Genomic DNA, 62,385 nt, shown 5'->3' on the forward strand with positions numbered 1-62,385 from the left:
ACATCATGATCAAGTAGGATTCATCCCTGGGATGCAAGGCTGGTTTAATATACGGAAATCAATAAATGTTATTCACCACATCAATAGACTTAAAAATAAGAACCATATGATCATCTCAATAGATGCAGAAAAAGCATTCGACAAAGTACAGCATCCCTTTATGTTCAAAACGCTAGAAAAATTAGGGATAACAGGATCATACCTCAACATTGTAAAAGCAATCTATGATAAGCCACAGGCCAGCATCATTCTGAATGGAGAAAAATTGAAGGCATTCCCTCTAAGATCTGGTACAAGACAGGGATGCCCTCTCTCACCACTTCTGTTCAACATAGTCCTCGAAACACTGGCCAGAGCAATTAGACAGTCAAAAGAAATTAAAGGCATAAAAATAGGAAAAGAAGAACTTAAATTATCACTATTTGCAGATGATATGATTCTATACCTAGCAGACCCAAAAGGGTCTACAAAGAAGCTATTAGAGCTAATAAATGAATTCAGCAAAGTGGCAGGATATAAGATCAACACGCATAAATCAAAGGCGTTCCTGTATATGAGCGACAAATCCTCTGAAACGGAAATGAGGACAACTACTCCATTCACAATATCCCCCCAAAAAATAAAATACTTGGGAACCAACCTAACAAAAGAGGTGAAAGATTTATACAATGAAAATTACAGAACCCTAAAGAAAGACATAGAAGAAGACCTTAGAAGATGGAAAAACATATCCTGCTCATGGATAGGCAGAACTAACATCATCAAAATGGCGATATTACCAAAAGTTCTCTATAAGTTCAATGCAATGCCAATCAAAATCCCAACAGCATATCTTGTAGAAATAGATAAAAGAATCATGAAATTCATATGGAATAATAAAAGACCCAGAATAGCAAAAACAATACTAAGCAGGAAGTGTGAATCAGGCGGTATAGCGATACCAGACTTCAAACTATACTACAGAGCAATAGTAACAAAAACAGCATGGTACTGGTACCAAAACAGGCGGGTGGACCAATGGTACAGAATAGAGGACACAGTAACCAATCCACAAAACTACAACTATCTTATTTTTGATAAAGGGGCTAAAAGCATGCAATGGAGGAAGGATAGCATCTTTAACAAATGGTGCTGGGAAAACTGGAAATCCATTTGCACCAAAATGAATCTGAATCCCTATCTCTCGCCGTGCACAAAAGTTAACTCAAAATGGATCAAGGAGCTTGATATTAAATCTGAGACACGGCATCTGATAGAAGAAAAAGTTGGTTATGATCTACACGCTGTGGGATCGGGCTCCAAATTCCTCAATAGGACACCCATAGCGCTAGAGTTAACAAATAGAATCAACAAATGGGACTTACTCAAACTAAAAAGTTTTTTCTCAGCAAAAGATACAATAAGAGAGATAAACAGGGAGCCTACATCCTGGGAACAAATCTTTACTCCACACACTTCAGATAGAGCCCTAATAACCAGAATATACAAAGAACTCAAAAAATTAGACAATAAGATAACAAATAACCCAATCAATAAATGGGCCAAGGACCTGAACAGACACTTCTCAGAGGAGGACATACAATCAATCAACAAGTACATGAAAAAATGCTCACCATCGCTAGCAGTCAGAGAAATGCAAATCAAAACTACCCTAAGATACCATCTCACTCCAGTAAGACTGGCAGCCATTAGGAAGTCAAACAACAATAAGTGCTGGAGAGGATGCGGGGAAAAGGGCACTCTTGTTCATTGCTGGTGGGACTGCAAACTGGTGCAGCCAATTTGGAAAGCAGTATGGAGATTTCTCGGAAAGCTGGGAATGGAACCACCATTTGACCCAGCTATTCCCCTTCTCGGTCTATTCCCTAAAGCCCTAACAAGAGCATGCTACAGGGACACTGCTACATCGATGTTCATAGCAGCTCAATTCACTATAGCAAGACTGTGGAACCAGCCTAGATGCCCTTCAATAGATGAATGGATAAAAAAAATGTGGCATTTATACACTATGGAGTATTACTCTGCATTAAAAAATGACAAAATTATAGAATTTGGAGGGAAATGGATGGCATTAGAGCAGATTATGCTAAGTGAAGCTAGTCAATCTTTAAAAAACAAATACCAAATGACTCCTTTGATATAAGGGGTGTAAACAAGGACAGGGTAGGGACGAAGAGCTTGAGAAGAATATTTACAGTAAACAGGGATGAGGGGTGGGAGGGAAAGGGAGTGAGAAGGGAAATTGCATGGAAATGGAAGGCGATCCTCAGGGTTATACAAAATGTCATATAAGAGGTAAGGAGGGGTAAGTCAAGAGAATACAAATGGAAGACATGATTTACAGTAGAAGGGGTAGAGAGAGAAAAGGGGAGGGGAGGGGAGGGGAGGGGAGGGGGGATAGTAGACAATAGGACAGACAGCAGAATACATCAGACACTAGAAAGGCAATATGTCAATCAATGGAAGGGTAACTGATGTGATACAGCAAGTTGTATACGGGGTAAAAGCGGGAGTTCATAATCCACTTGAATCAAACCGTGTAATATGATGTATTAAGAACTATGTAATGTTATGAACGACCAATAAAAAAAAAAATAAAAAAAAATAAAATCAGTGAAGAGTAAAAAAAAAAAAAAAAAAATTCCCATGATTTTTTAAAAAATAGCATATAGAAATTTACCTACTTAGTTAATTATACTTTAAGCAAGATCATAAAGAGAAATATTTTGAACTAGGAAATAAAGAGGTATTGTGTTAATATGCATTCCGAGTAAGAATGATCTTAGAATAACTAAAATGATTTTGTCTACATTTGAGTTGAACTATGTCTTAATGGTACTTTAATTTTTACTTTTAAAGTGAGACTTTTTTTAATAGTGATATGATAATTTAATATTGGTAAAGGTAATTGAAATTAAATGTTTGGCAAATTTAACTATAGAGTTCAATAAATACATTATTTTAAGAATTAATATCTCACATAATTGAAGTAGATTTTTTAAATATAACACCGTAGCTAAGTAGCAATAAACATACCAAAAATCAAAGAAAACTAAAGATAAGAAAAAAGCTAAATGAGGACACTATTTTTTAAAATGAGACTGTTGGTTAAGAATTTTCCCTGGAGATACATACTGAATAAAATAGTCTGCTCTAGGTCCTTTGATCTCTGCAAGTATAGAAGTGTATGTTGATAACAAACTTTATTAAAACACCATTTTATCCAATATTGAAAATTTTTTGTTTCACTCTCTCTTTCTTGGGTTAAAGTATACTTAAATAATATTTGTCTTGGGGCTGAGGCTGTGGCTCAGTGGTAGAGTGCTTGCCTGGCATGTGTGAGGCACTGGGTTCAATTCTCAACACTGCATATAAATAAATAAAGTAAGAGTCTATCAACAGCTAAAAAATATTTTAAAAAATATTGTGAATGCATGTGAAAACATTCAGTAGTTTCTATAAAGTGTGATGACAAATAACTGAGCCAACTGTTATATTCCATTGCACAGTATCATAAGAGAATTGTATTAATTTCTAAAATAAAATGAAAATCTTTGTATTAATCCACTTATTAGTCATTGGTATAATGCCTTAACAAAAACAAAGATTTAAGAATATAGAATACTTTATTGAGAGAAATTCACTGTTATGTTGACCCTTTTATGTGCTTACTTTAATGAAGGAACAGTGGGTAAGATTTTCTCATTTTTATCTAAAACCCAGAAAACCTTGGGAATTATATATGATGGTGTAGCATATTGCTTAACATGACTTGGCTTCAAAACAAGTAAAATCTAACATGCTCAATTTTATGACTATTTTTATAATACTATATGAAACAGTACATGTAGTATAATACTTTAATTTAAAAATTGGAGAAAATGTGGTTCACACAGTTTATTAAAATAACACTTTGTTAGTATTTTTTAGTAAAAATTACACATATAATAACCTTTATAATCTTCATGAGTTTATTACAAGGAATCTACTTATGGATGCATTGCCTTTTAGATTTTTCAAGAATCCCATTAACTGGAAATATGGAATTAAATTTTAAGGATTTATTTTAAAATATTAGAATTCCAAAGTTTTAGTAGCATTATTAAGACTAAATTATTTTTATGAAATGCTACAAAGTCTTAAATCAAATAAAATTTTTAACATACTTCAGTTATAAGGTTCTCAAATAATTCTTCATTGCAGCATATAAACAACCTTTGAGTTTTTATTTGTTCATTTTACCTTTTGTTGCTCAGCTATAAATACATCAGCTTAATCTCTATAATTTCTATACTTTTTTAGAATTTCCAGACTGATTCAACAATAATTATATATTCATTCAATTTTAAAATAAAACATGTTGGCACTACATTTCTCTACTGTGCTGGACACAAGGAGACTACAGCCCTTAAGTTCTGAGCTTTAAAGGTTGAGCTAATGCAGCTATTTATATTTCAGTGAATAGTTACAACTTTAGTTTCTGTATCAACATGTATGTATTTTGCTGCTCTGTGGATTTGAACTGATATTTTAAACAGATGAAAAGCACTGTTCTCAATGAGCTAGGAATTAGTACATGGAGACATTGATAATAAATATCCACTTAATGTATTGGTCATGTCCATAAATTGGACATGGCTTTGTGTAATTACTGAAAATAAGATCTGGACCCACTGCAAGGCTAGTGTTATAAAATTGAAGAGAAATGCCTGAACTCAAAATACTAACAAAATAGGAAAGATAAAATGAAGTAAAGTAATGTAAATTTCAGAAACAAGTAAGACTCTTACATTAAACATAGGAAATGAGAATGAGTCTTATGTTTATGAGGATTTATTGTTGTGGATATCTGAAAATAATAAGAGAATTAAGATGACTAACTCCTCTGGAGACCTCAGTCTTAAATAACCTTGAAATAATTTTTCTGTATTTAAAGCTTAATACTTATTCTGCATTTAAAGATGAAAGATAAATATACAAAAAATTAATGTCTTTGAACATAGAACATTTAATTGTGAGGTTTTTATTATTGATTATTGCTTTATCTTACTCTTTAAAAATATATGTGATGGGGCCACCTTTAAAAGTAGAAAATCACAAAATTAAATTTTAATATATTGTATGTGGTCCAGTCTATTGGTTATTTTATATTTAGATGAACACTGTCTATGAGCTTTACATTAAATAGGATTTGAAATGTTCCTGCAAATTGTTACTTGCTATCCCCTATCATATTATATTTTTATTTTATCCTAAGTTTATATTTCTTAACTGTATGAAATTTTGTTTTTATCAGTGTTTCAGAACTTTGAAATTACTGGCTTTATTTAATATTTGTCTTTAGAAATTATTTAAATTACTCTTTGATAGGTTGGCTATGTTATATTTCAGAAATGTGCCTTTAATAGCACATGGAAGTAGAAATTGCTGCCAAAACTTGGTATTTTTAAACAGAAAAACTAATACCAGATTACCCATGATTAGCTGTTGATATTTAGATTTGTACATTTAGAATGTCAAAAAGTACTGAGAACTATCAATCTTGTTTCAAAATTATAATATTATTCCTCTTTTCAAACTCAACCTTTTATGGCCTTCCCCATTTCTCCTAAAAACAAGGATATGGTTTTTCTGAAACAACTGAAATAATCATACATTTTTTGATAAACCTAATATAACTTAAATAGTTACCTGAAAAAATTTATGGATCTGCTGATACAACTAATGGATTACTGATCACTCTGCCTGAATGTGTTTGCAGGCAGGCTGATTGGGCTTATTCTAGTCCACCTGGGTATAGATAGGTTCATTCTTATTACAACACCTTAGTATAGGCATTATTTCTAAATTATGGAACTAAATAGTTGTATTATAAAATTGGATTGATATTTTTTCCCTTTAATCGTTACCTAATTCCTGGAATATTGTTATTTATTGCTCTGTCATAAAATTATTATTTCAATTCTCCACTGTAGCATAAATCACAAATGTTTAAAGTATTTTTATCATAGTACATTATTTACTTAGCCTGTCAGAATCTGACTTATAATTAGATTTTATTGAATTGAAGATATTTTCAGTTTTTTAATTTTTAAATTTTTCGTAGTTGAAGATGGACAGCATGCCTTTATTTATTTTATGTGGTGCTAAGGATTGAACCCAGTGCCTCACATATGATAGGCAATAACTCTGATACTGAACTACAGCCCCAGCCCCTATTTTTAGAGTTTTGATACTTTAAATCCTTATTATAATACCCTATCCCATTCTCTAAAAGCACTGCCAGCTTAGTTAGAAGGTCTCTTGATGTGATACTGGAATCCAGGGGACCTAAATGGTACCTATAAAACTAAGGGAAACAAACCCCCATTTTCCCCTTAATACTTTTTTCAGTGTTGTATTTATTGTCCTAGTCTGAGATTACCCTACTTTTACAGTTGCTCTCAGCTTCTGATGGAAAACATGAATGTGTTTGAGTCCAGTGCAAATGTAGAAAATATTTGATATGAATTTGCTCTTTTTATATTTGTTAGTTCATAAATTGTAATGATTATTTTTCCTTTTATTATGTTAAATTCTTTTTTTTTCTTTTTTTTATTGGTTGTTCAAAACATTGCAAAGCTCATGACATATCCTCTTTCATATATTTGATTCAAGTGGGTTATGAACTCCCATTTTTACCCCAAATACAAATTGCAGGATCATATCAGTTACACATTCACATTTTTACATAATGCCATATTAGTGACTGTTGTATTCTGCTACCTTTCCTATCCCCTACTATCCCCCCTCACCTCCCCTCCCATCTTCCCTCTCTACCTCATCTGTTGTTGTTCAATTCTCTCCCTTGTTTCCCCCCCCTTTCCCCTCACAACCTCTTATATGTAATTTTGTGTAACATTGAGGGTCTTCTTCCATTTCCATACAATTTCCCTTCTCTCTCCCTTTCCCTCCCACCACTCGTCTCTGTTTAATGATAATATTTTCCTCATGCTAGTTACATATTTCACATTCATTCCAAACAGTCTTTCAATTACTTTATTATTGCTTGGATCTCAAGTTTCTTTACTCAGCGTTTTTTTCTCATGTGATACTTGCCCCTGAAGTCTCATGCACACATTGATCAATAGGTAACTGGCAGGCAAAACTCCCATTTACAATCACTGTAAAAGTATTTTGTGTACTAATAATAAGCTCCTTGGCAAGAGAAGCTTAATTATTTATTTATTTTGGTACTGGTGATTGAATCTAGGGTGGCCTCACCTCTGAGCTACAACACTATTTATTTATTTATTTTTATTTTGAAACAGAGTCTCATTAAGCTTTTGAAGGCCTTGCTAAATTCCTGAACCTGGCCTCAAACTTGTGAATCCTCTTGCCTCAGCTTCCCAGGTTGCTGGAATTAAACGTGTGTGTCATGACTCTGGGCATGGAAGTTATTCTTAAGTGGGATTTCTTACCTTCCAATTTAAGTCTAAAGCAACACAAATCCACTTACCTAATATCCAGATGAAAAACAATGGCTGACTCCTCCCTTGTGGAGAGTGGTGATTTGAATCATGGTCTTTCTGACTCTCATGGCTGTGTTTGCACAGGGAATTACCTGTGCAAAAAAATGCAGATCAAGCTGGCCCACGTGCTATGGTGATGCTGGCCTGTGGAAATTCTGTGTAAAGGGTCAGAGTTATTAGTTGGTTCCTTGAGTTCAGGCACCAACTCCCAGGGATAGAGGATTCTGAGCATAACAAGATGACCCTAATGTCTTACCAGTCCTGCATCCTTCAGATTGTCCGCTTTGCTAAAACTTTCCCACAAATAACCTTTTGATAACAAAATCTATAAAATAAACATTCTGAGGTACCTTGTGGTCAGTCAAACTCCATCAGTTTGGCTACCCACCTGGCCAAACTCTATGTATGTCTGTTTGTCTTTCACCCTCATCACCCTTCATCCAGTATCTCCTTAATTAACTGCCATGGCTGATAAATGAACAGGCCAGTGGCACTGCCTAGTCATAGGCGAGAGAGAGCAGAGGGAATGGCAGGCCAAGGAGTATTTGCTACACCAAATGAGGCTAGCACAGAACCAGGTGCATGTGCCTTTACTACAGGAGAGCACTGATTTTCAACACCTGCAGTCCTGCCTTTTACACTCTTCTAATGTTCTCCATCCTTGAGTGGAAAAATCTAGAACATAGTTGAAACAGGGTTGAGAATTTGAGAAAAAAATTCAGAACAAAGAGGTATCTTCCCATCTCAAGTACACACAGAAGTAATATCTGCTCCATGTCATCTTGTTCTTTGCAACATTCTGATTTAAAGACTGAAATCCTGTTTAAATGCTAAACAGTACCATACATAGGAAAAGGGAACATATTTGAAGTAAATTTTGTGTTTTGAGTCATGGAATGTTTTAAAAAATGTAAACAATATTTTAAAATAGATAACATATTGTTAGACTCCACTAGTACTTTATGTCTGCATATATGGACATGGACATACACACACACACACACACACACACACACACACACACAATCCCAAACACTGTGTAAACTTAAATTCTTTTCTCAGTGGAATGCAGTGCTTCACATAATCCTAAGTATCTCATTTTATTGCTACCATGAAAAGAACTATAAAGAATGTGCACAATTTTGCTTTTTATAATGTAATTGGGGTCATATTACGTTAAAGTTTGGCAAATATAACATGCTTGATGCTATAAATATTAGGCAATAACCAGTTCTGATTTAAGTACAAAATAAATGGATGGCATGGTCTATGGGTTTATGGAAGGTGTATCTCTGAAAAACATGAACATGTTTTATAGTCATTAGCCCCTCCCAATAAATGGACATTTAAAAATGTATCTCCTGACAATGGAGGATTTGACATACTAGGAAAAATAAAAGACAAAATCTTTTGAATTGTACATTTAAATTTAATTCTAGAACTTTTTTTTAATTCACCCAAGTTAGCTAAGTACAATAAGTGACTGTACTTACTTTACTAATGGAATTTATATGGATGTTAAGTTACTTGGTAAAGCTAATTGGACAAATTAGTGATGACAAAATAAAAAAAGAAAGGTATTTTTAAGAAAGTTAGATCTGTGCACTTTCTAAATAGGGCAAAGAATTTCAAACAACTTCTAGGATTTTAAAATGCAATGATACTAAATTTAAGTACTATTATTCTTATTATGTATTTAAAATATTAAAAACATAGAACTTACATTCCATTTAAATAATGGTAATCTGTTTAAAAGAAATAAAAACTTATTTCAAAAATATTTATAAAGAATTTCATTTCTTGGATTATGTATTCATTGGACATTTTTTTAAAATCAGAAATTAATAGTTATGGCTTTAAGTATTATTTACCCTTTAAATCTCATTTTTATATTTATATATTCTTTTGTGGTTATAGGCCATATATTACATGTCTTTTCTTCTCTGCTTATTGTTTGCTTGTTAAAATTTGTCCCATAATATTAAATCTAGTAGGTATTTTATATGCTGTCTTGATTAATGAGCAATAATAAAAGCATACATACTTAATGAGAAGCCACACAATTTGAATTAGTCCCTGGCTCCACTCTATATGACCATTTTTGATTTTCCTTTTGATTTTCTTTTGATTTTGATTTCCTTTTGATTTTCCCCCAATTTGGATATAACTTAACAACCAACAGGTCTTATGTTATGGTTTCCATGTGAGGTGTCCCCCAAAAGCTCCTGTGTGAGAAAATGCAAGAAGGTTCAGAGGGAAAATTGTTAGCTTGTGAGCACCTTAAACTAATTAGTGAATTGATCCCAGATGGATAGTTAGAATATAAAAATTTTACAAGAAATGTAGGTAATGCAACATGTTTTCCTTTTATATTATATTTTTGGAATTTACTCTGTTTAAAGTTACTACCTATAAATATAGCAAACAGTACACACCAGCTGTTTGATATAACTAGGCTTTGGTATATAGCTTTGAGTGGAATTCATTTATGAAGACCTGCCACAAAACCATAGCTAAAATTCTTTTAATGGTATATATGTCAAACTTTTTCTTTTTTTAAGATACGAGGAGGAAAGCTAATGATTACTTACACCCGTAAAAGTGATGCTGGCAAATATGTTTGTGTTGGGGCCAATATGGTCGGGGAACGTGAGAGTGAAGTAGCAGAGCTCACTGTTTTAGGTAAGTGCCATTGTATCAACATTATTTTTATCATTATTATATTTTTGTACAAGGGAGAATAAAATAATATTTAATCAAAATACAAATGATCTTTATATAACAAAGAAATATTCTTATATCATTGTTTTGGGGGTAGAAAGAGAAGTGAAGTGACCTGATATAAAATAGCCAAAGATGTGGAAAAAGAAGTAGAAGGAAATATTAAAGATGGGGAGAAGTCTCTACAAGTTGGAAACTATGCAAAGTAATTTTCTAAACAATATTTTGAATTATAAATCTTTTCTCACTGAACATCTGAAGTGTTTTATCTTGAGATGGCTCTTTCTAATTTTAGATAGACCATCCTTTGTGAAGAGACCTAGTAACTTGGCAGTGACCGTGGATGACAGTGCAGAATTTAAGTCTGAGGCCCGAGGAGACCCTGTGCCTACAGTCCCATGGAGGAAAGATGATGGAGAGTTGCCCAAATCCAGGTACAGATCAGAATTTAATGATGTGATTCATCGACTTAGAATTTCTGTTTCTCATCAGACTCTAGGTGCCGATAGATGGTTAACTCTATAGATGGTCTTTGACTGCTAAGGTTTGATTTAAAATGTTCTACTTTAAGACAGTATGAAAGCTATATTCACTCTGTAGACACCATACTTCAAATCTGGATCTTTCCCAGGCTGGTGATATGTGGTGTGATACTCTATGCTAGCTGCAGTGGTGAGCCGTAGCTTTCAGTTGGCTTTGTAACCAGGAGGAGAAAGAACCAATACTCTACAGTGTACTGTGTTGCCATGTGGGGTCTTCAGTGGGCTAGGTGAACAAAATGCAGTTTTGTACTCTTGGTATTTCAATTTATGATAGGTTTACAAAGACACATCCCTGTCAAAGGTTGAGGAGCATCTGTAGACTCCTTGATCAGGAGCCAGAATAGAATACTAGAGATACTTTGAACCAGGAGGTTTCCAGATTTCCTCTGGGGTTGGATTATATTTTTGTGACCCTGGTTTTCCCTAGTAAAACATGGTATTCTATAGACAGTTTCTTTCCTGCTCAGCCAAATCACATTTAATACTAACTTCTTGTATATGGCCAGGTAGGAAAAGGAAGAAACATATAGCAATAATGATAGAATTATGAACCAATTAAAAATCAGACTTTGCTTTCCTCAGCTATGTGTCACTAATGAATGGTAGAAGAGTTCGAAGTTTCTTAGTGTCTGATAAGGACTTAAATTGGCTAGGAGCAGTGATTCAGGAAATACCAAGCTTTGGGGAATGAGACGGTGGAATAAAGCATTTGAGTTTGCCAGTTAGCTGTCAGCATGCATGCATTGAATGCCTGCTAGGTGTTGGGGTTACAACATTGGCATAGAGAGGGCATCTGCTCTCGAGGAGCTTGCAAAAAGACACATATATGGGTAGATATGGAATAACCTCATTATTCCCTTTCTTGACTTAAAGGCAGACCTATGCAACTGTAGGGAGAAAGAATAAGAAGAATACCCATGGAATAGGACAGATAAGCACAGTCTTCAAAAATAGGTACCAATATGATAAGCAAGAAAAAAAAAAAGAGTCCTGTGTTCCAGACAGAAGATCCTTACAACATAGACACGAATGTGAGAAAGAACACCACATATTTTGAATGGTAGAAAGTTGAGCATCACTAGCACATAATATATGTGGTGAGAAGTAATGGATATCATATTGGAAATACTGGGGACATATCATCAGGGGCTTTGTGTAATAATAAATCTCACATCATATTCTATGACATTGATGAGTTGAGAAATATTATTATGAGCAGGATTAGTTTTTAGAATAACATAATTTTGTTAGCATGATGTATGTTCCATTACTATGAGGAGAAGCCGGTTATAGGGACACCATTATTTGATTGAACAAATCAGAGTTGTATATTGTTTAGCCTGGAGAGATGGAGATAATGTACAGAGTGGAGAGAAATTTCTGAGACTACAGTGGCAAACTGGATGACTAGTTAGAAATAGAGAGTTGATGAAGGAAGATAGGCAGATTGGGGTAGAAGGAGGAGGAGGATTATGTTAAGAGAAGAAAAGAATTATTGAACATATTAAATATTAGGGTCCCTTGAAATGTGATGTCTAATTGTTAGTAAGTTGGGAATATGAATAGGGGATTTACTTGGAGTGTGGGAAGTATCTGGTCTATCAATATATAAACCGTATCAGACAATATAACTCAGGAAAATTTTATATGAGAAAATTTTACATTAAGAAACCCTATAAGGGCAGGGAAGTCTAGACAAATCAAGTGAACTCAGGAAGACTATCTGGGTTCAAAATTTTAGCTCTGCCCTGAAATTCCCTGAGGACCAAGGCCAAGTAACCTTACTTTCCTGTTTCTCAGTTTCCTCACCTACAAAATGAAGATAAGGTTAATACTTATCTTATAAAATTGTTATAAGAATTTAAGAAGGTAAAATCTATAGATCATTTAAAGTCCAGCACATGATAAAAATTTAATTAATTTTCAATGTCATTTAATTTTAGTGTGAGTACCACAGCTTGAGGAAATAGATGTATAAATGTTAACTTTACTCAAAAATGTTATTTTTAAGAAAATATTTTAATGTTAGTTCATATACATGTGGAAACAAGCTCATTTCTTCTGCCTGCTAACTTAGAGGAACATCACATCCTCAATTTTGTTTTGAATTCCTGAAGGGATTATTGCATGTGATTTGATGTCTGGATACATCATAGTGTAAAAATGGGATCATTCAAGAACAAAATCCTTAACCATGCTGTTTTTGCTGCAATATTAGATATGAAATCCGAGATGATCATACCTTGAAAATTCGGAAGGTGATGGCTGGTGACATGGGATCATATACTTGTGTTGCAGAAAATATGGTTGGAAAAGCTGAAGCATCAGCCACTCTGACTGTTCAAGGTAGGCACCGGGGAGCTCGTCATTGTGGTTGTTTTATCATGTGAAATAGGATGTTGATTTTGAAGAGAATTTTATGTCAAACATATTTAAGAAAGCATTGCTTTACCTATGGGCACTATTATATATTATGTAAGTGTTTATTAAAGAAGAATGAATTACATTTTTGAAATTATGAAGAGTTCTATCTTGGGTCAGAGAAGATGGTGTTTTATTCTCTGGGTCCTTAAACATAGTATATTTCTAATCGTTAATTACATGACAGCTATTGCTGTGAAAACATTGTCTTTGGAGGAAAACACATCTTCATTACTTCAGATGATGTGCTTTCAAGGGTCTATGCAATTTATAGCATAAACATGGATGGATCTATTGCCCTTTAGAATGTAAGATCCATCTGTACAATAGGGACTTCGGCATCTTTATTCTGAGCACATAGTTCCTGTGATCTAACAGACATTCAATATTTGTTGGATGAATGATTTGCATTTGTACTTTGCTAATTTTTATAAAGATTTATTATTTTTGCTGTTTTTTGTACATACGTATTTATTGTGCATTATAATTATACATAACAGTGGAATTCATTGTTACATATTTCTATACTCCTATGTGCACACAACATAACAATATAATTTGGTCAATTTCATTCCTTATTATTTGGTGGATAGGGCTTTAAAGGCTTCAAGGTTTTTTTTGTTGTTGTTGTTTGTTTGTTTGTTTTTTAATGGTTATTTTGGTTACTTGGTTTATTTAGATGTTTTGGTACCAGAGATTGATCCCAGGAGCGCTTCACCACTGAGCTACATCCCCAGATTTTTTTAAAAAGAATTTTGAGGGGCTGGGGATGTGGCTCAAGCGGTAGTGCACTCGCCTGGCATGTGTGCAGCCCGGGGTTTGATCCTCAGCACCACATACAAACAAAGATGTTGTGTCCACCGAAAACTAAAAAATAAATATTAAATAAATATTAAAAAAAAATTTGAGACAGGTTTTCCCTAAGTTGCGTAGGGCCTTGCTAAATTGCTGAGGGTGGCTTTGAATTTGCAACCCTCTCACTTCAGCCTCCTGAGCCACTGAGATGTTTTACAGACATGTGCCACTGCACCCAGCAGACTTCAAGTTTTAAAATCAGAGACGTTTCTGTCACCTCTGTGGTATCCACAATACAGGCATTTCCTCATCATTACTTTCCTCCTTTGTCTCTGACGTCAAAATTATTATTTCCCACATTTTTTTCCCCTTTCTGGTGATGACTTGTTTATTGTGCAATTTGAGAGGCAATGACCTTTAAAACATTTTATTGGTGGAAAAAATTCCCTATTTTGACAAGCGACTGTAGTAAACAAGGGTTTTGGCCATAAACCACTTAGCTTGTTTCTGGGCCTAACATTAGCAATGCCTGGTGCTGTCATCTTTCTCAACACTGTCTCTTCAGAGGCTATTAAGAAGAAAAAGGTGGCTTTTGAGGGAGTGCTTCTACTGCGGGCTTTCTACAAAAGAGCCTTGTGGGCTTTTTACACTAGAAGAAAGAATAAAGAATATTTCCTTCCTGTCTCTAAAGCCATTATGTCCCACTTTGGGGTTTTTAGCTCAACCTCATAAAAACAAAAGAAAAAAAAAAGATCAAGAACAAACATTGAATTTCTAAGGCCTAGACTACTTCTCTTTAATCTAAGTTAGACTTGAACTCTACGTGAGGCTAAGACTGTAAGAAAAGAAAACCCCTTTCCATTTAGAGAAAGCATAAATTTAAGAGATGTCAAATCCAAGTTCAAAAGCCCTTCAGAGGGAGTAAAAGTAGCCAGGATGAATATAGGACATTAAAAGGTGTGTCTGTCTCTAGGCAATTGTGACAGGGAGCTTGATTGTCTATCACATCAGTCAGTGAAATATGTTTCACTTTATGTTTTAAAGTTTTCATACCTTGGTATCCTGATGTTTTATAAATAATAGCCATTCTGCTATGCATGCAGCAGACATTGAAATCAAAATAGAGTTTCCTCCTGCAATTTTAAACTCAGCTCCAAAGCTAATTCAGCCTTAAGATATCCATATGGAATGCTTGCTCCCTAAGCCTGGATTTCAGTTGAAATTGGGTACAAATGATCAAATCCAGAAACTACTTGATGAATGCAGATGCTCTCATTTCAACTGAATTTAGCTATAAACATATGAAGGATCTGTATATAGTTTAGAATATATTATTTGATTCAATATTAAAATAGAATATGCACATCAGCATCACTGCTAAAATGTCTTTAACATGTTAGAATAATGTACACAGTATGTTAGAGAAAGTAACATGACTCCCAACTGCAAAAGATAACTAAGAAAAAGCATTCAAAGGAAACCTGAGAAGTTAGGTCTTGTTTCTTCCTTTGAGAAGAATGTAGAAAATATTAGTGACTACAAAGGAAACTACATCACAAGTGAAACCCTCTGGTAGCAGGAAACAATTACAATAAGAAATTCAGTAGAGAATTTGGTTTTTATTTCTTTGTTTTATATGTGGTTCATTTTTAAAGAGACACTATTGGAGTAAGTATATGTTTAAAAATAAATTTCTACCCCCTTACCCCTTATCCAGTGAGTACTTAATTCAGAGAATTGAGTTAAGGCAATAAAACTATATGCTGAAGATAGAACTTATGGGGAAAATTATCTTAAATAAGGGTGGTTATTTGATTTTCACCCCCCCTATTACAGAAGTAATTAATTTCAACATCTTTAAAAGATCCTTGATTTGAGAATCATTTCTCTTTCTTATTGGTTCTTTTTAGTTATACATGACAGTAGAATCCATTTTGACATAATTGCACAAGCATGGACTATATCTTGTTCTAATTTCTCTTCTGTAGATGCTTGTCTGTAAAGATACACTTAAGTATTCTTTTCTTAGGCCTAGCTTTTCCTTGGTCTTTAAACGTGGGTACTCTTCACAGTGCTTGGATTTGTACTACACATCTAGTAGGCACTTTGTCTAAAAAATACTGCTTGAGTGGTGGAAACAGCACAGGGAATCGGGAAACTCTAGCAGCTGCTGAAAGCTCTGATCCTGGGTGCCTGCAATAAGTACCTGTGGCTCAAAATTGAGGCGCTCACCATTTATGATCAATGCTGCCTGGAAATCTGTGTTCAAAAGAACAAAGAAGGGGACCCAATTTATTATCTATATGTATCTCAGCATATCATGTTTTATATTTTAAATATATGAAATAAAATTTATTAAGAAAATAAAGGGAACAAGGTTCATGACACCTGTAATCCCAATGACTTTGGAGGCTGATGCAGACGGATTTAAGTTTGAGCACAGCCTGGGCAACTTAGGGAGATCCTGTCTCAAAATAAAAAATAAAAAGGAATAGGGATGTACCTCAGTGGAAGAGTACCCCTAGGTTCAATCCCTAATACCAAAGGGGCAGAGATGGGGGGAGGAGAAAGAGAGCACAGTAAAATCTAGGACCAGACAGAATTTCCTAAATTATCTGAAGTTTCTTGTTAAGTATGCGGATTATCAGACATGGCCTCTGGAGAATCTCTTTCCAAAGATCTGGGTTAGGACACAGAAATTTGTTTTGATTTTTGTTTTTAAGCAAGCAAGTTCACAAATCCCATGCATGAGGAGTTATAAGATAAACTGACAGAAAGAATGAAGGACTTTAAAACATTTCTTTGTAGTTTGGGACTTTCCAGATGTAGTAGAATTGCTATAAAGAATGGTTGCTAAGAGCATTGACATTAGCATCAGACTGGATTTAGTTGGATCCTTCTTGTACTGTTTACTACTATGTGACTCAGAAGTATGTGACTGAGGACTTGGTTTCCCCCTATGTAAAATGGGTATAGTAATACAATATCACAGCATTTTTATAGGAGTTAAATTATTTATATATTAATATTTAACATATTGTCTATTATGAGTAAATGATTTATAAATAAGGAGCACAGTACTCATATGAGTGTTTTTATTTTTGATAGTTCTATTGCTTGATTTTAATAATTATTGAGTAACAAAAATACTAATTCTGAGTTAATTCTAGATAGTTCTAGTAGCTCATTCTAATAGTTCTTCCGCTATTGCAAATGAGAAATCTGAAATACTAACATATACATGACAATTTATTGTGCAAACAATTATTAAAAACTCTTCTCAAATAAAAATCATTGCATTTCCATGTTAAAAGTCAATATTGACTTTTGTAGTAAATATGCTGGATTTTGCTAGTTTTGTTAAAATAGTGGTAGACTCATTAAAGTTTTACAAAATAACTCAATAATGAAAATTATGGCTATTTGGGAATAGAGATCATTTAAAAATTGCATTTTATATGCAGTGGTATATTATTGTTGTGGGAAAACATTCAGCAGAAATCATTTGACCTCAATTTTATTTCATTATTTCTTGTTTTCCAATTTCTAAGGTTCTCAAACCCTCAATCTATCTTCCTATAAAACAGGTGCATTTTCTTATGATTCAGAGACTAGTAAGAAGATTATCCATGAGTAACTATCTTCAAAAACTGATTACTCATCTTCATAGCCATTTGGAAACTTCAATTAACCACTCCAAAACATGGGAGCAATATGAGATCATACTCTCTTAGTAGCACATCAATGTCTGGGTTACTTCTTCGCACAGAGCAAAGTACCAAACTCAAATATCTGAAACAAATCAAAATATTGACTATTTAATATAAAAGATTTTTATTTTACTTTGAAAATAGGCAAATTGTAATAAAATTTGGTGATACTAGGTAGTTTCAGAGTAAAGATATATTTCCACTGGCCTCTGAAAATATTTAGCCAATAAAAATATCCCAGTGCCTTTAACCTGCATATCAATTTTGGTATGTCTCTGAATCTCATTATTAGAATGAAACTCAAAGGTCTAGAGTAATTTGACCTATTGAAGAAGAATAACCTTCATTACACAACAAATAAGCACAGTGGAATAGTTGGGCACAGTGTTGCATGCCTGTAATCCCAGCTACTGGGGAGCTGAGGCAATGAGGATCCAAAGTTTGAGACCAACATGGGCAACCACTTAGCAAGAGACTGTTTCCAAATTTCAAAAATAAAGGGCTGGATATGTAGGTCAGTGGTACAGCACCCTTGGGTTCAGTACCAAACAAAACAAAAAGAGAAAAGAAAATAAAAGAAAAATAAAATGCCATTTTGGACTAATTACACCAGAAATGTTTATGCTTACTCATTTGTTAGACTTATCAAATATTGACTGCCTATAAATGTAAGCCATCATTTAACCATCAGTTATTTTATTTATACTTAATGTTTGTCTGCAACTGTTTTCCTTTCAGATGTATAACATCTTGCACACCCTCAAGCATTCTTTTTATGAACCTAAAATTTACAAACAAAATGAGGTAACTTTTTACAGACATATCACACCACAATTTTGATTTGTTCTATTGTTATATTTGAATTCTGGTGTCACAAATGGACAAGTATTAGGATTACTGGCTTGGTAGGAATGACTTATTTTTTGAACTAGTGTTTCGTATTGCCTAATAACTCCCATGTTTTAAGGAAAAAGATATTTATTGTAGTATTTATAACAATTTTATAGGTTGTGACATACCTATAAAACATAAAAATCTAACCAGAACAAAATAGATGCATAGAGGCACCCTGCCAAGGTTTTAAACATTGTGTAATTGAACCTGCTAAAATTTATGCTTCCCATTGGTGTTTGAGTCCGGTTGCAGGTTTGTTTTATATTATTTTACTGTCTTAATCTAAACCCATTAGTTCTTTATTAGATGCTTGTCATGTGGGCCTCAAGTTTCTTCTTGGAATCAGGATAGTCAAATTAGTTTGCTATTTCAGGATCCATTCATGGTTAATTTAAAAAGTGAGTGCTTTTTTTCTTTTCTTAAAGATAGATTTGAGGAAAAGGATAGAGAATACAATCTCAAAATACTTCAAAAAATAAAGGAAGAAACATTATTCTGTTTATTATTACTAATAACAAACCCCATAAAATTTACAAATTATTTACTCATAATAGCAATCCTATGGATGGCTTTTTAAATCACTTCTTTTCTGGGGAGTGCTATCCCCAAAGAAATATAGCAGAGAAAGCCACACAGTTTCAACTTTGAGTTTCTTCCATTTCCAATTTTATCCTCAGCTTCAAACATTCCTTATGAGTCTTTGCTTCAGCAACTCATTTCTTAAAAAGGGCAAACTAGATGGCGTTATTAATCTTTCCACTCTCTTTGCAGCTTCACAGATAAAGCAGCTCTTATTACTGTCACAATTTTATTCCCAAAGTGAATTTGTGACTCTATCACCAGAATGATCATGTTCTCATCGCCATGTCCCATCCGTCACAGGAAACTGAACTGAACCCGACTTCCACCCACCAGCCATTTCCTAGGCAATCACCTTTTATCTCCCTGAGTTGGACCATTAGGAAAATCTAATCTCATTTTTGTTCATCTCTCTTACAAAAGGAACTAAAAGACATTTAGTCCTCCTGTTTCCCTGGAGGCCTGAATACTGGGCCACTAGACAAAGGAAGCCATACATTTAGATCTCCGTTCACCCCCCACTACACTCCTCACTAGACTTCTCACAGGGACCAGTTATTCTTTGAAGGTCAAGGAATGGTTGTTTTTCTGCCCTTTCTGCAAGCTGTGTTTAAAAAAAAAAAGAAAGAAAAGTCAAGTGCCAAACATTGCCAAGCCGGTTCATGCTCTGTGATCAGATGGATGGGATTTCTGTGAAATCTCAGCCCTTCTCTAAATAGTGCTTGCCAATTTTTATTCCCTTGATGTGAAATTACTCCATTCTCTCAGTTTCATCACCTGTTTTTAAACTATTAAATATGGTTTGAATTATATTGTTAACTCTTTAAATTTATTGTTGACCTATGGTAAGAATGTTAAAATGAGTCATCAAAAGGACGTGCATTCTGTTCTACTCTGTAGAATTGCTATTTTGTCTTATGCTTCCCATAAGTATTTATGCCAAGCATATAATGAATGAGCAAAGCACTTGCTCATTAGGATTGATTAGCCAGTGACAGCTGCTGGAAGGCTGAGCCTTAAAGTATGAGATTGACATGAAATGAGGGAGACACAAAGGCAGAAAAAAGACCTGGGCTGTCTTTTGGCTGACTTAATTGCTACTAATGGAATGTTTCCTCGAGCTTCTTTCCTTGCTAGTAGTGAACTACATGCTTCAAACAGGGAGCTTTGCTGAAATATTTGGGGTGCCACAGTTTATGATTGACCCCTGTTAAGTATCCCAATGAACTAGGAATTGAAGAGTAATTATAGCTTTCAGTAAAACAAGAAGCAACTGTCAAAGGTGTGTATGCTAAGTCCCTTCTAAACCAGGCTGTAAGTATAATTCACAGAGTATAGTAGTGATGCAGTGAAGATAAGATCAGACTAGACATTCAAAGCTAAATTTTGCAAAACCTCCATTTTGGTTGTCAGTAGTGCAGCCTGCAGAGACATATCCAGCAGACAGTGTGAGGAGGGGAGTCATCCTTTACTCTCCTGCTTTTCCCATGTCCTACTCCTAATTGCCACAGAGTCCCACTTCTTTTGGCTTTTCACTATTGTGAGCTCTTACTAGCTCTCTCCCCTTCTTACCATTCCACCTATTCACATCTTTGTCATCTGTCTGTAAAGTGCTAACCTCTAACCAATTAGCTTTTATCTTGCTGTATCTATTGTCCATAACAGACACATCTGTCTAAAACACAATCTAGTTATAGTAGTTCCTTCCATAAAACTTGGTCATGGTTCCCTCTCTATACATAAGATCCACAATATGTACTGGTGCTAGCCTCCTCTCTCACTTCTCCCTTCAATCTAATACACTATATTTTCAATTTTGTTTCACGCATGTACTACCCTGTAACTTAGTTCTTTTTGTTATGTTGCCTCTAAAATGCCCCAAACCCTGCCTGAACCACTTGTACTTGCTAATTACACTTTCCTTGGACTCAGAGAAGATTAGCATTCTCCAGAAAACTTTTCAGACATTGTCCATCCCAGCACACATGAGGTGTCCCTCATTCATAGACCCTCTGGATGCTATAACTGCCCTTATTGCATTTCTGTTTACCTTGCTTGAATATGAGCTTCTTAGGGGTGCACTTTGGTTTCCTTTGTCTTCTTAGTCCCTTTGCGTTCTACTGTCTCAGAGGCATCTCTTTTAGAGAAATAGAACCAGTAGGATATATAAAAGGGTTAATTAAGAGAATGGGCTCACATGATCAGCAGTGCTGAAAAGTCCCACAGCAAGCTGGAGAACCAGGAAAGCAGGAGGTGCAATTCAGTCCAAGTCCACAGATCTGAGAACCTAGAGTTCTGATGATTGAGAGCAGGGGAGGATGGATGTCCCACCTCTAGGTCAGAGAGAAAATTTGTCCTTCCTCCACTTTTTCTTTTCCCATTCAGACTTTCATTGGATTAGATGATGCCTTCCCACGTTGGTGAGGGAAGAACTTCTTTGTCTAATGTACTGTTTCAAACAATAATCTCTTCTGGAAACAGGCTACCTGTAAAATGGTGTTTCAGGAGGCTGAGACAGGAGGATTGTGAGTTCAAAGCTAGCCTCAGCAACTCTGCATTGAGATCCTAAGCAGCTCAGGGAGACCCTGTCTCTAAAAAAAAAAAAAAAGGCTGGGGATATGACTCAGTGGTTGAGTGCCCCAGTGTTCCATCCCCAGTAACAAAAAGAAAAGAAAACAAGTGGGAGTGAAAATGTTTCTCATAGATAGCAGACATTGAAGAACTGACAAACATCCAATGCTTAGTACATCATCTGAGGCACTTAAATTGTCATTTCAGTGATGTGTGTTGTGTGTGTCAGAATCTTACTATATCTGCCTTTGTCCTTGCTTCCTACAACTAGCTGTGTAAAAGAATTAAGGTTTGAGTTTTTTATACATCCACCTAAGTTTTTACAGAAACACAATAAATATTTTTCAACGAATTATAGCAGAATATCTGTGACTGTGGTTCAAAAATGTCAGTTGTCTTTTCTAGTTCACTTTAGCAAAACTGGACAAGTGATATATAAAATTAGAAATCTGCATTTAGTTAAAATTTCTTTTTTGTATTAATTCTATGAATCTAATATATATTTGAGAACCAAATCATATATTTACTTTTTTAAATTAAACAGATCCACAATTTACATGATTCTTTCAGACAGTTAACATAATTATTATCCCTCTGGATATGTTTGATGATGCTGAATTTCCTGACAAAACGAATAATATTGAAATGTTTCACACCTCACTCCATAAAAATAATACAAATATTAGAACAATTGAGTGCACTGAAGTTAAAAATACAGTCATCCTTCCATATAAGCAAGTTCAAAAAGAGAAATTCAACTGTACTAAATGCATACCAACTATTTTTCTTATCTTTATTCTCAACAATATAGTATGACAATTATTCCCATAGCATTTACAAAATATTAGGTATTATAAATAATCTAGAACTGATTTAAAGTACAGGGGAAGACATTCATTTATCACATGCAAGTAGTACACCATTTGTATAAAAGAATTAAGAATATGTGGATTTTGGTATCCACAAGGTTCCTAGAACCAATTCCCTACATTTACAGAGGAACAACTGAATTTGGGTAGATGGTGCCCAGCTATAACTACTTTATAATTTGGTCTTGAAATGAATCAACAGGCGTAATTCCTTAAAATAAATTTGCATCTATGAATTTGATCATTTTCTAACATATAAAATAATAACTTTGAAAATGATCAATATACATATTAATGTTACATAATAGAAAATATTATATGCACATGTGACTTTTTATGGACCTATTAGATAATTATTTTAGAATGTAAAATTTAAAATTTTAAGTAAAAATTTAAGTAAAATAAAAGTAAAAATTTTAAGTATTTAAATAAATGTAAAACATTATAGCTTTCATGTAGACTTTACTCTCAGTAGTACAGAATGAACTTTTTAAAAACTTTCATTAAAAAATAAACTCTGGGGGCTGGGATATAGCTCCGTTGGTAGAGTGCTTACCTCACATACACAAGGCCCTGGGTTCAATCCCCAGCATCACACACACCTAGAACAAACAAACAAACAAACTCAGGAAAAGAAGGTTTATTTTGTGAATTTGTGCTTTCCATAAATAGAGTTCACCATGTTTCACTTTCTATCAGCACATGAGATCTTTATACAAAAGTCACATGACATTTTGGAGTTCATATGATATCTAGGTATAAAAAGGAATAAAATGATGGATACTTCATTTAAATCATTTGCTGGAACCATTTCCTTAACTTGCTCATTTGAGAAAAGTGTAATGGTGCATAGTTTCTGACCATTAACCTGGTTATTTGAGTCAAAGCCAAAACTAATAGTGTCAAGGGGCCTTTTGCAGGTTCAATGAGATTTACTCTAATCCATGATTCTGGTTACAAAACCATGAGTTCATCACCATTTTGAAGAAATACATATTAGGAGACCTCCAAAACTTCACTTCATGTTTTTAAGAACCTTGATTATGTGTGTGATACTTTTGTCAGACTCTGACAAGATAAGCAAACTGAATCTTTTAGGAGATGGTTCTTCGTGACAGATGACAATAATCAGGAAAGGCAAGGTGCTTCATGGGGTGGAGAATATAAGATAGTTACATGAATACATACATTATGCATGTAATTACATATCTATACTTACTTCCTCCTGTATATATTGCTCCTCTTAATGCTGAATTCTAGAGTCAAATTCAAAATGCCACCCTCCTAGAATTTTTATGCTTTTATTGTGTGCTTCATTTTCTTCTCATGGTTGTTTCATAGTTCAGTTGATGACTGGAAAAATTCAACTGAAATTTAGAGGGGGGAATGAGGAAAAAAGGTTTGTGATTGTTAAAAGAAACACCCCCCCCAAAAAATTTTAAAAACTCAATATGTGATGGAAACTTTTCAAGTTTCAAGTTTCAGTATTGCCAGCTGAGTTCTTTGTGAGCAGACTGAAAGAAAGTAAAATGCCATCAGCTAAGAGGTTTAATGAAGTCCTACCACAGAATTTAACAAGAGAATGATTTGTGAGAACAGCTCCCTCCCTAACTGTTCTGATCCAGTAGTGTAAATAGGATGCAGAGCTTCACTCCTGCTGGGTTTTTTTTTTAATATTTGGTTTGATTGAGTCCCAGTATCATTTTGACATGTGATAACTTGACATATTTTTTTTTCCAGTAGTAAAGAAATTCTTGTGCTCTTGTAACTTAAAATTTCCACCAAAATGATCACTAAAGATGTGATATCCTTTTAGATTTCTTTCACTCATATACAGGTTTTGGATTACTTTCAGTTATTTCAAATGCACTGATATAAATTGTAAAAATTAATCAAAAGAAAAAGCCTTCACCAGGTGATCTTACTACAGAAAATTCGAAACATTCTCTTAATGTATGTGCCGGGCAAATATTTGAAGAAATAAGAAGAGCAGTCAGGTAGAAGAAATAATTGATTCATGAGATAATTTGGTGACAAGTAATTACACAGCACCACACTAGTAAATAGTACATCATGGGCCTTCCATTATGGTCTCAGCTTCACTGTGATTTATTCTTCTGTGTAACAGTGGATTGGGATTTCTTGTGAGGCAGTTATATGCATGTATAACTGAGCAACTATCTTTAGCAGCCAACATTATCAAATAAAGGTGTCAACATGGAAATATGTAATTGAGTTGTGTGGATCTATAAAATCTGAATCACTCGGCCTGAGAATGATATTCAGAGAAATAAATTACATTTTTGCCCTAGTCATTTACAGATAACTGTTTTAAAATGTTAGATTCTCTGCTAACAAGCTCACATAATTTTAAAACATGGAATTATTATGTGAAATTGTTTATCACTGAATGTAAAAGAAATAAACCTAAATTAATTTCATCTTGCTGTATTTTATCTGAAATTGTTCAGACATCAAGTAATAGAAATTATTTATTATTTAAATGACAATAATCATAAAGAGAATAATATAGAGTATATTAAGGATGCCTTTTTGTTATGGAAAACTCTGGATAATTCTATACATAAAATGATTGAAAATTGGATTTTTATTCATCCATATGTATTAACTATTTTATTATTTATTTGACATGATTTTATTTTCCAACAGATTTATGCAGTATTAAAAATAATTTTTAACTGCATTCATTTTTTGTAGATTTAGTAAATCTTTTCAGCATATTCCAAACATCAGGTAATCATTAAAATAAATAAACTTTAGAATTATGTTAGCATCTGGTGTCCTTTGAGCTTTATTTCAATAATTTAAAGTATGAAGTAATTATTTTTATTTTAAGAGGATTCTGCATAGATTGAAAAATGAACATTTTGAAATATCATACCCAAAGTTTGCAAAAACTGATTAAAATACCATGAGCACTTTAATTTGCTTTTAAACTATAATTCTCATGACTTGATAAATAATGTGCCAAAATAAACACACCTGCAGAAAATACTAAAATAGGTATAAGATAAAATATAGCTGAATAATTGCTTTATAACAGATTTATGAGGATAGGAAAATCCATAAATGGTTGTTAATGTTAGCTTTAGGACATTTATTTTGTGTGGTCGATGTTCTTAGGAGAGAATTTAGAGCACTGCACAATTAAAGCTGATAGATGGGCCATTTTACAAAGCTGCTTTTAAAAAGTTAACTTAGTGTATGGTAGTCATTTCCAACTGTACTTTTTAGTTTATTAGTTAAAGAGAGGAGGCGCATTTTTAGGCTTTTTACTCTAAAACATGTACACAATCGCTAGATAGAAATGAAAATTTTGGCTTTATTTACATATCTTGGGAATAAATGTGAAATTATGAATCCTATGCTGGATTTTTGAAACTTTCATGAATGGTAGTCTACAAATCATTTACTTTGGAATTATCTTACAAATGAGAAAAATGAGTTCCTATGTGTCTTTATATTAAATAGTCAACTTAAATCATGCATACTTAATTTCTTGACTGCATATTTTAAATGTGCAGTGAAAAACAAGGATTCTAAAAGCTGGAGACACTTGAATTCTAATTCTTAATTTCTTGACTATATATTCTGAAAGTTTATAGTGATTGTCCTAAATGATTATATCACATCACATGTTGGAGATGGAATTGGCTTTTTTGACATTGTTGCTTAGAGAAAATAAAATATAACATGAGTTGTTTCTTCTCCCAATTTTTTGTACATATGAAATATGTCTATGTAAGTGGAATCATTATGTATGTGTTTATTTAATGTATTACTATGCACATCATACATTCATATTACTTATTACTGATTTGGAGAAAAAAAAATAGAACAAAAATTACATTAAAGTAAGGTTTAAATCTTGAAAAAAAATGCAGTGTAATAAGAAAAGCGAGATTTTTAAAAGCTGGACATACTTGAATTTCCAATTCTTTTCTTACCTGATGAGCAGCTTTAAGAAAGCCCCTGAATCTTCACTTTCCAACCTTTGCACATTTGGGATATTGAATTATTTCTTTGCTAAGAGAATTTCTAATATTTTGGTCTGACATACAGCTAACATTGATAGCTTCTTCTTGTTAAACTGAGAGTTAGAACATGTATGAAATTTATGAAGGATAGAAGACCTGATTATTTCTTGAAAAAAGCATTGGATTTTGAGCTAAGATCTGAAGGGTGAGTAAGAATTAAATAGGGGAAGGGAGAGATTTTGAGGGATGGCGTGCATAGAACTGGAGGTAAGATGGAGCATGGTGTACTTAAGATCCAAAAGAATGTTTATGAGGCCAGGTTGAGGAAATGAGGGAGGGGTGGGGGATGGTTTGAGAAGACAGAGAGCATAATGCACAAGACCATGTAAAGGATTTAGCTCTCTGTTTTAAGAGCACTGGATGATATTGAAGGATTTTAATCACATAAGTTCTATGATCAGTTTAGTTTTGTTTTGCCTTGTTTTGTTTTAATCCCTCTGGTTGCAATGTGAGATTAGATTAGAAAAATACAAGTCATTAGTTAAGATGAGTGTCATTTGATAGCTTTGCCAGGGTTGTGGTATCCAGAAACAGATGGTTAAAATCACAAGTAGTTACAAAATAAATGCAATGACCATTGGTAATTAAGTACATCTTTCAGGGAGGATGGAAAAGAAAGCATTCTGATGTGATGCTTTCTAAAGGCTGACTTAGGGAATGTTATCATTAAAATGATGACCCTGAGATCCATGTCAGGTAATATGCACATTGTCATAGATGGCTGGATAGTTTTTTGGTTTTTTTTTTTTTTTGATGTTTGGATTCTTTAATGGACAAATAAATAAGTAGAACCATTTAACAACTGTGCTTTGTGGGAGAGTATGGGTATTTTTAGAAGAGGAAGGAAAGGAAGAAGAGTGTTATTCATCTTTTCTGAGTTCCTGTGACATATCAGGCATTGTACAGGGTACTTTTACATAAATTGGAAGTGTTTGTTAGTACATATTCTGGACAATTCTTTTTTAAACTCTTTCAATAACCTCCAGCAAGGTTTCTCAGCTATGACACTGGAATTTTGAGCTAGGGTATTATTTGTGGTGGTGGTGGTGGGTTATTTTGTGTATTGTGGGATATTTATTAGAATCCCTGACTTCTGTCCTATGAGGTAGAGCTACTGGCCAGCCTCTCCCACTTCCTCTCCACTTCAGTTGTGACAGCCAAAATTGTCTCTAGAACTATGAGCTACAGAATAGCATTAGATATTTGAGTGGAGGCAAAAAGTTCATAGCATTTTATGTATCTATTAAATATATTCTAAAAATGCCCTTTTATTCTCTCTATTTTTATGTCTGAAAAATTGAAAGACATAATGACAGGCTTTTATGTTAAACTCAATCTTTTCACTCCCAAAGAAATCATACCTTGTATTAAAGTATCCTAAGAGTTTTAACTGTTAGAGATGTTATCATTCATGAGTTCCTGTGCATATCATTTTTCCATTATCCCAGTGACTGGGTTTTCTCAGTACAAATGTAGATCGTTTCACCACTTGAAAATTTGAGTGTTCCTCTGTTTAACTAAGTGTTTCTTCCAAAAAAGTCTTGTAACTCACTACCTTATATCCATTCATATTCTCGTGGAATGTGGTATTTACAGTACTAGTCTGTCAGATTTGTTAATTGAGCCCTGCTATTGAAAAAAAAACACTATAGATTAAATGGGAAAAAAATCACATTATGTTTAAGACTTGTTAGAAATTAGCTACTGATAATGAAAAACTAGTATCTATTAACTAGCAGAAGAATTTCTGAGTCAAGTTTATTTCATTAATAGCCAATTCAACAAAAATGCTTTTCTCTGTTGATTAGTAGGATTGCTCTTATCACAGATAAATTTGGTTAACTGAATCTTCCATTGAATCATCCTAGGAATGTAGCGTACTTTTATTATTTTAGAGCCAAGATCTCTGATACACTTCTCACTTATTGCTAACAGTGAAGAATTTCTATATTTAATTCATAAGGATAGATACAAATACGTTTGCCAATATGCCTCAATATTAAAATCTCATTGTGAAAATACCAAAATCTTAATCATAATAGTGTCATCATTTATGCAAATATTTCATTTACTTGGAATTTTCTGATGTGTCCTGAAATTATCATAGGATCCACATGTGTAAAGTACTTCTTCCTTTAAGATGATATGATCTGAAAAGAATGTTCTTGAGGACTTTTTCCTTGTAGAATATGCAGTTTAATATTTGTAATGGGAAAGGAAGCTACCAGGGCAGAAGGAGGTATCAGTTGTCCTGCTTTCCCTCTGAATGACCACATTCTTAAGACACTAGCACTGAAAGCACTTTAAGATTCAACTTGCCTTTGCCAGACAGGGTTATATTTAAACTGAGGTGGCCAAATGGAAACAAATCCCATTTTAAAGACCTCTAGAGACATCACAGTTGGCAACCACTTCGTGGTTCACTGACCTTTACTGTTAACTGCTTCTTTTCTACACTTTGCCTAGGATGTTCTTGCTATTATTTAGGCCCATTATCTTTTCTTCTGGCCTAAGTGTTTGTCAAAATTGGCTGCTTTCTCTGTTTATTAAACCCAATCTGGAGACTTCTGAAGGATCTATGGAGCTAACTTCTTTTCTTCAGAACAGAAAAGTCTTTCCTCCAACTCCTATATAATTTATTTTCAAACATTTATCATCTTTCGGACTCATGCCTCCTGAATATGACAAGAAGATGGAAGAAATATGAGGCATATTCTCTGCCTCCCTAACCTCCTTGCTTCTCTTTCCCACTCCCCACCCTTCCTTGTATTTTTTTCCTAGCTGGTCTATCCAAAGATTATTGTCTGAAAGTATATACTCTTAGATTATAGAATATCTCAAAATAAGGAGGCTTTTGATGCTACATTCAAAAAAAGGAAGAGAATCTTAGAGCATCTTTTTATTCTCTCTGTGTGTGTGTGTGTGTGTGTGTGTGTGTGAGAGAGAGAGAGAGAGAGAGAGAGAGAGAGAGAGAGAAAGAGAGAGAGAGAGAGAGACCGACCAGTGGGAGAAGGATGCTAAATTCTCCCCAATTTTTTAAACAGTTTTAAAAAAACTATTATTTAATTATATAATAATATTTATATATCTTCCAATACTTTACACAGTTATTGTTTTTCCTTTTTAGACTCAAAAGGTACCATAGAATTTTACAATGTCATACCTTATATGCATGATGTGAATTTATGCATAACACATATTTCAGGCTTTGCTTTACTCCCTCTTCCTTCCTCACCAAAAAAGAGGAATGTAGGTGAAAACAGTATATTTTTATTTAAATTCAGCCTCATGGCAAATTTTCTAATCCTTCACCCCTTCTAAATTCTCTTCTAAACTAAGAAAATTTAGAGCTATCACTGTAGATACTGCACAATGTTGCTAGATTAAGAAAAAAAAACAGTAAATTTTACTCTTTTTAAGAATGTATATTCATGGCTGGGGTTGTAGCTCCGTGGTAGAGTGCTTGCCTGACACATGTGAGGCACTGGGTTTATGGTTTGATCCTCAGCACCACATAAAAATAAATCAATAAAATAAAGGTTTCTGTTCATCTACAACTAAAAAAAATTTAAAAATATATATTCGCTTTTTAAAGGTATTTTATCTGCCTATTTATGTATTCACTTTACAAAGTATTTTTGCCAAAACATAATTTTTTTCTCATATTCTAAAAGTGATAACTATTTTATTCAATTTATAATGATTACAAGTGAAGGAAGGGTGAAAATTGGTTTACCCTTAAAAGATTACATTACTTTTCATTGCAAAAGGGCAAACTTTTCAAGCAGCTTTAAGTCTGCTTTATCACTTCTTAGCTTCCCACGCTTTTAAAGACTTCAGCTAACTATTCTCAAAGGTGTTTTTATATCATAAGGAATTATTTAAAAACATATTTCATATGTGTATGTAGTAAATATTAGGTTAAACAGCTCTTAAAAGTTTAAGTGTAAAATCAAATCTATTCGGTGTCCTATTGCATGTGTCTCTACTAACTGATAAGTCAGTAGGAGAATTTGTACAGAGACATGATTTAGTCCAGAGACCTGGAAGCCATTCTTGGCTTAACCATCTGTGAACTTGAGAAAGTTATTTAACAATTTAGGTTCTCTGTCTTCTCATGCAGAAAGAATGAGGGTTAGACTCTTTAAGTTCTAAGGTCTCTTCCAGTGCCAGCATTTTATAGTTTTATTGTTTTATTAGAGGTAGAGACAGACAAGCTTTTCCTCTTTGCTAGAGTGAAGGGGACAGGTTAGATGTGCTCTGAACCTTAAAAGTGGAAAGGAAAGTGGAGGGGAGCTAGCCTAAGGGTGGGAGTTGAGGTCCCCCATGAACCCAGAACTTCAGAGTTAGGATTACAGATAAGCAGATTCCTAGCCACTCTCCCTTTTCCTGTGTCTTTCTGATGTAATCAACTGGACAATAATGGGCACTGACCGTTTTATAGAAGTGTTCCTGTTCTCTGTATGAAAAGAGAATCCTTTTACCTGACCCTAGGAGAAATGTAGATAAAGGGGAAATAGGTGTAAAAAAAAAAATTTAAGTAAGTTTATATAATGTGGCCTTTAGAACAGAAGTGAGGGATGAAAATTTCCTTCCGGTGAGTAAAGGGATTTTATGTGGAGGATTTATTGGCTTTTATTTGTTTACAGAAACTGGCACAGATGCAAAGGGATGTTAATCTGTGAGCAGACAGGTTTTCATTGGGACAGGAAACATCATTTCCTGATAATCTTGGTTGTTAAAAGCTTAAATGATCATTCAAAATAGAGTTTTCTCAACAATCTCTGATGTTTAAGAAGCTTCTGTGTTAGAGGATGTGCTTACCTAACTTTTAAGATCCTTAACAGACTGAAAGTTGTCATTGATATGATATGCAAATGTAATAGTCTGAATTTCTTATATTGGATTTTAATTAATAAAATTATTCTAATGCTGTGACCCAATTGTAGTTAAAAACTCTACACAAGGAAAGGGATATTTTAAGTTTTAAAGTTGCTGCTTTCCAGTTATTATCTTGTTTTTTCCTATATCATATATTTTTTAAATATTTAATGAATTTTAAATTACAAAAATAGGTAAAAAAAATTAGAATTATTTTTCTAGTCTTCTGACTTAACTACATTAGTTTAATGGGATCAAACTTATTTTCACCAATTAAGCCAAAAATAATTTCACAATTTTTGTTGATTCAAAGAAAAATTTTATTTTGACAGTTCATTAGGTACTCTTGTATTAAATGTTTCTTCCTGTCATTTAACAGATACTATTGTTAAAGTATTATGAAATGTAAGAATGCCTACCTCCTCTATGGTTTTGAGTCTAGTTATGAAAGCTAGTGATACAATAAATGTTAAGCCTGAGTAACATTTTAAAACATTTTTTAAAACATTTTTTAAAACATTTTTAAAACATTTTTTCTAATTGAATGACTGAAAATTATGCTAAATTTTTACTTTAGAATAAAAAAATAAAGAGAAATTATTTCACTCATTTTTATTATTGGAATGTGTGATTTAAAATGTGTTTTTGATTTACCTTAACATTTTGCATGTATTTTCCATATCTGCCATTTTATGGCATAGTGCATATATAGCAAATATATAACAGAGAACCTTGCCTCTGTTTTATAAGTCTACTATTTTATAGCATCAGCCCTTCATTTTTTAATTTAAACTACAGGAATATTTAGTAAGTCTAATTAATTTTGAGTTACTAGCAGATATAGGATCTATTTATTTGAAGTAAATGTAGTGTGGGTTTTGACTCTACTAATATGGAAAAGTACTGCATTTAACAGTAATTCTATGTATTTTTAAAATAAAAGAATTGTTTTGCATTAGTTTGAACATATATAATTTGAGCTTTCTATATTAAAATGCCCAACGTTTCAGCACTAAAATTAAGTAAGGTGATTTTGACTTATATCTAAGGTTATAAAAGTTTTTTCTGATCTTGTAATTTACTCACATTTTTCTATAGATCTTCTCATCTATAATATGCAAAAATTTAAGTGAAACATTTTAAAATATATTTCCTGATTGACTTATAATCATGGACCAATAGCATCTTGTCCATGTTAGAAATGCAGAATCTCAGGCCACTGCCCTGACCCATGTAACCATAATCTGTATTTTAACCAGATTGTCTGATGATTTGTATGTTTATTCACATGTGAAAGCATGATCTGAGTGGAATATTATTGGTAGCATGAATCTTTTAAAAACTAGTCTGTTGATGGAGTTATGGGTTTTAACATTCCTTATCTTTAAAAGATGATCAATTTTGATCTCTGTATAGCCTTAGTGGCTAAGATTTATAGTGTTTTTAAATCCATTACACATATAGTTATCTAACCTTTCTTCTGGTAGCAAAATGTAGAGTCATTGAAAAATGTTTTATAATTTCATGGTTACCATCAATCGTAGCTCTGCCATTTAATCATAGTAAAGATTTGAAGATTTGTTTCTATTTTTCTAAAATTATTCATAATTACACTTGAAATGCTAACAAATTTCCATCCATAGTGTGCTTATTATATCCAAATATTAACATGTTTTTTTTTATTTTACATTAATAGAAGGATCATTGTTAAGTCAAATCTTATCCTTTTTCTGTTTCATTTTATGTTTCCTTAATTTTATTTATTCCATGTTTTCTTTTTTTTTTTTGTTTTGTTTTAGTTGGGTCTGGTAAGTTGACATTTTATTCACCATCTTCTAATCACCGTGTCACTGTGACTGGAACTTCTCTTCCCCTTTCCATCCATACCCTTCCATGTCCTTCAACCAATCAGCCTCCATGTTTCACTTGTCATTGGCCACAAGGACAGACTGCACAGAATAAAGTCTGCAGGAAGTATGGGTAACTGGCAAAGAGTAAAGGTAATGGGGTTGCTAACTTTATGTCTTTATTAAATCATGTATGGTCTGCATCCTTTAATTTCTTCTGTCCTTAAATAAGTGATAAGTGCTAGGATTGATTGGTTAAGTACTATTTCAATTTACATCTTACAAGATTAAACAAACAAACAAAATATATGTCTAGAGAATAATTTGGTTTTTCCCCCTTCAGAATATTTATTAATTCATGCATGTCTAGGTTTTCATAGCTATAAGTCAGTAATAGTATTAAAGTTCTGTTGGTGAATAGCCTTTGCACTACAAGCTTTCTTGCATTCATTTTCATTTCTGTGTCAGATTCATTTCATTTTATATGAAATAACTACATGGTTTATCCACAGTTTATCAAATTTATTTTAATAAACATTTGTCCCTCTATAAAGAAAGCATCCTCATGTTTCTAAGCACTTACCTTAGGAGAAGGCTTTTTTATTCTGTAAGCTTCTAGAACACCATTTTTAGAGAATTTTACATGAATATGGTATGCTAAAGGGTATGTCACCCTAAAAGGTTCTCTCTCACTATTCTATAAGCTAAAAATTGACACAAATATTACTGAAATGACATTCCGTATTAATGCAGATAGGATGGACTGCTCAATAATTGTGATGCTGTCAATGGCTATTTGGGAAAAAAATTGCTTTCTTTATGATACCATATATACAAAATTATAGTTGGATTAAAAATTAAAAATAATAAGGGCATTAAAGTATGGGTGCAATTGGAGTTGAATATTTATGTAATGTATTATATTCTATACATATGTAATGGTATATTACACATTATCATATCATTTTATTGATACAATAACAAAAATATTGCCTAAACAGATTAGAAGGAGTATTAACAAAATGAAAAAAGACATTTATAACTGATATGAAAAGTTTTATCTTACCAACAGTTCTTAGAAATCAGAAATAAAATATAAATAAACATATGAACATAATATCCAAAACAAATAGAGCAGAACCCTCTGAACTGGGGCCAGAGAATCAGTAGCAATAAGTATATGAGGCACCTCTGAATCGGGAAGTGCTTGAGGAGGTACCTGTGTCCTGTTCTCAGAGGCAGAAAGGTAATGTGAAGACACATACTTAAACTCACAAAGGTAAAAATATTAATTAAGAGGAAAGTCTATTCTGAGGTTGGCAATGATGTTAATGTTCAGTGTTGATAAAATTTGGGAGAAAAGGCAATTTGTGTGCTATTAGTGAAAATCTCAGTTGATTAAAAGTATTCCTGAGCACAACTGAGCTATTTTTTAATGTGCTCTAGACCTTTGCATATTTTCAGACTTTGTAATTTTGCCTCTAGGAAATAATCTTGAATATCTTTAGGAGAAGGGTGTTAATCTTACACCATCTTTAAAAGTGAAAACGAGAAGAGTCTAAGAGTGGTTAAATAATTTAAGATAATTTGTAAATTGGTTATTGTAGAGTCATTAAAATGATATTATAGGAGAATATTTTAAAGCCAGTTTGCATGGTAGAATTCTAAGTGGCTTTTCTGTTTTTCCTCTTTGTCCAACTTTTCAAATTTTCAACACTGAATATATATGACATTGTCAGTATGATTATGCATATTTGATTATAGAAAGTTTCAATATTTTATCCTTCAGGGGCTGGGGATGTGGCTCAAGCGGTAGCGCACTCGCCTAGCGTGTGTGCGGCCCGGGTTCAATCCTCAGCACCACATACAAACAAAGATGTTGTGTCCGCCGAGAACTAAGAAAAAATAAATAAATGTTAAAATTCTCTCTCTCTCTCTCTCTCTCTCTCTCTCTCTCTCTCTCTCTCTGTCCCTCTCTCTCTCACTCTCTCTTTAAAAAAATATTTTATCCTTCAGAAAACTCCAATATATCCTCATAAAATTCAAGTAGATGCATTTGATTAATGGCCTCAGTCTAGATTGGTAAACACAATAGATTGATAAATAGAAGCAAATTTAGTCCATGATTTTTTTTTTCTTAGAGATATGGCTACATCTGACATCTAATGTGAAAGTAGAGGATTTTTGTATTTTTTTGTTGTTGTTTTTTGGAGACAGGGTTTTGCTACATTGCCCAGGCTGGCCTTGAACTCCTGGTCTCAAGGTATTTCTCCTTCCTCAGCCTGCGAAGTAGCTGGAACACCCTATGCGTCACTGAGGCTGGATGAAGAGGATTTTTAAAAGCTTTATTTCTGAGACATGTCTTGTGGCTGATGTCACTGTTGATGTTGGCTTGAGAATATGCCTACAAAATACAGTAAATTCATTTCCAGGCAAATATCCTGTGTAGAAGGATTGCTTCAGGATAAATGTAGTTAGCATGAGGGTTTGTGTGCCTTGTTCCCCACCAAGTCATTGAGGTTTTGAAGAGAGCTGGCATTTTATAAAAGAAACACAGATTCTGGCACACATTCTTAGACATGCTCCTGAGATTTCGGAAAGAGACCACCCGAAGATTTTGCTTGACTAAATGGTTTGAACATTTATATTTTCCTACTCAAATTCCCTTCATATTGGAAAGTCATATTCTCCCACTCATCTGATTAATCACTTGGTTTTCTTTCATTGTAAGACACCAAACTCTAGACTAGGTTTTGTTATTATCCATTCAGTCCTTTCAATTTCTTGGTCTGATTTCTGTGTCAATTATTCCAACCCTTAAGTAAGGAATAAAATGCTCCTGTATGGATTTGTACTGGAGGAAAATCCCGAAAGGATGATGTACATGCCTATTATTATACCTGGGTAATGATAGTGTTTGTTAAATTCATGAGTAAACCACTCAATTACAATCACAGTTTAAAAAAATTATAAGCTAGAACTTCACCATTACCAAACTGAACTTAAACTGTATCTTCTAACTTTGTATTTTCTTCCCTATAAGTTAGAGGACATTTGAAAGCATTTGACCTGATTTTTCAGGTCTCCTATAATTTTCTAGTCAAATGGTATAATTTCTACTAAACCTCAATTTTCTTAAAAAAAAAGAAAGAAAGCATAGAAGAAAGCACACTAATCTAGAAGTTAGGAGATCTAATTACTTTCTTCAGTTTTGCCATAATACAATCTCAGAAAAGTCATTTTACATTTCATTTTTAAGGGATTTTATATTTTAAATATATTTATAAATAATGTACATATTAAATAGACTTTAGTGTTTTTTAATGACTTATGTATTTAAGTACCCAGAGTAAAGGGCATGTCAACTATTTTTTGTAAATGCATAAGTTTATAAGTGTATTATATAATACATACTATACATATATTATACATTTGCTGCAGTTGACTACAAAATATTAAACAAGAGAAAGAATCTTAATGAATACTGACTTTTAGTAACAAAGAAGTAAGCAGAATGGTAACATTTGCAGTCTAATCTGAATACAATTTTTGATTCATATTTACTTTGGGGAGTTACCTTAAGTGATGACTGACATAAGTAACTGAAAATACTTTTAAAGAAAACTTTAGAAATAATGAAAAATCCTTAAAAAGTGTATCAGAATAATCCTGTCCTGCTAAATGTCTGGCTTGAAACATTTGTTCACTTGAATTTGAACTGAGACAAGAGAGAAGAATAATTAGGTGTTTCAGACAGCCAGCCGATAAGAAATGGATAGGAAAGTGTAAACAGTAGGTAAAAGGATTTAAATTCAGTACATATTTTTCCATCCTCAAAACTCATCCTCAAAACAAGATTTTTTTTTCTTTTTTGGGGCCAGGATTGCTTAGTCAGCACACCTAATGTTTCCAAGTGCCATTGCGCCCAATGTAATTGACACAATTTTGTGACACTCTACTTACTGCTGGATGAAGTGGCCATTTAAGCCTGTATAAATCAAACAGTTTGGACAAAGCTGGCAGTATTTATAATGTCAGGATGAGCAGATGTTTCAAATTTGCCCTCATTTCCATATATATTCTGTTTGAGCATGCCCTTGCCTATGTAAATGAAGGAAGCATTTGACTGCACTATTGCTTTAAATTCATTTCTATTCAAGCAACTGGACTGAAGATTTGAAATATTATAATTTGCCTGGTAGCATTTCAGGAGCTTTTGAGTTAAATTGAAGTAATTTCAGGACCTGCCTGCATCAGAAGGTCCTTGTGTATATGATTAAAGTTCATTCACCTTTAAGCACTCTGAATGAGAAAAGATAATATTTATTCATACATATTTCAGGTACTCTTTGAATGTGAAGGGTCAAAATGTAGCTCAAGAATTATCTTAAATTTGAAGGTTAATCTTAGGAGGTCAAGTCATTAAAAAAAAAACCTTTTCATAATACATCTCTATTTCATTCTATAAATATGCACTTAACAGTTTAACTTAAAATTAAGGGTGAAAATTGGTCAATTATTAGTAGTATACATAATGTGTTGTATAAAAATAAAGGCAGCACTTGGGTTATCAGGAAGCTGCCTCAAAGTTGGGATCTTAACTGCATGCTTCTGAGTCAATGTAATTTTTTCATCTCCTTTAGAACCTCCACATTTTGTTGTGAAACCTCGTGACCAGGTTGTTGCCTTAGGACGAACTGTGACTTTTCAGTGTGAAGCAACAGGAAACCCTCAACCAGCTATTGTTTGGAGGAGAGAAGGGAGTCAGGTACAACCTTTTACTAGTTTTGTTTTTGTTTGTTTTGTTTGTTTGTTTGTTTTTAATCAGTAGAAATGGGGGCCTGTTCTATGAGAAGAAAAACCAATGTGTGATGTAGCTATCTAGCTGTTCCATTAAGAGAATCCAGAAACTGGTTCCTCTCAGAATGAGAGGAGGCAAGCTATTTTCCTTGCCTTAATTCTCAAAGCAGTATTTTCCTGCTTCCATTTGGTACAGAGGGTGGTATGTAGAAGTCACTGTTGTATCATGTAAGTGTTATTTTTATTTATACTTCAGAAATATTAAAAAAACTACTCTTTTTCCACATAATTGAATTAGCATTTCTGTTATTCAAATATCTAGAATTAAAAAATTAAGTTCCAAATTTTCAATTCTATGAATATTTTAACAAAATTATCACAGGTGAAAATAGGTTAAAAATCATAATTGATAACTTATATATATTGATATTAATTGATATTGTTAATCATATTATTTGCAATTATATGTTATGTAATTACATATTACATACCATATTCAAGTTTTTGTAGATGTTCCACATCTGAGATGATGAGTTAATATTGATGTCACCTAAATTATAAGTTCATTATATTCTTTTAAACTGTCAAATCTGATCATTATTTGCCAGTAATCCTATTTTCTAAACATTTTATAATCCAGAGTTTTCTATCCACACTAGAATATAGAGATCTACACTCTTTTAAATTGACTCTTGGGCTTCCATTTAATAAGAAGAAATATTAAAATAATTTAAATTATCTTTTTTATCTCATTTCTTAATGACTTCCCTCTCACAGGAAAGCAAAACATTTCTCTTCACTTATTTTTGATGCTTGTAAAAAACTGATTCTTATTCATTTTTAATAGTTATTCCTGACCATTTTTGTTTTTGCTTGAATCAATCTTCGGTGTTTTGTTTCATTGTCTTGCTTCTAATGTACCCTTACAAATAGCAAACAGGTAGTTTACTGATGGAACTCAATAATCTTTTATAGACAATATGTTCAAGTTCACTTCTGTTTTTACTTTGGTAGACAAATATTGATTTATGGTATGTAAACTATCATTTTTATACTACTATAATGCTGGATTCTAGGATACTCCAGTTGGCCTCCCAGGATTAAATTTGCTGATAGCAAGTTAAAGACAAAACAGAACAAAATATTTTAATGCAGTAGGAAAAATTGGAAGTAGATTATAGAAGAAAATCTGGATAGTAAAAAGAGTGAACCCACTAGAAGTTTTTCTTAATAGTATAATATATAGATGATTCACTTAAGTTATTTAAACTCCAGATTAAATTTCCAAAAAAGTTTGGTTTCATGTGGTTTGGTTTAATGATACAAGTCATTTTTCGTTAAAATTTTTGTCATTACATATGTATCTGTGGATCACTAATTAATCCTTAATAAAAATGATGTATGCTAAAAAGCACCAAAACTCTTTAAAACAAGCAACTTTATTTGATTAGAAGAAAAGTTGATATTCTTTATTTTATGAACTTCAATTAGTATGGATCATTATTATGCATGAAATGTACACTCGAAGAAGCATGATCTTTTGATTCAGAACAATATAGAAATTTCAAAGAAATCCATTCTAGAAAGTTTTACCTTTTTTAAAATTTATTTTTTTTAATTTTGTACCAGGGATTGAACCAGGGGCACTCAATCACTGAGCTACTCCTCAGTTCCCAGGCTTTTTTCTTTTTATCAAGACAGGGTCCCAACTAAGTTGCTCAGAACCTCAATAAATTGCTGAGGCTGTCTTTCAATTTGCAATCCTCCTGCCTCAGCCTCCAAAGCCACTGGGGTAACAGGTGTGCACCATTGCACCTGACAAATTCTTACCTTTTAATATGAAAATCTGGATAGCAACTGTTAAGGTTCCTGGACATTTATAATGGGCAGCTAATGAGATACTGGTCATGATGCCAAAATGGTATTATACTCCATTATAATTTATAAGAATGAATCAGAATTCTATTCTGCTTATGTAGTAAAGGTCTTAAGGTTTTTCTGGTAGCAAAATGTAAACCAAGGATTTTGTCATAGTGGGCTTACATGTATAAAATCTTCTATACTAATGATACCTAATATCCTTATGTTGTTTCAAAATTGATAGTTATAAGACCATATGTCAATATTGAGATTGATTTAAAATTTTACATGATCCTATTTAAGCCTGCCTTGTTAAATCCATGTGTGTTTAATGATGTTTATACATGTACACATCTTTATATGTGGGTATATGACGAAAGAATATTGAGTTTATTTTTGTATATATATATGTGTGTATTTATACATATTCACATATATTTATAAATGTGTATGTAGCTTTGCCAAAATGTTGGAACCTAGCATTTAACCTATTTTAATTCTTTCCTCCCAAATTCTGGCTTTAGAATCTGCTTTTCTCATACCAGCCACCACAATCATCCAGCCGGTTTTCTGTCTCTCAGACTGGTGACCTCACTATTACTAATGTTCAGAGATCTGATGTTGGTTATTATATCTGCCAGACTTTGAATGTTGCTGGAAGTACCATCACGAAAGCATATTTGGAAGTTACTGATGGTAATGTCAAACATTTATTTCAGAACGTTCAATTTGTCCTAGGATCTAGAGAGAATGTCAATAGATGTATTTTTTCCACTTTAAATATTTTTACAGATATTTTAATGTAAAACTTAAGAGTATATTTATACAATAATAAGTTCAAACTTTTACTTTAATATAAATGAACTAATGTCTAGTATCAAGTTAGATTTGTAAAAGCATAACAGTTATCCAAGGAGAAGTTTATAGTTGTACACAGGAATATTTCATGTTTTGGAGATGAAAAGATTATTTTGCAATCTCTTATTGTAAATTATTGACTATTGTGTTTTCTCTAAATTAAGGTAACAAAATGAATTGGTCATAAATCCAAAGTCTAACAACTCACAATCAATGATAGTGAACAAGTTTTTTTTTTTAAATGATCTGATGTTATTCTGTTTATCAACATCTTTGAATGTGATAGATTAACACCAACTATAAAGATATGGTTAATAGAGAATAATCTCCAGATTATAAGAGAGTAGTGATAGTTTGAAGCTCAAAGAGAAAAAATACCTATAAGGGTATGCAATGTATATATGTATACACATCTATTCCTACATAAGGAAGATAACTATAAATACATTGGATGAACACAAGTGGTTTTGCAGAACCATTGAAAGCATAGATAGTACACACAATATATTAGTCTATGTGTAATCAGGAAATATTTCCAAATTAAAAATAGAACTGAAAGCATAATACAGTTAAGAAGTTTGTTGCTTCTAAAACTAAATATATTAGAGCAATTGAAATGATTTTTTACCCCCAATTCTAAACAGTAGGTAAAGGAACATGTTAAAGATGAAACAAATGTCTTTCAAAGATGGTGATGGAACATGAGTCAGGGAAGAGAATCAGTAATAAAATATATTTGTTCTGTTCATTCAATTTGCTTGTTTTTAAACTTCAGATAATGATTTAAATATCATACACAGTAGCATTTCTTTAATTAGAAACTGTGGAGTCATCTTTGACACTCATCCTTCCTTATCACTGAATCCACTCAATAATCTTTCAAATCCATCCGGTTATCTTTATCACTCCCAGTCCTAATCACCTGAAACTGCAATAACCTACTAATTCCATCCTTTCTTGTTCACTGCACTCCCAAATTACATTTTCATATTGTTGCTGGAGCGTTTTTTTTTCTCTAGACCGCTCTTTTTCTTCCCAGTTATATAAATGGAAATATAATATGCATACTGTAAAGTAAGTCAAGTAAGCAAATGCAGTATGATTAATTTATTCACATAATGACCACTCAGATCAAGATATGGGGCATTTCCAGGACTGTAGAAGGCTTACAATTATTAGTTAATAAGCCTCTCTCTGCAGAGATAAAATGACTTTTAGGACTTTCATCACCATCGATCAGTTTTGCTTATTCCGGAAACTCAACTAAGTGAAATCACATAGTATCTAATCTCCTGTGTTATAGCATCTTTGGTTCAAAATAATGTCAGTGAAATTCATCCATGTATATAACAGCAGTTCATTCACTTTTTAGTGCTGTGTAGTACTTCATAGCATAAATAGGCCATAATTTATTTCTGTGCTCTTTTACTGATAGATTGTTTTCAGTTTAGGGTTTTAATTAGTAAAGCTAAATATTCTTATACAGTCTGTTGATGGGCACGTGCACTTACTTATCTGGGTTTGCTTTTTGGTGGACATGTGTACTAATTTTTCTTCTTTTCATTTTATCATCTAGTTAAAATACATTTCTTTCTCAGATGTATGCATTGTAATTATTTCTTCCTATTCTCTCTCTTTTTTAAATCATAGTTGTAGAGGGACAGCATGCCTTTATTTTTATTTATTTTTTTAATGTGGTGCCGAAGATCAAATCCAGTGCCTCACACATGCTATCCAAGAGCTCTGCCACTGAGCTACAACCCCAGTCCTCTTCCAATTCTCTTCGTGGTTATTTTAAGTATTAGGAAGTTAATTTTAATAATGATCAATGGGTAATAATTATTTTTCTTTTATTATTAGCACTTTTAGTGTCCTGTTCTTTCCTCAGGCTACAAATATGTTCTTTCTTTTTCTAAAAAGTTTATTATTTATTCCTTTGAGATTCAAGTTTTTGATCCATCCAAATTAATGGTGTGAGTCATGAATCAAAACTCTTTATTTTCCTTATAAGAAATCTAATTGTTTCTTCATCACTTATTGTCAAGACTATTCTTTCCCTAACTCTGGTGGTATTCTATCATGATTCAGATGAACATAAATTAGTAGTTGATTTGTAATATCTCTTTTCTGGTCCAGTGACCTATTTATGCCATTACATAGGGTCTTACTTATTGCAGCTTTATAGTAAGTCTTAAAGACTGGTAGTATTAGTCTCGAACTTTATTTTTCATTGTTTTAGGCTTACTGTTGAAGATCCTCTGCATTCCTTATAAATTTTAAAATAAACTTATAAAATTCTGTACATATGAACCAATAACCAATAAACAATTTAGATTCAATTTTAGTACTGGATTATTTAGTGAGAATTAGCTTCTTAGCAACCTGAAGCTTTCAATTCAAAGAAATGGTATATATCCCACATATGCCTTTTAATTTGTTTATATGTTATAAAGTTTCTCTTAGTAATATTTTATAGTTTCCTGGATACAGGTCATGAATATGATTTAGTAGTGTTATACTTAAGATATTTTATGTTTTTTGATGAGATTATATGTGTATATTTTAAGTTTCAACATTTTCAAAGTTTCATCATTGAATTGTTTAAGGAAATTTTCTAGTTGTACAATTGACTTTTGTATATTAACCTTATGTCCAGCAACTTTTCTAAATCCACATATTATTTCTCAAAAATTTTTACATAGGTTATTCTGAAATTTTCTTGTACAACATCTGTCAACTTTAGATAGATACTTTTACTTCTTTCTTAATGTGGTACCACTTGTGACTTCTTTGTGTTGTCCTATATTGTTTATAAGCTTCAGTATAGTGAGTAGAATTGGTGATGGTCAATGTAATCATCGTGATCTTAACTTCCAAGGGAAAGCATTTAATAATTCACAACCACACATAATGTTTACTAGAATTTTTGAAATTATTTCATATTTTTAAAAAATACGGAGGACATTTTTAGAACACAAAATCCTCAAGGAGGATTGTGGATGATGAAGTAGATAAGTAGTGGTGCACATGGAATACTGTAAACATGAAAAAAACAGAACACAAAACCTTAAAGAACTTGTCCAAAGTCTCATGACAGATGATAGAGCTGATCCTTTTCTTGCTTTATTTTTCTTAACTGCCCAGTGGAAATCATGCAGAAATAGATGACAGAGAAACTGCACCAGTAAACTGGGTTGGAATGGAATAAGGAGGTATGCCTGATGCTAAATATGATGCAAATAACGAAGGACTGTAGACATAAAGAAAGTTGAGTAAATTCCAGGTGTCGGATTGCTTCTATATATTATGAGACTGCCAAATATAACCACACCTTTACTGGACTTAATTAAAATCAATTATAGAGAAGCACTCTGCTACTAATTTAATTAATGTCTGAAACTACATGTTCATTCATTCCCTATAATGAAAGGAATACCTCAATGCAGTCAAATATTTTCCTATTTTTATAATACATATCAAAAGGGGCTTCTAATTTGTTATTAGCAACCTCTACTGATAGTGTGGAACAGATTAAAATTTCTAACCAGTGGAACTACTGGTTTACATTTTTTCAACCATGTAGTATCTTAAACATTCCTGCCAAGTTTCAAAATTTAGCTTTCTAGAATACATCTTTTGGTATCAGCAAATTTCACACCAGTGATGACATAGAGATAATTTGAAGAGTAGAGTGGAAATGCACACTTGCTGATTTCATGCCATTGCTTTTCTTTAAAAAAAAAATTGAATGCAGAAAATTAGTAATTATTGCATGATAAATGAGGAACAACTTGAAGTGTGACTCTAGCTTGTGAAATCTTTGGTGCATACAACTTTGAACATGACATATCCAGATTTGTAAATTTTTGCACCCCAAATTTAGTTATTCTGGCAACTGGCTTCCTTTAATCAGGCAATTTCTTACAATTTTCTTTTGAGTATTTGTGTTTTTGTTTTTTTTTTTACTCTAACTAGTATCCAGATATTTAAGGCTTTATAGTTTTAATTTTTTTCTGCAATTTTATTTTATTTGTTTTCATTCCCCAATACTTGTTTTAGATTTTCCTTAAAGTAATGACTTGATCTCAGTAAAGTTTTCAGGTTGTAGAATTTTTATATAACAAGAATAATTTTTTTTAACAAGAATAATTTTATCTACACATAATAAAAGTGCTTCTCGTTGTTACTTTTCATAGTGCAATTAAATCTATTATGAAGTAACAGAATGGTTTAAGTGCTTTTGTCATTCCTGATAATTCTAATAGAGGAGTATGATATTTGCCAAGTTTGAACATCTTCATGAGCTATCTTTGGATCAGGCTGCCAACAATGAATTTGGGCAATTTTTCAGTTTCTTTGAATTTGTTATACTTGGGTAATTTTCAACCCATATCTATTTTAATAGAAAAAAATCCTAGATAAATAGACACAGGGTGTTTGATCCTATTGAGGTTTGAAAGTCCAAAGCACCTTTTTAAATCCAAAATCATATGCTGCTCTAGTACCATCATTTTGTTGTTGTTGAGCACCAAACAGTTTTGAAATGTCACATCGGGTTTCGATCATTCATTAAAATTTGTCTCGTGTGTTTCCTTGGGAAAAATGTTTTTATTTGGTTTTGTGTTCTGTTTTTTTCATGTTTACAGTATTCCATGTGCACCACTACTTATCTACTTCATCATCCACAATCCTCCTTGAGTTCTTGAACTCCTAAATAGGTTCCTTGACAATGCAGCAAGCTCAGTCAGTGGTTGGCCCTTTGAAAGGACATTGTATCTCTTCTTAATATTCTGAATCAGTGCATCATATAAATGCATTCTGAATAATGCATGTCTCCTACTTTAATTATTTGTTTAATTATCTTCAGTTTGTTTCAAAGCCTGCAGCAACTGCTATTGCTTGGATGATTAGAAAATTGCTTCCAGTTGCAGAAATCTATTTCCTGTTGTTTCTTCTGGCAGTGACTGCAGACCGGCCTCCCCCAGTCATTCGACAAGGTCCTGTGAATCAGACCGTAGCTGTGGATGGTACTTTAGTCCTCAGCTGTGTGGCCACAGGCAGTCCAGTGCCCACAATTCTGTGGAGAAAGGATGGAATCCTTGTTTCAACTCAAGATTCCCGAATCAAACAGCTGGAGACAGGAGTGTTGCAGATCTGATATGCAAAGGTAACTTCCAATGACACACTGGACTTCCTGTTTTGTTCCACTTTGTTCTTGTCTCCAGAAACTTGTGTTGAGACCTCTTAGCATGATTGAAATATTGAGTGAAAGTATGAATGTATTTTTTATTTGATGCTTGATTTTTTGCAGGCATTTTACTATATGCACTTGAGATGATTTGACTCATAATTTAGCCCATGAAAAGCAATTTTTTGTTTTATGGAGGAGGATAAAAAATAACTTAACCTGTTGAGGAAAGTAGATGGGAATTTGTGGGGGAAAAATACCTTCTAAATAGTGGTATGATGCAGTCATTTCATAATGCATTTTCTAAGTTATATTCCAGTAATATTTTATGTGCAGTGTACTTACCGTTCTTCTATTTTGAGTATTTGGTTCAAAATTTTGCAGTTCCAAAGCACTGTACATGCAAAGAAACCTATAAAGCAATGTACACACTGACTAAGCATTTCAAATCAGAATGTTAAATGATTGAAAGCCCACAGGTTTGGGGGAAACATTTAGGAATTTACCTTCCTGGGTGTCATATCTCATATCAGATTTTTCAGGACTGTATTATTTGTTTTGATTTTCTTTTTCTTTTTTAGGTCAAGACAAGCTCCTTAAAAAAGCATATGAAAGAGTTAGTTTTGACAGCAGTAAACATAAATTGAAATAGCTTTATTACCTATTGTGGGTGGCTTCTTTGGAATTTTGAATCAGCATCACAGTTAATTTCTGTATGCCTCAGAAGTTAATATGTTGTGCTTTTGTGTTACAACTGTTGTGACTTTGTTATTGCAATTGCCAGAGCAAGATGACAAGGGTTTTGTTTTATCAAATGTTACTTGAAAATAGAATTATTACAATAAGCAGAAGTATAGAGGTTTATTGAGTTGCTAATGATTTTGAAATTGAATGTGTGGTCTGTGTTTGTTTTTTGGCATTCCATCTTCAGAAGGGCGAGAGAGTGTTTATTTAGGCAGGAATTTGGCTTCATACTTCATAGACTGCCTTAAGTTTTCATTTAAAAAATTAGGGAAAATAAGAATGATTACTTTTTAAAAAATTATAAGAAAATATTTCATGCTTATTCTTTTTCTACAACATCTGTTTGTCTCAAATATCCATATAAGTGTTACAGTGATAAAATATGCAATAAGCCTTATTTTGTGACTTATTAATCATAGAGATATAATTTAGCCATAAAGATTAGCCCTTTGATTTTGAAGAATTATATACCTTAGCAATTATTTATTGTCCCTGGTATTGATAATAATGTCAATTGTAAATTTTTAGTTAATGTAATTAATACTATATTCTATTATACAATGAGAATAATCATATAATTTTTTTTCCTGTCCTCCTGTAATGTTTTAGATTCAATAAAAATATGTTCGATTAAGGGAATGTTCCTACTTAGTGAATTTTAATGCAGTTATCCATATTCATGGACCATATACAAACCTGTAATTGCTTTTCCAGCCCAGTAAGCTCTTGATTGTTGCAAATATTTATCTTCTGTCTGCCTCTGCAGCTGGGTGACACTGGTCGGTACACCTGAATCGCATCGACCCCCAGTGGTGAGGCCACTTGGAGTGCTTACATTGAAGTCCAAGGTAAATTATTGTTTTTGCCTTAAAAAGAGGCTGAAAATAAAGTTAGTTGTTTACTTTATGGTAAGTTGGTGAAGTAAACATCCTGTTCCTGAGTAGATGTGTGGATAAGTCATCTACATTTATATGCTTATCTGAACATGGATAAACAGCTTCCTTTTATCTCTTTCCCACTTGTTAGAATTTGGAGTTCCAGTTCAACCTCGGAGACCTACTGACCCAAATTTAATCCCTAGTGCCCCTTCAAAACCTGAAGTCACAGATGTCAGCAGAAACACAGTCACTTTATCATGGCAACCAAATTTGAATTCAGGAGCAACTCCAACATCTTATATTATAGAAGCCTTCAGGTAGAGTGAAAAGGACGTTTTTTGGTTGTTCTTTTGTTTAAAAAAAATTATGCATTTAATATGCGTGTTCTAACTTCTGTATCTGTCTTTAGCCATGCATCTGGTAGCAGCTGGCAGACCGTAGCAGAGAATGTGAAAACAGAAACATTTGCCATTAAAGGACTCAAACCTAGTGCAATTTACCTTTTCCTTGTGAGGGCAGCTAATGCTTATGGAATTAGTGATCCAAGCCAAATATCAGAGCCGGTGAAAACACAAGGTAAATATTGATTTACTTAACCTGGTGACACCTACTTATCCTTAGAGTTATAATTGTACAGGCACATCATTTGTACTAAATGCTAGGATTGTACATTTACAGTCTGTTCAAATTGCTTAACTAATTTTTTAAATACACAGACACAGTGTCCACAAACTTTTTTATTTTCTGTTTTAGGAATAGGAAGGTAAGGTTGATAACAGAGAGAACTGTTTCTCATAAAAATACAAATTCTTAAGGCAAAAATATTACATGAATGTTTGTGTATTATATTCAATTTGTTGATTTTTAAATATAGATATATGTGGATATAATATCCTAATCATAAGGCAATTGTATTTAACATTGAATATACTATTTATGTTTAAATTCAGTACTCATCACCTTCTGGGTGAGTTTTCAGGATTTCTATCTTAATCAAGTCATACTTTTTCAAAATCACACAAATGTAGGAGATATTTGGGAACTTGTTCTTAATTCCTATGTCCAATCACCCTCCTACAGAGCATGGAAAATATTTAGGTCTTTATATTTGTTTGACTGGTCTTTCATTGTTGATTATATCAGCCAAAATATTTGAGACTCTTCAATGTAAAATACCTATAGATTGATCAAAGGTAGGTTGAAGAAATAGATAAAAATTTTAAAAAGGACATGTTTAAAGCTGTTTCTAAGCCATTTAAAACTCAAAATTTGGTTCACTTGGACTGTTTTGGATATGGCTTTTAAATTCTCTGAAGAGAAATTATTTTATCTCTCAGTAGACAAATTATTTTTTTTAAAGAGAGAGGGAGAGAGAGAGAGAGAGAATTTTTTATATTTATTTTTTAGTTATTGGCGGTCACAACATCTTTGTTTTGTATGCAGTGCTGAGGATCGAACCCGGGCCGCACGCATGCCAGGCGAGTGCGCTACCGCTTGAGCCACATCCCCAGCCCGACAAATTATTATTACCTTTTACTCTCTTGCTCATTTTTATTATTTTAGTGCTCTGATAGAGACTCTTATATTACATTGAAATTAAAAAAAAAAGAATCATTTGAATTAACCTTTACCTTTCTTATAACCTATATCATTGCAATTAAATGTACTTGTTCTTATATTAGCATGGAAAGATAATTCTTAGAGGTGCTAATTGGAAATACAAAATTCTTTTTCCAACATAGAGGGGAATCAACATTTCTCTTGTAAGTTAACATTTCCAAAGGAAAAATCACAAATTAGTTCTGATGAAAGAAACAAATTATGTGCAAGGTGACTAAAAGACCAGAACAACTTTTCTCCTGGTTCAGAAGGGGTCTGCACATTTTGTCTTTTCTAATGTGTGTATTAACAATCTTTATGGAAGGGATTCTGCCTCAGAATTCAAGAGAAAGCAAGCTGAGCTAAAGAACATGCCCACGTCTGTCTGTCTCTGGCTGTGTGAATTCAACACACCCAGATGCCTATATTTGCTGTTATGAGTCACCTCATCAGGAGCTTTAATACACTTGGAGCCCGCCCTGAGGCAGTTTGAGGTTTTCAATGTTGGATACGCATTTGTAAAGAATGCAGAAACTATGGCAGCTGTAAAATGAATTTAAACTTTTGTCCCCAGTACAGGTGTCTCTATCTAGTGGACTCTAACCAAAAGTCATACTACTACTTCATCTGATTCTATCTTGCATTCATGTGAACGGTTTTATAATCTATATTGTCATTTGTAAGGGTAGTTAATATCTTATCTGAATATTAATTTTTTTTAAAAAAGAAAGTTTTAATCAACTTCCCTTTGTTTATGCATAGCGGGAGGAACAATCTAAGGGAAATGAATCTATGTCAACCAGAAACTGATATATGGGGAAACAGGCACACATTTGGAAGTCAAAGACATTTTCATCTCAGCTCTTCAGTCTTGTAGCTCTGTGACATTGAGGAAGATAGGCAATCCTTCTGCATTTTGGTCTTTTTGCCTTTGGAATGGAACTAAATAAGTGCATTCTTCGGGACTGGACCCAGACTGAATTAATCTCTATCAGAACAAATTAATCAACAAATAAGCATGCAGGATAAATTAAATCAATATATGAGCATAGATTCAATTTTTTTAAAAAAATGCCATAATTACTTTTGTTTCTTTCAGTGTCCAGATTAAAAATAAAGTTCATAAAATTTGCAGCTATCATAAAACCAAGAAAGAGAGCTAGTCAGCCAAGTGAGAGAATCAGAATCAAATATATCTTGACAGACTGGAATGAAGAGCCAGCACTAACATGATTGAAATTAACAGAGCAAATTAAAGAGTCAGGTACTTGAACTGAGGTTGAAAAAATTAGCTTTAAAAGGATAGTCTGAGAACTCTAGGCTTACAGGAATAGAAGTGTGTGCATATTGGTGCTCTGGGAGGTGGACAGACTTGGTGTTTGGAGTCAACTCAAACACCTATCTGTAACCCCTGAGTGATATAGCTGCCAAAAGAGCCAATGTTGTCTTTGCTGGAATAGCACAATTGTTTCTGGATCAAGGTGTCGTCTCTTTCACTGCGAACTGGTCAAATCACAAATGGAGTGATGGGTTTGCTGTGAGCACTGCATTTTCAGATGGACTTTTAAGAGAACACAGTGCATGGAAAGCCGAAGATCACTTCACAGAGGAAATGCAATGCTCTTGGCATGATTAGCCCCAAAAGAAAGAAGTGTTAGAGGAAACATGACATCCTTTCCTTAATATTTTAGGAGACTGGACGATAACATGCTTTTTTCTGACTCCAGGACACAAGAAGCAACCAATGAGTGAAAATAATAGAGGCGTATTTTATTACTTAGTTCTTAATCTGCTTTTGAGACACTGTACAACCCAACTGAGGATTATGATCATAGTAGAAATCTTGGAAAGGACCTAAAAAAGAAAAAAAAAATTCTATTGGAGGTGACAGAATGCATATGCTGTAAGGGAAAGGAAATCATGCAGAAAGTTCAGGGAAGATTTGTTGGCAATTGATTTCCAAGGGAACAGGCATGGTGTCTATAACCACTTGAGAAATATGGTTGCACCAGAGTCTTCCCCAAGTGGAGACACCAATGAATGAGCTGTAACCAAAAGTTAAACATGCATACATACAGAGAACAGGTTTGTAGTATAGGAGTCAGGTAGACGGACCTGTGTCACATTGAAGTTAGCTCCTTGTCACCAAGCGCAAGATTGGACTCTGCAAGGAGGAGGAGCTAAGAAACTGGCAGCCAGGGATGGAATTGGGTGGATAGTGGTCATTGTTGGGATGGGGTGGCTGTCACCTCTATTGCTATTATTCTACCTCCACATGTCGTGTCCTTGAAACATTCTTGAGCCCTATTATTTAAAGGAAATGTACACTTACACAGAATGAAAGATGGTGTATAGAGTATTGATAAGAAGATGACAGTTACTATAAATAGTGGGTGAATTCTGAACAATGCATAGAGGGATTCCAGTACCTGTGAAGCTGTAGGATAGAGCAATATTAAGATTTCCTGCCAGTCCAATTCTGAGTGTGGGGAAAAGCCTTTCTGAATTATAAAACATTTCTTTCAGGAGGAGAACAAGAAAAATAAAAGGATCAATTCATAAGCATTTCCAAATTACATTTCTAGGCATCACTTTCTATTTTTCTTTCTAATATGAAATTTTCTAAAATAACACATAAAAGACTGCCATTGCAAAATGGCTAATGCTCTTTATTAAGCATTCTTCACTGTGATACAATAACTAACGTAAACCATCATCAATTAAGATGATGTTAATAAGTGCTCTTTGCTCATGGATCTAATTTATTTTATTGGCCTCAGTAGTGCCTTCTGCATCCCATATTGCTGCCACTTCCTTATCCACCCTGCCTGCCTGGGAAGAGACCAGGGCTCTCTTATGAAATGTAGCTGTTGGGCTTCTTTCTGGGCTTGCTTTTGCTGCCCATGTTTCTCTGCTCTTCCTTGCCCAACTCTCTGCTAACAGGTCTGGTTGTTGTCTTCCTTGCTTAGTTGGGATCCTTCTGTTTTTTTTTTTTTTTTTTTTTTTTTTTTAAAGTTGGGATCCTTCTGGAAGGTTATACCAGACTCGGAGAGGACTGCCTAGCCTCACTCTCAGCGTGAACATGATCATGACATGGTGGGAGCAGCCCTTACACTTTACTATTTGCCATTGTCTTTTTGTTTCTTGCCCTTGGGCTCTCTGCAGGCCCTCTACTTGTTCCCTTCCCCTCCTCTTTCTCTGTAGGTCCCTAGTCTTCTGAACCTAATGAAAAGGCTAAGTTGTTCTTATTTTGTTCTGTAGCACAGGTTGGCTTCCTAGGCCCAGTGAGTCTTCTTTTCTAAGAGTGGCTCTGATTGAAAGGACTGGTTCAAGCTGCTTTGCTTCAGTTCGTTAGCATGATGCGGAGCCTGACAGGGTCTTCTTGAATCCTTGCAGATGTTCCACCGACAAGTCAGGGGGTGGACCACAAGCAGGTCCAGAGAGAACTGGGAAACGTCGTCCTGCACCTCCACAATCCCACCATCCTTTCTTCCTCATCAATTGAAGTGCACTGGACAGTGAGTTGTTCTTGTAATATTTTATCTCAGTCTTAATAAGCAGGTGGCTTGTCTGAGATCATTATATATATATAAAATATATATAAATATATATATAAGATATAATTTAATTACCTGTTGATCACTTCTATGCCATGACAGCTTTCTCATGTAACACATGACTGTCATTTACTATGGTAGCCATGGACGGACTTTTATCAATAAAAGCTTCTTATTTGTGTATATTTCTTTTTGTTTATATAATGAAATAATGAACTCTACCCCTCTCAGAGGACAAAACTCCAAAATATTAACTATGAATTTGCAACTTATGGAAGGCCCATTATCAAAGGATTTTTTTTTAATCTTAGAAATATTTCCAAGTAGTATTAAGTAGGCTTTTAAGATCAGGAAGTAGTAAAACACATACCCTTGACCTTCACGTGTGTCTAGATGATATATCTCAGAACTGCTATGACACTTCATATTTATTCATAAGGCACAGAAATTAATATCATCCTACAAAAGATAAAAGATTTTTTAAGTATTAACTTAGGTGAACTAGAAATACTCATGGTGAAACCTGATAGGAAAAAAAAAATGTGTTTTGTTGCACTTCATTTTTTATTATTTTGCAATAAGCAATAAAAAGCTATGAGTGATTGCATTTTTATTTTTGTCATTTTAATAGGTGGACCAACAATCTCAGTATATTTAAGGATATAAAATTCTCTATCGGCCATCTGGAGCCAACCATGGTGAATCGGAGTGGTTAGTTTTTGAAGTGAGAACTCCAACCAAAAATAGTGTGGTTATCCCTGATCTCAGAAAGGGAGTCAACTATGAAATTAAGGCTCGCCCTTTTTTTAATGAATTTCAAGGAGCAGATAGCGAAATCAAGTTTGCCAAAACCTTAGAAGAAGGCAAGTATATGGAGTGTGTGATATCTGTGCACTGCAGTAGATTTGTTGGGCTTTTATTAACTTGGAGTTGTTAAAATGTTAAGAGTGTCTTTCTTTAATGTTTAACTGTCTTTTTTTTAAAATGGATTCTTTTTAGCTATACATGATAGTAGAATCCATTGTTTAACTGTCTTGATATTAAACATACTTTGTTAAGAAATTTTGTTTAAATAGAACAACTATTTTTGGTTAAATAGAAAAACCAAAATGCTGTAAGCGTTGACTTGCTTTATTAGTGGCCTATACATAAAAAAAGTGAAAATGTGAACCTTGTGTTACTTAATGACATAGACAGGGTCTGTTGAATTACTCAGAACTCCAGTCCACATTCAAAGATGGACTCACTCTCAATTTGCTTGCCTTTCCACCACCCATTTATTGAATGTTACTTTGATTAATGATTTATAAAGAAGGTGAGTAACACCTGGGTTTTCCAGGACTTTCCAGAATAATCATTCTGTCCTTTTTCATCCCCTATCTGGAAATCCCTCAGTTCTAGGCAAACCACTATGACTGGTTACCATAAAACTAGAAATTAAAAAGTATTGTTTATGTAAATAGTTTTGTGTCACAACTACACTCCATAAAAACATTAATAATGTCTCCTAATATGTCCTTGCCACTTCTTGGATTAGTGATAGGATGTGGTTAATATCCTGATTAGCATTCACTTTTTATATTTTCCATGTTTTGGGGAAACAGGAAATTAGGGTTACAAAGAAGTACAAATAGAAGTCCTTTCATGTTTCATGGAGATAATATATATAACTTTGATTATGGAAATTCACAATAACATCAGGTTGGTAAGGTTGAGGAAAAAAAGTAATTTTGGACTATTAACATTTAAGTGGGTTACATCTTTGAATCATGCAGATATTGAATTTAAAATCCATATACTCCTTTTTAATTTTAAATATTAATTTTAATCAGTTCACTATTGATATTTACTTATATTAATTAATAAGTATTAATTATCTGCTTTTCAGTGTTCTGTAGCACACTTTAATATATCTGCTTTTTGAAACAATTTAATAGCACCAAGTGCCCCACCCCAAAGTGTAACTGTATCAAAGAATGATGGAAATGGAACAGCAATTCTTGTCAGCTGGCAGCCACCTCCAGAAGACACTCAAAATGGAATGGTTCAAGAATATAAGGTAATACACATATGCTAATTTACTGATGGACACCCTCTTCTACTCACAAAGCTAAATAAATTGTTTATAGATATTTGGCGCCATCTGCTGGTAAAACTACCAACATGTACAATTATTCATAGACCTAGTCTTGGAATAATTTCTTTGCTAGAAAAGTTACTTAAAAAAAATGCTAGAGAGAGTCCAAATTGTTACAAAACTTACACATCCATCTAATTCTACAAAATCAATAAATTTAAATGGTAATAATATTTTCCTCTCTGAAAAATGCTTTAACATATTTTTCAGAATTGGATTGCACTATGGAATTGGCTATATAGAGAGTCACTTTCTACCAGATTTTTTCTAACTTTTTAATTTAATTTAACTCATTTACATCTTTGAGATTTTAGAAACTTCGAACAAAGTTGGAAAAATAATTTTGGTGTGTGTGGAAATCATATGTTTATATATCTCTTGTTTTTGTTTCAAAACAAAATATCATGTCTCAGGAAATAGTCCTTTATAAATTTCCATATGTTTATATAAACTTTTAAAACATGTGTGTATTATCGGTTGATTTAATCCAGTGGTTCTGAATAATTATTTTTCCCTATGAAATAAAGCAGCTCTATTCAATAAATATGGACAATCTTAACATGGATTCATTTTAGGCAAATATTTTCAAGCATGCCAAGATGCATCAAAAACTGAGATGGAGACATGAGATTTAGCTGAAAGATTGTGTTTGAACTTATTAATGAATCTGTATTATAGGATGATCCTAATGTGCTGTCAGAATGGATAAATATAAATAGAAAATATATGTGTACATTTTTATGTGTACTTTTTTGACAGTTACATACTAGAAGAATTTTAACTATAAAAGATGTACTTCTCTGCCGAGTGATCTGTATTTCTCTGATGTCTGAGTCATTTTTTAGTTGACTAGCTAAATAATGATACTTAGAATATTAATTTCTATATGTAAATATTCCAGATCATTGTTTAGGATGTGAAACTGATTTTATGAAGGTGATATGAAGTTATTGATTCATAACTGAGGTTAGAGTAGACACACCTTGATATGTGTCCATTGACAGGACATAGGATATCTACCTTCACTAGTATAGGTCAGGGATTTTCAAGTATAGGCCAACAGCAGAATCACTGGTAGAACCATTTTCCCAGTACAGGTGACTTGCCACCACTCTTGGAGATTCCAATGCAGTTGATCTGACAGGTCCCTTACATGTGTATCCTGATAAATCTCTCATACGTTCTTTTGAGTAGCAAATTTATTTGTTTGATAACTAAAAACCAATCTAAGCTTAATTTTGGGTATGATATTTTATTTTAAAATTATTTTTAAATCAAATTTAAAAAACAACATTTTGTGAAATTTAAGTATATCAATAGGGCTGCTTTAAAATATATTTAAAATATGACTACAAATGCACTGTGGATGTTTTGAGATATTTTGAATAAGGCTTTTTCTAGAGTAACTGAGTTACTAGAAGGTAAAAATATCCATACTTTTAAGTGCTTTCTCACAAGTTTCAAGGTTATTTCAATACTGGTGAGTGACAGGATGCTATGTTTCAGTCTGGAAAAATAGACTGTTACAGAAGATTTTTAAGGATTTAAAATGAGGTGATGTCTCAGCTGTCACACAAAATTGTATAATGTAGGCATTTTCCCCTAAGAGTCAAAACTCATTTCTTTCCTCATGAAATGTGAAAGGGTGGATTTCACTTAACTTCATGGTCAATTTAAAATAATAAAATGCCTTTCAGAATCTGATTGACTGGTACAAAATCAGTTTGTGGCTTCAGTTCAGCTGTGTAATGTAATTGGGGGGAAAAAGATTCACAAAGGAGTCTTTATTTCCAAATGGTCAGATCCTGATATAGTGTCTGACCATTCGGTGGCATTACACGTTGAAACTATATGAAAATAATATTAAATTTCAAAGAACAAAATTAAAGGTTATTGACCAAGTAGTAGAGGATGCTGGTGTTTTTAGATTAATTTAAAATCCCATTTCCTATTCCAGTGTGGACAGTAGTCCACTTGAAGCTAATCCTGTATTTAGCTCGAGGATATCATAAGGAATATAGAGTGTTCTTCACTCCTGCATGGATTATTCTCTTATGGAAACTGAATCCAAATACAATTTCCTATCACAAATATCACTATCAAAGTCAATGAGGCATACGATAACTTTCTCATTATAGAATGTCTTTCTTGCACTTCGAGTATGTACTCTTATTCTTTATGATCTTATGGATATTGTGAAAGACTAGTTAATATTCTCCTTTAACTATAATACCAGATTGCTAATTCATCTCATTGATATTAGTTCAGCGTACCAAAAGCTGAATAAAAGCCTAGGATGGTTTTTTTCCTCCTGGAGTGCAGTTTTATTTTTAATAATCTTATTTATACATACTTCTTTGTATTATGCAGAAACTACTCTCCTTTTAAATCAACCACTTCATGAGTTTGATACGAAATGTGAAGTGACAGTACCAGGTGATTCTATCCCAGAGAACTGTTGAAGTGTCAGACAGAGTTCCCTCCTCACCTTTGATGCCTGGTCATTGGGCACCACATCTATCACACAAATGTCGAATAATTTTACACACATTGTTATTCTTTACCTGGATATGTATAACTTTTTGCAGAGTCCTGTATTTCCTGACAAATAACCTCATGCTATTAAAATTTTTTTAAAATAAAAAGAATAAAAACCTAATGATATGCGATATGATGTGGATTGAGAGGAATGTTTATCTTCAAGCAAAAGTTTGTAGACTCACCTTATACAATCCTTTAAGATATTTAAGAAAGTGTAACTATTACAATTCTCCAATAGTGCAGCTATTACCAATACTGGGCTTGACTGGAAGAGTCTTCTCAGAGCTCCATCTTGGAGAAGAATGACTTTTTTGAAACCTTGTGTTGGTGGTTCATGCGGCATCTCAACTGGGTCAAGGTCTAAAGTCCGTCTTCACCCTCTGTGGATCTTTGCATTATCTTGGAAATTTTACCAGCTTGATTTTCATTATGTTCTTCTTCCAGGTTTGGTGTCTGGGCAATGAAACCCGATACCATATAAACAAGACAGTAGATGGTTCTACCTTTTCTGTGGTTATTCCCTCCCTGGTTCCCGGGATCCGGTACAGTGTGGAAGTGGCAGCCAGCACTGGGACCTGGGGTGAAAAGTGAGCCTCAAGTCATCCAGTTAGGTGAGTGTCCAAGCAGTCCAGTTTCACAGTCTGTCACTGTACTACTTGTCCTGCTTTGCTGTTTTTACATGTGTCTGAGCCACTGTTGGAAGTTAATAGAATTCAGAAGTGAGGCTTATAACTACAGTGGTGTTAGCTTCACTTAAAATACACTCACATACAGTGTTATGCCTTGGTTACCAACAAGGCCACTTTCCAACAAAGACATTGGTAAGCAATTTTGTCCTTGTGTGAACATCACGGAGTGTAGTTACACAAACTAAAATATATGTGATGTCATTAGCCAGTATCATCTTATACAACAGTCAATAGAAATCATTCCTCGTTGATATAAACGTTATGTGAGGCATGACTGTAGATATCTTATAACTAAACTAACATTATCCAAATATACATTTTAGATGATAGTTCAAATAAAAGTTAGGTAATATTCAGTATCATCCTAACTGGGGCCCTGTGGAAATTTTTTTCATCTATTTAACTAATACTACTAATCAAGTCCAAGGACACTGCAGTGAATAAAGAAAAAGATAAGTTGAGATGTCAGAGCACTGGAATGTTTCTATGCTAATCACTCAAATTTAAATACAATTTGTGTTTCAAAAATTATACATAAATTTAAAAAAAAAAACAGCAAACCTGACCTGGGTTTCATTACTAGAGATCACTATAGGCAAACTATTATGAACATACTACATGAATTAGTAAGTGATTGCTATTTACATGTAAACAAGCAACAACTGAAATGGCAATAAAACAATATTGCAACTAAGAAGTGGGGAGAAAAAGGTCAGATTTTAAGAGTTAACATTTAAATTAGGAAAGAGGCCAAGAAGTATACAGTCTGGTTTGTGTCTGTATATTGCAAATCAGAAGTTAAGCATCAGTAATATTTTATGTCAGATGCAAATTATGAAAAAGGATCATTTGTAGCAATCTTTATGCTTCACAAATGAGTACATACTATTTTGGCATATTAAAGAAGTATGAATGACATCCTGGAATTATTTCATAATAAAAGTAAAAGAAACATTTGACTTTGATTAACTCTGTTGCAATACCTAAAGAACTTCATATTTATTTTGAAAATATTGTTAATGTTCCACTGTTAAGACAATGCTAGCTGCTGCAATGCATAAACTTGCAAAGTTTATATGACATAACACAGTAAAGTCTACTACAATTCCAGTTGTCTAGTAGGTCTCTGTTTCACCTAGTGTTTGTGGGTTGTAAGCTGAAGAGCCCTAATTTCTTAATGTGGGCTTCCAAGGTTGTCCCTGCACCAACAGAATGCAAGAAAGGAAATATATATTCTATGGGAAGCTTGAAATGGTGCAGGCTAGAAAGGTGCACATGACTCATGCTTGATGTGATTGTAAGAAGGTGAACGAGGACTAAATGAAAGCAGCGGCCAGGAGCTGCCTCCCAGCAGTCAATTATGAGAGGCCCATTCAAGCCTTCAGTGGGGGCTTGCTGACTGTCACAATCTGGGCCAGAATTTTATATTAATTTTTTGGACTCTTTTTTTCCATGTTACACATTTTTAAATGATTATTTATAAACTTCTAGACAAAAATAGCTTCCTGGTTTATTCCAAGCAATACAGGAAACTAGGAAAAATCGTTTGATGCATCTGTTGCAATGTTATATAACATGGGGGAGGGGAGTTTATATTGAAAAATTATAGCTGATATTTGAATATTTGTCCACTTTTTTCAAATGTCAGCATTAGGTTATTAAAACTGAAATTAAAAGGTATGTCTTGAATGACCCTAACCATTGTGGATACTGTTTACCTGTTTTTAGAACATACGATGTTTAGTCCTAGTTTTGGAAAGATGAATTGGAAAAAGAACCATATGTAAATTTTATTTATTGAAGATTTAAATCATGGGATTTAAGGGTCAAGTTGATTTCCTTGAAATTATAAGTGGGTTCCAGTTTTTCAGATCTTAATATAGCCTCAGCTGCAGGGAGACAAAGCCTGAGGTAGAGAGGGGCTGCTTTAATTCATTAGTCACACTGCACTTTATTCTGTTAGGTCCATCTGCTTGCTCGCACGGAACCTCTCTGGGCTGTTTCCATAAAATCTGAAGCTACCCAAGATAAACTTGCGCAAATAGGCATAAAGTCTATAAACCTAGCAGATACAAAGGATGTATTAGGAATAAAAAGAATAGGTCTGGTTGGTGAACTTTTAGAGGATGAAGTGCTTTTAGGATAACCAGAGATAAAAGGGTCTGGAACATGAAATAAAACTTTCAGTCAACAAACAGTTGAAGGCAGGTGACTGCTTGTGAAAATAAGGTTTTCAGTCTTGATCCTCCATAGCATGAAATCTGGAATCAAGAAAAACAAAAAAAGGAAATATCCTCCCCCCACAACATATATACACACAACAGAAGGAATTCAGCATTTCACAGAGAAAGGCTGTTTCCGTAGCTATTGAATGCTGCTGATTTTTTTCTGCCAATTATCATATTAAGATGCAATATCATTTAATAAGAAAACCTGTAGGATTTTTTTTCTTCAAGAACTGTTATCCCTATTGAATGAGTTATACTAATTATTTTTATGGAAAATATATTTTTGGACTGGAAAGATTTCTATTTCAAAGCAGACTGTATTATATTAGCAGATTGTATTTCTCTTGAATTTGGTCTGGAGATCTGTGAAGCAGCTATAAACCCACCTGACAGGGCTCCAAGGGATTTGGTTGTAGATGTTTACATGGAGCCCATGGGATACTCTTTTGTCCTGACAGAGAGCATAATGCCTAAGTATCCAACCCTGTGACTGGGTGTCCTTCTCACAGCAGACTGTTCAACCAGCAGATGCCCTTCTGGCTTTTTTGACCTGCTAAGATAGCTCCTCTCTGGGAGAGCCCCAGCTGGGAGGAGAGCTCCTGCCAGGTGTGTTAATCAGATTCAACTCAGAGGGGTGAAGCAACAGAACACATGAAATAGCAGGAGTGGGTTACTCACAGATCCACAAGAGCAGAGGTGCTGAAAAGAGCCAGTCAGAAGGCCCAGGGGCCACTGAGCGGCCGGGGGGGGATGGCTGCAGGTGGGGAGACAGAGAGAGAGGACCTGTGGGCTGAGGGTTTTATTGGTGCTCAGGGTGTTTGTTGTTCAAGGAGGTTTCCTACAGGGAGTTCTAATTGTTCTTAGAGAAAGCTGGAAGGATTCCATGGGGTCGTGCTGTGACTAAGAGTTGTCAGTTCTGCGGATGATGAGTCCAGGAGGTGGTATCTCTGTGGCCCATGGGGAGGTGGTCACCAGGAGGCAGTTATATAAGGGGGATATCTGCCCTGACCATACTGAGGAATTGGGAGTTAGCAGAGAGCTGGCAACTCTGTCCGGGTAACTAAACCCTTCTTTTAGTATTTAATCTTAGATTCAAAATGAATGCAGAAGCAACATAAAATTTTAAAAGTGTGGTACATGAATCTTTTCCAAGTTAAATGATTTAATAATTGTGAGGAAGCCCCAATCTTAATGAAATGCACAAGCCCCTTCTTATGTCATCAGATGTTGCAGGGGAAGAACATTAAGACTACAGATACCACTGGGAATTCTCCCCACTGGGCAACCTCAGGACCAGCATCACAAGGTGTCTACAAAGTGACATACAGCTTTGACGGAAGAGCGACAGTCTTGCGTTTTCTACAAAGACTTTGCAGGCTGCTCTGTGTGACCTGGAGTAATGGCGGGCTTGAAAAATATCACTGTAGGCTTAAGACATAAATGTAAAATAAGCGTATTTTATTAGCCATATATTTCATCAATTTTTAATTCTTGAATCAAAATATCCAACCGAGAATGTCTTTTTGACTATTCATAACACTTGATAATTCTTTTACATATTTAATGTTCTTTTCTTATATCTATTGCTGGTGATGGTTATTATTTTAAAAGAAAGATTATTCATAGTTCTTACAATGGTAACATTATCTTAATCTGTCATTGTGTTTTAATGATCTTTAATTTTATAGGACGTTCTGATCATGGGTTCAAATAATATGTTTCTAAGACAGTGAAGGATGTTGCAATATAATCTTGGGGAGGAGTATGCAAATACACACACATGCACGCACACACACACACCATTTTTCAATATCTAGCCTGTAGAAAAAGTAAAATTTTATTTTAAGCCTTTTTACAGCACATATTTGATGTTTCTATAGAATTTTGAGAATTTTTCAACCTTTTCT

General features: G+C 33.6%; 1 pseudogene; it reads left to right on the forward strand.

Moving 5' to 3' along the window:
* Positions 1 to 10,072: 10,072 nt before the first annotated feature.
* On the forward strand, positions 10,073 to 58,210 carry LOC144251914 (roundabout homolog 1-like; annotated as a pseudogene).
* Positions 58,211 to 62,385: the final 4,175 nt, after the last annotated feature.

The sequence above is a fragment of the Urocitellus parryii genome, unplaced genomic scaffold (assembly GCF_045843805.1).
Source record: "Urocitellus parryii isolate mUroPar1 unplaced genomic scaffold, mUroPar1.hap1 Scaffold_2885, whole genome shotgun sequence".
NCBI classification, from domain to species: Eukaryota; Metazoa; Chordata; class Mammalia; order Rodentia; family Sciuridae; genus Urocitellus; species Urocitellus parryii.